At 46.9% G+C, this 71,535-nt stretch overlaps 1 protein-coding gene across 2 annotated transcripts; it reads right to left on the minus strand.

The window, feature by feature from the left end:
- Positions 1 to 5,180: 5,180 nt before the first annotated feature.
- TMEM192 (transmembrane protein 192) lies at positions 5,181 to 55,814 on the minus strand. 2 transcript variants are annotated; one of them, XM_053593198.1, is made up of 7 exons: positions 55,690 to 55,814; positions 44,956 to 45,102; positions 29,003 to 29,267; positions 19,573 to 19,659; positions 18,772 to 18,906; positions 9,600 to 9,702; positions 5,181 to 8,368 (listed from the first exon to the last, which is right to left on the minus strand). In XM_053593198.1, the coding sequence occupies exons 1-7, from the start codon at positions 55,714 to 55,716 to the stop codon at positions 8,230 to 8,232; spliced, it is 903 nt and encodes a 300-aa protein (XP_053449173.1). In that variant the 5' UTR covers positions 55,717 to 55,814; the 3' UTR covers positions 5,181 to 8,229. The 2 variants fall into 2 exon arrangements, with proteins under 2 accessions (XP_053449173.1, XP_053449174.1); XM_053593199.1 differs by lacking the exon at positions 19,573 to 19,659.
- Positions 55,815 to 71,535: the final 15,721 nt, after the last annotated feature.

A 71,535-nucleotide genomic window follows, 5' to 3' on the forward strand; every position in this document is an offset into this window, starting at 1 on the left:
AGTCCTGGGGTAGCTCAGCTGGACGGACCACTCTCTGTGCCCTGGGCACTCAGTCCTGGGAATGCTCAGCAGGACCACTCACTGTTCCCTGGGCATTCAGTCCTGGTTGGGACCTGATCCTACACACATCAAACCAAAAGGAGAAAAAGCCCTCTTATCTACTCATACCCCCAAATCCACAAGCTATTTTGGGCTGAATGAATAACGAAAACTTGCTGCTCCTCACATTCATGCAAAACAACAGAGAGGGGAGAAAATCCGAGCCTGGGTCTGGCCCATCACTGGAGCAGGGGAGCCACCAGGAAGGAGCACAGGGGCGCACTCTCCCCGGCTCCCTAAGGATATGTGTGCCTCAGCTCAGGGCTGGTCCCCCATTTGCTCAAGACGCCCAGCTGGGATGCCCTCCAGCCTTGGGTGGGGCTGGAGTGTTGTGCATTGGGCAGGGTCCTCTAGGAAACCAGACCCAACCCCCCCAACCCAGCGGCCTAGGCAGAGGTGGCTGCCGAGTGTGTCTGTCAAGGCAGGACTTAGCCTCAGGGTTCAGAGAATGGCCTCGTGACACTGCACACACCCGGCAGTGCCACTTCAGTGCAAAAGCCTAGATGACCCAGGATGGCCATGCCTGCTCATCGTGGGGCCAAGACCTCCACAGCCACATTGGAGGAATGGACCCCTGGCTCGCACCAGGAGAAAAAAAGAGAAGGGCCCCAAGGCAAACAGGAAGAGACCAAATCAGTGACACGCAGGCAGCTCCTTGGCAGGCAGACAGACAGGCAGGCAGATCGGGGAAGGAGTCTTCGGAGCTTGGCAAATGCAGCGGCTTCTCACAGGGCTGACTCTGCGCCCGCTCTGCAGATGCAGGTGGGAAGGGCAGGGCAGACCTGGATCACTCCCTCTCTGTCCTCTTCTCCCCTGTTTCCAGAGCTTCCAGCAGGGTTCTTCTGGGCAACTATGAGGCCTCACTCAGCCTCTCTGGGCACCTTGGAAGTGCTGGCCCAGCAAATGGGATACATCCAATCAGCCTTCAACCACTTGTCAACACTTGGTGTGGAGCTGAAGGATGCAGCGGGGACTGGGACTCTGCCCAGTCACTGGAGCAGACCACACAGAGTCCACTCTGACTGATGGCGGTCTGGGAATAGCCTCTGACAAGAGCTGCTCCGTCTGCTTTGGTGAGGCCTCAGCACTCAGCATCTCCCAGATGGGCAGCCAGATTCAGAGGGCCTAGAGACGGCAGGAGGGGTGGTCAGCAGCACCCAGGGCTGGTCTCCCAATTCCGCCCCTCAACACAATTCTCCATCTCCACATCATCCACGTCCACACCCATGCTGCTGGTGACGCTGGCAGCAGTGAGAGGAAGTTGGGCAGGAAGCTGGTGGTGGTAGGGGCAGCGGCTGTTGCAGGGTATCTCCGGTGCTCTGTCTCTGCGGCATCTTTTGAGAATAGGGCACATCAAAGGACAGCTCCTGGTGCAGGGAGTCACTGGGGCACTGATAGGGACAGTGGATAAGGGGCAGAGGTGGAGGAGGTGAAGCTGCCCAGGGGGTACTGGTCCCCTGTAGCTCCATGTGGTTGTGGAGACGCTGTAGGGGATACCTGGGCGCCTGGTCTGTAGTGATTGAACTGCCCAACAGGGGCCGTATGGGCGGGATGGGGATGGTAGACCAGCAGTGGGGGGTGCAGGATGAAGTGGTCACTGGAGACAAGGTAGAGTTGGGTCTGGCAGGGCACAGGGAGCTGCTGCCTGGTGCACACCCAGATGAGCAGAGGTGGGAGGCAACAGAAGGGCTCGGGCTGCCTGCTGAACTTCACCCAATGCGCTAGGAGCAGCTGGGCTCTGTAGCCGGGGATGCGCAGGCCTACTCGAGATCAACCACGAGCAGCTGGGTGCAACACTTGGGGGCTGCTGCCAGCAGTGGAAGTTCAGTGCTCCTCTGTGGGGGTTGTGGTAGTTAAGTCAGCAGCTGCTGGGAGGGGCCCTCGCAAGGAGAGAGGAGGCCCTGATACGACTGCGGGGGCCACTCATTCACAGAGCAAGGAGAAAAGCCAGGGTCACTACCCCCATGAAGAAGGAAAGATAGCTGAGGCCCTGTGCCCAAGTCCCAGCCTCTGTGCCACACCCAAACTGGTAGCCCAGCACCAGGAAGCTCCTTCCTACCTTCCCCAGGGCTGGCTAGGAGTGCAGAGAATCACTGCTGACCCACAGGGGCAGAGGGTAGCCACCTACTCCCTGCCAGAGCCCATGGTTGTATCAGGAGGGTAAAGGGGTAGAGGGGCTGGGCTGGGGCTCACAACTCTTTGGATGCCTGACCACACATAGAGTCCTTTGTTCCTGATCTAGGACCACCAAGCTGGAGAAGGGGAGGAGGGCTGCACAGACTAAGAGCAGAACAATGTGCTCCCCTCGGCTTGACGCCTGTGGCTCAACTGGCTAAGGTGCCAGCCACATACACCTGAGCTGGGGGGTTCAAATCCAGCCCAGGCCCGCCAAACAACAATGACAACTATAACCAAAAAAAATAGCCAAGCATTGTGGAGGGCGCCTGTAGTCCGAGCTACTTGGGAGGCGGAGGCAGGAATCACTTGAGCCCAGGAGTTGGAGGTTGCTATGAGCTGTGATACCACAGCACTCTACCCAGGGCGACAACTTGAGGCTCTGTCTAAAAAAAAAAAAATGTGGTACCCTCCTCACCCCCAGTCTGAGGGCAGCCGGCTCCTTCCATAGCTCTCTCTCTTTATTGCCCACCCAGCAGTGCCCATTTTGCCCACCTTGCAAGGCCCACACACAGTCTCTCTCTGCCCAGGCCCTCAGGCAGCAAAAGCAAAGGACACAGCCCTTTAAGGACTATCCGCAGGGCCCGCACCTCTCACCACTTATAAAGATTGATTCAAGATGGATAAAAGATTTAAACCTAAGCAGTGAAACATAAAAATCCTACAAATAAAGTGTGGGGAAAACTCTTGAAGATGTCAGCCTGGGGAAAGATTTTATGAAGACTTCCGATGCAATTACAGTAACAACAAAAATAAATAAACGGGACTTAATTAAACCAAAAAGCTACTGTATAGTTAAGGAGACAACAACCAAAGCGAACAGACAACCTTCAGAATGGGAAAAGACATTTGCATATTACAAATCTGATAAAGCTTGATAACTAGGATCTACAGAGAACTCAAATTAATCAACAAAAAAAGAGCTAATAAGGCCGAGCTTGCTGGCTCATGTCTGTAATCCTAGCACTCTGAGAGGCTGAGGCAAGAGAATCGCTTGAGCCCAAGAGTCTGAGGTTGCTGTGATCTGTGACACCAAGGCATTCTACCTAGGGTGACAAAGTAAGACGCTATCTCAAAAAAATAAAAGCACTAACAATCCCCTCTAAAAATCTACTGTCACTGGGCTAGAGACATGAACAGAACCTTCTCCGAGGAAGACAGAGGATGGATAACAAGTATTTGAAAAAATGCTCATCGTCCCCAATCATCAGAAAAATGCAAATTCTGGGGGGAACAGAGTCTCACTTTGTTCCCTCGGTAGAGTGCCGTAGGTTGCTCACAGCAACCTCAAACTCTTGGGCTCAAGCGATTCTCTTGCCTCAGCCTACCAGGTAGCTGGGACTACAGGTGCCTGCCACAACACTGGGCTATTTTTAGAGACGGGGTCTCACTCTTGCTCAGGCTGGTCTCAAACCCCTAAGTGCAGGCAATCCATCCACCTCAGCCTCCCAGAGTGCATGAGCGACTGTGCTCAGCCAAGAAACACAAATTAAACCACCCTGACATATCACCTAACCCCAGTAAGATTAGCCTACATCACAGTCTCAAAGCTGCAGATGCTGGTATAGATTTAGAAAGAGGGGAATGCTTTTACACAGTTGGTGGGATTGCAAACTAATACAGCCTCTTTGTTTTTATTTTTATTTATTTATATATTTATTTTTTCAGACAGAGTCTCACTTTGTCAACCTCAGGAGAGTGCCGTGGAGTCACAGCTCATAGCAACCTCCAACTCTTGGACTTGAAGGAAGGAAATTTCACCCCAAAATATGATTCCTTGGTATAAAGAATATTTTTTTTTTTTTTTGTAGAGACAGAGTCTCACTGTACCGCCCTCGGTAGAGTGCCGTGGCGTCACACGGCTCACAGCAACCTCTAACTCTTGGGCTTACGCGATTCTCTTGCCTCAGCCTCCCGAGCAGCTGGGACTACAGGCGCCCGCCACAATGCCCGGCTATTTTTTTTTTTTTGGTTGCAGTTTGGCCGGGGCTGGGTTTGAACCCGCCACCCTCGGCATATGGGGCCGGAGCCTTACTCACTGAGCCACAGGCGCCGCCCGGTATAAAGAATATTTTAAGTGCAAAGGCCATTTTTGATCAGAAAGCATTGGCCTCTCTTCTATAAAACCCGAGTAACCTGATTTAGAATCAGAAAGGGGCTGCTGGACTCCTTATCACACAGACCTGGCCCTAAGGTCATTTGAAGCACTGAGACCTGTCCCTCAGGTTAATCTGCGACTCAGTCTGTTTCTACCCATCTACACACATTCCGCCTACAATCCCCCTAGCAACCACTTAACTACACAAATACTTTCCAGTTTCTCTTTCCCCTCCCTTTTAAAAGGCATTTTTTTTTTTGAGACAGAGTCTCACTATGTCACCCTCTGTAGAGTGCTGTGAAGTCACAGCTCACAGCAACCTCAAACTCTTGGGCTTAAGCGATTCTCTTGCCTCAGCCTCCCAAGTAGCTGGGACTACTGGTGTCCGCCACAACACCTGGCTATTTTTGTTGTTGTTGTAGTTGTCATTGTTCGGCAGATCTGGGCTGGGCTGGAACCCTGCCAGCCCTGGTGCATGTGACCAGTGCCCTAGCTACTGAGCTACAGGAGCCAAGCCCTAAAAAGCATCTTTAAAAGCCACTGACCATCACTGAGATTTTGGGAAGTCATTCCCCCCATGCACATGGTATTTGGAAATAAACCTTTCTCTTATTAATCTACCATAACTATGAGTTGATCTTTTCAGCAAACCAACCTAAGGGGAAAGAGCAAGTTTCCCTGTGACCCCTTTAGGTTCAAGTGATCCTCTTGCCTAAGTTTTTCTATTTTAGTAGAGATAGGGCCTTGTGTTTGCTCAGGCTGGTCTCAAACTCATGAGCTCAAGTGATCCACCCACCTCAGCTTCCGAGTGCTAGATTATAGGCATGAGCCACCGCTCCCAGCCCTAATTCTTAGTTTCATTTTCATTTCTTTTCTTTTCTTTTTTTTTTTTTTTTGTAGAGACAGTCTCACTTTATGGCCCTCGGTAGAGAGCGATGGCATCACACAGCTCACAGCAACCTCCACCTCCTGGGCTTAAGCGATTCTCTTGCCTCAGCCTCCCGAGTAGCTGGGACGACAGGCGCCCGCCACAACGCCCAGCTATTTTTTGGTTGCAGTTCAGCCGAGGCCGAGGTTTGAACCCACCACCCTCGATATATGGGGCCGGCGCCTTACCGACTGAGCCATAGGTACCGCTCTTCATTTTCATTTCTTGTTTGAAATGTTCATTACTACATTTAGAAAAGTGTTGGTGATTACACAGATACTGTATCAGAACCTGAGTATCCTATCTAACTATACTTTTTTTTTTTTTTTTTTGAGACAGAGTCTCACTTTTTCACCCTCAGTACAGTGCCATGTCATCATGGAGCACTGGCCTCCCAAGTGCTGGTATTATAGGCATGAGCCACAGCACCTGGTCCAACTATACCTTTTTTTATAAACCAAAGTTTATCCTATATGTCTCAGAAACTGACTATAGATCCAAACTGAATTTATTTTTTGTTTAAGTAAGCATTGGCTGGGCACAGCGGCTCACTCCTATAGCACTCTGGGAGGCCATGGTGGGAGGATCCCTTAAGCTCAGGAGGTCAAGACCAGCCTGACCAAGATCAAGACCCTGTCTCTACAATAAACAAGAAAAATTAGCCAAGCCTGGTGGTGGGCACCTGTAGTCCCAGCTACTCGGGAGGTTGAGGCAAAGGGATCACTCAAGCCCAGGAGTCTAAGGTTGCTATGATCAAGGCTGATGCCATGGCACTCTCCCCAGGGCAACTACTGCTGTTTTCCCTTTGAAAAGTACCACAGCCAAAAGCAAAATTTATAGGCTCTTAAGGCTGGGCGCCTGTGGCTCAGTGGCTAGGGCGTCAGCCACATACACCAGAGCTGGCGGGTTCAAACCCATCCTGGGCCTGCCAAAACAATGACAACTACAACAAAAAAACCAGCCAGGCATTGTGGCAGGCACCTGTAGTCCCAGTTACCCGGGAGACTGAGGCAAGAGAATCACTTAAGCCCAAGAGTTTGAGGTTGCTGTGAGTTGTGACACCATGGCATTCTACCAAGGGCAGCATAGTGAGACTCTGTCTCAAAAAACAAACAAAATAGGCTCTTAAGCTCTTCAATTTTTCTTTAGTTGAAAACTTTTAGAATGTCCCAGCAACAGCTATATCTAAAAACAGGCATTTGCTCTCCAAAATTAAAAGTGGAGATGACTGAATGAATATATCTCTTGCCTATATAAGTTATACATTCCTAGGCTTTATCTGCATTTTATAATATTGCCCTTAAAAAATAATAAACTTAGGGTAGCACCTATGGCTCAGTGGGTAGGGCACCGGCCCCACATACCGAGGGTGGTAGGTTTGAACCCGACCCCGGCCAGCCGAAATAGCAGTGACAACTGCAACAAGAAATAGCCGGGCATTGTGGCAGGTGCCTGTAGTCCCAGCTACTCAGGAGGCTAAAGCAAGAGAATCGCCTAAGCCCAAGAGTTGGAGGTTGCTGTGAGTTGTGACACCATGGCACTCTACCAAGGGTGACAAAGTGAGACTCTGTCTCAAAAAGAATAAACTTTTAATTTTATAGTAAGTCATGATGCTATTGTCATTTGTAACACACACATATATATCTCTGTCTATATACATATATGCATATACACTTATAATAAAATGTCACTATACCTGCCCTAGTTCAGGGCCACATCTTTTTGCCACCCAAATTTCCCCTGTATTGAACTAAAATATGATCCTCCCAAAACTAAAACTGAAGTTGTCACTTCCTTGCTTGAAAGCCTTCAGTAGAATTTGTACATAGCTTTTCAAATCAAATGTTGAATATCTAGCTAATGACCAAAAAAGACCACCAGCCCACACAATCACAAATACCCCTCCCCTCACAGTAAGCCTTCGTCTGAAGTCTTCCTAAGGCGGCACATACCAGTGCTGATGATAAGTATGACAACGGACAGGGGCCTCATAGGAGAAAGAATAGATAATGCCAGGCTCATAAAAATACTTTATCTTAAAAATTAGGTAAGTTTAATACCCGTATATAAACTGATACTTATTCCCATCACAATTTTTAAGTATAGTCCAAGACTAAAGAGGATTCTATTCTTCTTTTTAGACTAATTTAAAATCACAAAAGATTCCTTTTGTATAAGAGAACCTACTGATTCAATGAAGGTATTATCAATACTGAATCATATGTCCACTTCTTGAAGAAGGGCAAAAATAAAGCGGCAGTCTAAATTCTCTAAATTTTTCAGCTATTGCTAACAGATGGTGCTGCCAAGATGAGGCAACACAGGCTTGTCTAACACTGGTCCAAGGAATTTGCATATCTTATTTCTGAGGAAGAGAAAGCTGTAGGAGTCTGCATGGTAAATCACCTAGTGAGACCTTGGTTCCACACTGAGAAAATTCTCTGAAAGCCACAAGGCCCACGCTGTCACTGCGTGAGTGCATCCAATACTGGATAAGACCATGCAGGAAAATCCGTGGAAGCAAGCTCTTCTCTTGTCAGTTCAGAAGTGGGAAGAACTTACTTGATTGAAGTAGATTGTCTTGTCTTAATTCTATAAAAAGCCAAATTATTTCAGGGTTTTAAATGTCATGTGGAAAGGTGCAGACCACAGAGAGGCTGAAACTCTACCTGTGATCCTCGTACACACAGTGCAGTTAATGACTCCCAAAGGTACAGAGCAGACATTCTTCAGTTACCGAGGCCTCTACAAAGCAACTTTCAAATGACCCAGGAGCCCCATGTATTTCACAGCCACAGAGGGGAGAACCAAATTTGGGTTTCCAACCAAAATTGTAAATGTTTCTTGGTAAAAGCCACTGTGGCGCCTCGTCAGTAGATCCTAAGTTACTCTGGATTCCTCTGCAGTTGCCGTAGTGGCCATGAGCCTGTCACGTCTTACTTGCCTGACAGTCCAGGTCTGAGGAAGAGAGAGCCAACAATCGCTTACTCAACAGGGCGTTGTGTCGTTTCAGATACGCTATTATGTCTCCTTGCTTTTCAACAATTTCTTCCAGGCTTGAAATAGTGCTGCAAATAACCAAAAATATAAAGGGGTTACACGTATTCACCAGTATCCCTTACTCTCCTTGCAAACAAGCGTCTTCCAGTTTTCAGGAACGCATGCTGTAATGGTTACCATTTCCTGCATGTCACACCAGGGCAATACTGCCAAACGACATGTTTTCATGAATCATGTAAAGTAACTTTCACTCTTGAAATAAATTAATTTTGTACAATTCTTCTTTTGGGGGGGCGAGGGGTAGAGACAGAGTCTCACTTTATTGCCCTTGGTAGAGTGCCATGGCATTTTAGCTCACAGCAGTCTCAAACTTTTGGGCTCAAGCGATCCTCTTGGCCTCACCCTCCCGAATAGTTGGAACTACAGGTGTCCACCACAACTCCCAGCTGTTTTTAGAGAAGAGGTCTCACTCTGGTTCAGCCTGGTCTCAAACCTATTAGCTCAGGCGATCCACCCACCTTGGCCTCCCAGAGCACTGGGATTATAGGCGTGAGACACCAGGCCCAGCCCCTTACTTTTTCAATTTATATAGTTTTTTTTAATAACCATTTTGACCCCAGTCTCTCAAACAGATATGGATGATATTGTAAGCCATGGAAGTTGCTTAGGAAGAGGCCACGACAGAAACAAGGTGAGGGAAGGGGGAGGGCAGACCCAGCTGGCTACTTGGGAGGCTGAGGCAAGAGGATCCCTTGAGTCCAGGAGTTCAAGACCAACCTAGCCAAGACAGATAGACCTACCCTGTGTCTCAAAAAAACAGAGAAACAGAGAAGCCAGCAGGTTTGTAGAAACCTACAAACAAAGCACTTCAGAGGGAACATCCGGTGACATAACATCAAAAGCTCTGAGAGGCTGACTGGTTGTCTAAATGGTTAACCTCACTTTTGCATGAAGCATATGAACCTTTTAGTAAATTTACATATGATCGTTTAATTTTTGTTTTCACACATACTCTCACTTTGTCACCTTCTGTAGAGTGCTGTAGCATCACAGCAACCTCAAACTCTTGGGCCTGAGTGATTCTCTTGCCTCAGCCTCTCAAGTAGCTGGGACTACAGGCACCCGCCACAATGCCTGGTTCCTGTCTGATGATTTAAGACTTAGTTTCACCACAGCTGAAAGGAAAGAAACAAATCTAACATAATTATAAATGCACAAATAATCATAAATTCCAAACATTAAAATGGTTTCTAGCCTTCCAGGGGGAAAAAATTATTTTACTCCCCACCTGACCCTTACCTGAATCCAGTCTCGGAGGTAATATTGCTAGGGTAAGCATAGATTTTTTCTTCTTCAAGTACATCAGGTTGTGGTTTGGCTGTATTAAATTTTCGGACTTTCACTAAAATAATAAAGTCATTATTAGTAAGATCTAATTCTGAAAAAAGTCTATTTATTCAATTAAATTATTAGCTGTTCTTATTAACATACTCAAGTTATTTCGACAACTACTACAACCTGTAGAAAGCCCCACAAAGATAGGAATTAACATTACTTTGGTAGTAATAAGTGTTTACATGGATGCCCAAATTCAGTTCTTGCAGCCACCTCAGAGGGCAGGTGCTCTGGTTACTCCACAAATGAGGAGGACATCAGGGCGGTGCCTGCGGCTCAGTAGGTAGGGCGCCAGCCCCATATACTGAGGCTGGCAGGTTCAAACCTGGCCCCGGCCAAAACAACAAAAACAACAACAACAAAAAAAACCTTGGTCGGTGCCTGTGGCTCAGTGGGTAGGGGGCCTGCCCCATATACCGAGGGTGGCAGGTTCAAACCCAGCCCTGGCCAAACTGCAAACAAAGAATAGCCTGGTGTTGTGGCAGAGACACACTGAAAAAAAAAAAAAAAAAGCAGGATGCAGGACATCAGAGCCCCACTGTTGACACCACACTGGTCCAGGGGAAAATACAGAAAATATGTCTTCATTCCAAGACAGTGTGAGAAGCGCCTTGGGTAGAAGTTCGCACAAAGAGCTGAGCTGGCCTTACCAGGCAGTCCCCAACCCTGTAAGGGGTTCCCAGAGGAGGAAGAGGATAAAGCTTCATCACACAGATGAGGAGAATGGAGAAGGGCATTTCAGCTGTGGGAAGCGCCTGGGCAAACACTATGGTCTGCAGAAGGTGTGTGTGTACACGGGTGGGGGTTATCCACAGCAGGTGAGGCTGGACAGGTGGGCAGGGAACACATTTCGAGTGGCTGGTGTGTCATGCAGGACATTTCCCTTTTATCCTGAGAGCAGTGGCAGCCAGTGAAAGGATCTCACCATCATTCCTGAAGAGCAGGCTGGGGAGAGGCCATTCTGACACTGATAACAGGGATTAATACGAACAAACTCACCATGGCCAGAGAAAGGAACAAGTCGGAAGACGTCGGAGGGAGACCTACCGTGTGCCTACTGCACCTACCCAAATACGAGAAGAGGGGTGCCTCACCAAGGTGATGGCAGTCACCATAGAAAAAGATTTGAGTGACAGACAAACTGAATAGGACCGATAAGTGACTGACCATCAACCTTATCCAATCCTTGGGGAACGAGGTACAAGGAAGGACCCAGGGTGTCACCAGGCCGCTTAGGTTCTGACTGAACAGTGCTAATGGCTACGCTGTTAACTAAGTGGGGTCATAAGGGTGGGTCCCTAATACAAGAGGATAGGTACCCTGTGAGAAGAGGCAGAGACACAGGGAAAGCCAGGCACAGAGAAAAGGCCATGTGTGAACAGTGAGGACATGGCCTTCTGCAAGCCAGGAAGAGAGGCCTTGGGCAAGACCAGACCTGCTGATTCCCTGACCGTGGACTTTCAGCCTCTAGAAAAGTGAGAAAATTAATTTCTGGTGTTTAAGCCACCTAGTCTGTAATCATTTTTTATGGCAGCCCCTGCAGACTAATACAAGTGGGAATAAGTCAGTGCAAAGAGGTAAAGACAGAGACAATGAAAGCTGCTGAGCCCAACTTCTCAGGTCTGACAACGCAGACGCAATACTCTGCATCTCTGGGTGACGGTCCTGGGGCTCTGCCCTTCCGAATGACTACTGGGATCTGGCTGCAACGAACACTCCCTACCACAAGTGGGGAGAAGTGGCACGGAGTGAGCCACACCTGCTCAATATAGGTAACGACTGTAACCCAGACGGCCACCTACGTACTCCAAATGATCAGAAGATTTAGCGTGTCAGCTGGGGAAGGGGAGGCAGGTTAGGCCCAGGCACCAAATGTTTAAAAATCTCCACGAGGGGCGGCGCCTGTGGCTCAGTCGGTAAGGCGCCGGCCCCATATACCGAGGGTGGTGGGTTCAAACCCGGCCCCGGCAAAACTGCAACCAAAAAATAGCCGGGCGTTGTGGCGGGCGCCTGTAGTCCCAGCTACTCGGGAGGCTGAGGCAAGAGAATCGCTTAAGCCCAGGAGTTGGAGGTTGCTGTGAGCTGTGTGAGGCCACGGCACTCTACCGAGGGCCATAAAGTGAGACTCTGTCTCTACAAAAAAAAAAAAAAAAAAAAAAAAATCATTACAGTTGTTTGGGCGGCGCCTGTGGCTCAACGGGTAGGGCGCCTGTCCCATATGCCGGAGGTGGCGGGTTCAAGCCCAGCCCCGGCCAAAAATTAAAAAAATAAAAAATAAAAAAAATAAATAAATAAAAATCTCCACGATATTTTTAAAATCTTTCCCTTTTTATAACAACTTTATTGAGATAAAGTAGCATGTATCATACAATTCACCCATCTAAAGTGTACATCCACAGGCCTTTCTATGACTGAAAATAAAATAAATTTAAAAATATAATGTTCAGGGGCCAGGTGCAGTGGCTCACACCTATAATCCTAGCACTCCGGGAGGCTGAGGCCAGTGGACTGCTTGAGCTCATGAGTTCCAGACCAGCCTGAGCAAAAGCAAGACCTTATCTCTACTAAAAATTAAAAAACTGAGGCAAGGGCTCGGCGCCTGTGGCTCAAGCTGCTAAGACGTCAGCCACATACACCTGAGCTGGCGGGTTTGAATCCAGCCTGGGCCGCCAAACAACAATGACAGCTGCAACCGAAAAATAGCCAGTGTTGTGGTGGCACCTGTGGTCCCAGCTACTTGGGAGGCGGAGGCAGGAGAATCACTTGAGCCCAGGAGTTGGAGGTTGCTGTGAGCTGTGATATCATAGCACTCTACGGAGGGTGACAAAGTGAGACTCTGTCTCAAAAAAAAAAAAGTTACAGTTCTGCATGTTGTATGTGTGTGGGTTTTTTTGTTTGTTTTTTTAGAGAAAGAGTCTCATTTTATCACCCTTGGTAGAGTGCCAAGGCAACACACCCCTCAAAGCATCAGCTAATTCTGGAAAACAAGTAAAAAACAAGTTTCTTCCTCTTCCGTTTGTTCTTTCTTGTTTTTTTTTTTGTTTGTTTTTTTCAGTTTTTGGCCGGGGCTGGGTTTGAACCCGCCACCTCTGGCATACGGGGCTGGTGCCCTACTCCTTTGAGCCACAGGCGCCACTCTTCCGTTCTTTCATATGGTTCTCCTGGACTTCCTTCCATGTACTTATTCTGGAAACTAGAAATGGTTGTTGACTGAAAATAAAATAAACAACAAAAAACACCCTTTCCACCTTCTCCTTTACCACCGAAACTGCTGCTTGCCAGGCGTCAAGCTACTGATACTGTGCACTAATTGCTAAACAGGGAAATAAATATGTGTCTACCAAAAATCAATGAGAAACACACATGCAGCAGGGCGGCGCCTGCGGCTCAGTGGGTAGGGTGCCGGCCCCATATACAGAGTTTGAACCCCACCCTGGCCAAACTGCAACAAAACATAGCCGGGTGTTCTGGCGGCGCCTGTAGTCCCAGCTACTTGGAAGGCTGAGGCCAGAGAATCAATCGTGTAAGCCCAGGAGTTGGAGATTGCTGTGATCTGTGATGCCATAGCACTCTACCCAAGGTGACATAGTGAGACTCTGTCTCAGAAAAAATAAATAAACAAAAGAAACACATAAGCAGAAAACAGCTGCATTTCCACCAGGGTCTCAGATGGTCAGGACAGGACAGCCCCTTGGACACGGGGTGGAGGTGGGGGACACAGCAGGCGAAGGCCAGGCAGCCTCCCGGACACCCTGGCCAATGCAAAGTGGTATCCAATCTCAAAGTAAAAAGAGAAATCGCATTTAGAGTCCAGTGAGTTTGGCTTTTTTGTTTGTTTTTGAGAAAGAGTCTTTCTCTGTCATGCTCAGTGAAGTGCTGTGGCATCACAGCTCATAGCAACCTCCAACTCTTGGGCTCAAGCGATCCTCTTGTCTCGGTTTTCTATTTTTAGTAGAAATGAAGTCTCTCTTTTGCTCAGGCTGGTCTTGAAACCGTGAGCTCAAGCAATCCACCCATCTCAGCCTCCCAGAGTGCTGGGATTATAGGTGTGAGCCGCCGCGCCTGGCCTAAATGTTTTTAAAAATTGGTGCAAAGGTCTTAGGTCTGTCACGGATTCACTCCTGTTCTACTCTTTCCCTTCTCACTACCAAACTTGACTATTCCTTAAAAAATGAGGAGAAAGAAAAACAATTGCTCTCCTTAATTCAGCTAGCTACCAGAGGCCAGGAAGGGTGGCAGGGAGCGGGGGAGACAGTGGGGATGGTTCATGAGTACAAAACTACAGTTAGAATGAACAATATTCAATAGCACAACAAAGAGACAACAACCAACAGAAAGTTAAAGTGCAAATTAAAATTAACTAGAAGAATCCCAGCCCTCAGGGAGGCTGAGGCGGGTGGATTGCTTGAGCTCAGGAGTTCCAGACACGCCAGAGTAAAACCGAGACCGCCTCTCTACCAAAAAATACAAAAAACTGAGGCAAGAGGATTGCTGAAGCCCAAGAGTTGAAGGCTGCTGTTGTGAGCTATGACACCACAACACTCTATGGAGGGTGACAAAGTGAGACTCTGTCTACAAAAATAAATAAATAGATAAAAGAGTGGAACTGGAATGTTCCCAACACCATGAAATGATAAATGTCTAAGGTAATAGCTAATTATCCTGCCTTAATTAATCCACACTATGCCTATACCAAAGCATCACACATACACCCTATAAAGATATGCAATTATTACGTACTCTTAATAATTAAAAACAGAAAATTTGCAAAAGGAATTTATGACTAAGGCCTCAAAGGCAAACACAGCAATAATAAAAATAAATAATTGGATTTTAATTAAATTACAAAGCTTCTGTACAACAAAGGAAATAACAGTAAACAGACAACCTACAGAATGGGGGAAAATACCCTCAAACTGAACATCTGATAAAGGGCTGATATCCAGAATCAACGAAGAACTCAAAACAAATCGGCAACAAATCTACCATTAAAAAAGTGGGCAGAAAACATGAAAAGATGTTTTTCAAAAGACAGACAATTGCCCAACAAAAATATGAAAAAATGCTCAGCATCACTAGTGATCAGGGAAACGCAAATTAAAGCCACAATGAGGGCTCAGTGCCCATAGCACAGTGGTTACAGCGCCAGCCACATGCACCGAGGCTGGAGGGTTCCAACCCAGCCCAGGCCAGCTAAACAACAATGACAAATGCACAAAAACAGAACAAAATAGCTGGGCGTTGTGGCAGGCGCCTGTAGTCCCAGCTACTAGGGAGGCTGAGGCAAGAGAATCTCTTAAACTCAAGAGTTGGAGGTTGAAGCTGTGACGCCACATAATTCTGCCCAGGGAGACATAGTAAGACTGTCTCAAAAAATAAAATAAAACCACAACGAGGTTCACATCTTATCCCTGTCAGAATGGCCATTACTAAAAAGTCAAACAACAGAAGCTGGCCTGGATGCAAAGAGAAAGGTCGACACAGTGTTGATGGGACTGCAAACTAGTTCAGCCTCTACGGAAAACAGTCTGGAGATCCCTCAAAGAAATAAACGGAGACCTGTAGACCTACCTACCATTCGATCCAGCAATCCCACTACTGGGTATTTACCCAGAGGAAAAGAAGTCATTTTATCAAAAAGACACAAATGTTTATTTGCGCCCAAATGTTTATTCACAATTGCAAAGATGTGGAATCAACCTAAGTGCCCATCTTTATCCACTCATGAATTATAAATTATGAGTAGATAGATAAAATGTAGTGCATGTATACCACAAAGTACTACTAGTCATCTATAAAAAGGAATGAAATGGAGCGGCGTCCGTAGCTCAGGGGGTAGGGCCCAGGCCACATACACCGAGGCCGGCGGGTTCGAACCCGGCCTGGGCCACATAAACAATGATGACTATAACAAAAAATAGCCAGGCGTTGTGGCGGGCACCTGTACTCCCAGCCACTCGGGAGGCTAAGGCAAGAGAATCGCTTGAGCCCAAGAATTTGAGATTGCTGTGAGCTGTGATGCCACAGCACTCTACTGAGGGCGATAGCTTGAGACTCTGTCTTAAAAAAAAATGGAATGGGCTCAGCTCTGTGGCTCAAGCGTGTAAGGCGCCAGCCATATACACCTGAGCTGATGGGTTCAAATCCAGCCTGGGCCCGCCAAACAAAATGACAGCTGCAACCAAAAAAATAGCTGGGCAGGCTTTGTGGCAGGCGCCTGTAGTCTCAGCTATTTGGGAGACGGAGGCAGGAGAATCGCTTGAGCCCATGAATTGGAGGTTGCTGTGAGCTGTGATGCCATGGCACTGTCACCCAGGGTGACAGCTTGAGGCTCTGTCTCAAAAAAAAAATGGAATGAAATGATGTTTTTTGCAGCAACTTGGATGGTACTGGAGACCATTTCCTAAGTGAAGTGTCTCAGGAATGGAAAAACTAAATGTCACATACTCTCATGAATAACTGGGAACTTAATGAGGGACATACATGGGCACAGAAGGTGTTAACGACCTTGGAACCTGAGGGAGAGGTTGGGGGAATGGGGTGAAGACTCACCTGCCCCATCCACCACACACACTTCCAGTGGTGGGCACACTGCAACCCAGACCAAGCATTACACAAGGCACCCATGTAACAGAAACATGGGTAGCCCCTTAATATTTGAAATTTCTGTTCTACAGTACACTGGGTGGTATGTATCTTTTTATTTTTAGAGTGATTTAGAGCGCCTACAAATGCAATCCTCTACCTAATTTGGCTAATTGTTAACTATAAATACAAACATACAAGTTGATTAAGCTGGTGCCATCATTCACGTTTACAAATTCATCATTCCATTCATACTATAAATACCCTTCTCTTGGGGTTAAAGAGAGCCACAAAAAAAACAGTAAAACAAAACAAGAGGTAAGGCCCCCACCTGACTTCCTCCTTGATAACCAGAGAAATTATTTCTTTCAACATGGACATATTTATTGTCACAAAATAATCAGCTTAATGCCACCAAGTTAGATGCTGTTATGGATAGATTTTACTGCCTGATAACACAGCAGCAGGAATGAAATCTAGATTTCTCCAGGGTTGGAATTTTTTCTCTTCCATTCTACTTTTCATATCTGAAGTATGAAATATCTGAATTTTTTCCCTTCCATTCTACTTTAACATATCTTAAGCCTACTTAATTTTACCACTGCAGATTTTCAGAAAGCAAGACAGATAGAACCCTCAGACAGTTTTAAACGTGGAAAAACAGTGTATTCTTAAATGGTTTACCCCAAAGCAAGTTTGAGTTAAATGCTGTTTTGCATCTATAATTTCTTTCTTTTTTGTTTTTGTTTTTTTGTGGTTTTTGGCCGGGGCTGGGTTTGAACCCGCCACCTCCGGCATATGGGACCAGCGCCCTACTCCTTGAGCCACAGGTGCCGCCCTCTTTCTTTTTGTTTTTTTTAAGAGACAGTCTCACTCTGTCACCCTCTGTAGAGTGCCATAGCGTCACAGCTCATAGCAACCTCCAGCTCTTGGGCTTAGGCAATTCTCTTGCCTCAGCCTCCCGAGTATCTGGGACTACAGGCACCTGCCACAACGCCTGGCTTTTTTTGTTTGTTTGCAGTTTGGCTGGGGCCAGGTTTGAACCTGCCACCCTCAGTATATGGGGCCAGCACCCTACCCACTGAGCCACAGACGCCACCCTTTTTTTTTTTTTTTTTTTTTTTTAACAGGCCTGGGCTGTTAAACCCACCTGGGTTTGAACCCACCAGCCCTTGTGCATGTGGCTGGTGCCCTACCTACAGAGCTACAGGCACAGCCTGCATCTATAATTTTGTTATTTACTTATTTTGTATTTCTTTATTTTAAATTTTTTTTAATTATTATTTTTTTTTGAGACAGAGTCTCAGTATGTCACCCTCTGTAGAATGCCATAGCGTCACAGCTCACAGCAACCTCCAACTCTTGGGCTTAAGCAATTCTCTTGCCTCAGCCTACCAAGTAACTGGGACTATAGGTGCCTGCCACCATGCCCGGCTATTTTTTGTTGCAGTTGTCATTGTTGTTTAGCTGGCCCAGGCCAGGTTACAACCCACCAGGCTTGTTGTATGTGGCTGGTGCCATAGCCACTGTGCTATGGGCACTGAGCCTATTTTAAATTTTATTTTATCTATTTATTTTTTTTTTTCTAGAAAACAGTCTCACTCTGTCGCCCTCAGTAGAGTGTCGTGGTGTCACAGCTCACAGCAACCTCCAGCTTTTAGGCTTAGGCAATTCTCTTGCCTCAGCCTCCCGAGTAGCTGTGACTACAGGCGCCCACCACAACACCTGGCTATTTTTTGTTGCAATTTGGCCGGGGCTGGGTTCGAACCCGCCACCCTTAGTATATGGGGCCCAGCGCCCTACTCACTCAGCCATGGGTGCCTCCCCTATTTTAAATTTAAATGACAGGCTTGGTGCCTATAGCTCTGCCAATAGGGCACTGGCCACATACACCAGGGCTGGCCAGTTTGAACCTATCCTGGGCCTGCCAAAACAACAATGACAACTACAACAAAAAAACAGCCAAGCGTGTGGCAGGTGCCTGTTGTCCCAGCTACGTGGGAGGCTGAGGCAAGAGAATCGCTTCAGCCCAAGAGTTTGAGGTTGCTGTGAGCTGTGACGTCACAGCACTCTACTGAGGAAGACTTAGTGAGACTCTGTCTCAAAAAAAATTTTTTTTTAATGGCAAACTTAGGGCCAGGTGCAATGCCTCATGCCTATGATGGGAGGCCAACGAGGGTGGATTGCCTGAGATCATGAGTTCAAGACCACCCTGAGCTAGGGTGAGACCCATCTCTACTAAAAATAGAAACACTAGCTGGATATTGTGGCAGGTGCCTGTAGTTCCAGCCGTTAAGGAGGCTGAGGCAGGATTGCTCAAGTCCAGGAGTCTAGGTTGCTGTGAGCTATGACAATGCCAGGGCACTCTACCCAGGGCGACGGAGTGAGACTCTGTCTCCTAAAAATAAAATAGACGTGGAGCAACATCACGTCACTCAGATAACCGGCTATGCTTCACCCTGGGACAGAACAGCCTGCTTGTGATTCTCACCTGTGTAAATGAGCAGACACACGAGGGAACAGATCAGTTCCAGGGCCAGGACAGCAAAAATGAGGTCCAGGTACAGTCTGCTGGGCTCGGGAAAGGAGTGCTGCACACACAGGATGAGCAGAAGCGCCGTGTTGCCTAAGGGAGGGAAACAGAAACATGGGGTGTGAGGACAAATACATACACGGTCTCTGTGTGATATACAGTGTGGCTGTAAAGTTCCTATGCAAAAATTGAACTTGGCGGCCACTCTGCGTATTTGCCCTTTGGCGTTTCACAGAGCTCCAGAAGCCTCTGCAACTTACAGAGCGATAAGAGCAACAGCAGGGTGTTTTGTCATGCAGGGACTGAAAGGGTGTGAGATCTTTCTTCCCCATCTTCAAGGTCACTACTGACACTCCCATAACGAAGTACAGGTTAACAAGAGGAAAGCATAACATCCTTCATTCAGTCCAAGTTTTACCTGACATGGGAGCCTTCAGAAATGAATAACCAAAGACCTAGGGAAAACTGTCTATTTTTATTCTTAGGTTCAGTGCAGAATGGACATCTGTGTGGAATGTGCCTGGACAAAGTACAGGGGGTTGGGGGCAGCAAGGCCTGTCTGTTTAGATTCTTCTTAGTCCTCTGTGTAGCATCCCCCCTCAACCCATCCCCAATGGGGCAGGGAGGGTGAAAGTGGCCTTTCTAGGTTTTATGGCTTGCTTTGGGAGAAAGTTCTAGTTTCTTTCCCTCTTCCGCCATCCCTTCCTCCCTTCCATTCATGTGCTTTTAAGAAGGGGTTTCAAAAAGTGTTATAATTACAGGTGTGAGCTACTGCACTTGGCCACAGAGGAGTTCTAGTTTCTGTGACCCACTTTTGGGAAGAGGAATTCTGGTGTCCATGACTCACTGGAGGAAAAAGATAAGAGGCAGGAAGTCAGGAGGTAAAGGTCAAGGGGAACTGGCCTCTGAGGCCCTTCCCATCTTTTTGAGGTAAAGGTATAGAACCTGCCATCGCGCCACAGTTGGGGTATCGTGTTTTGAATTCCAACAGTTACAATATTTGATTTTTAGGAGGTGTGGTGGCTCATGCCTGTGATCTCAACACTTTAGGAGTCTAAGGCAGGAAGATCATTAGAGGCCAGGAGTTTTAGACCAGCCTGGGCAACATAGCAAGATACCTTCTCTATAAAAAAAAACAAACAAAGAAATTAGCTAGGCATGGTGGTGTGTCTATAGTCTCCACTACTCAGGAGGCTGAGGCAAAAGAGCTGCTTGAGGCTCAGACTTTGAAGTTATAGTGAATTATTATTATTATTCTTTTTTTTGTAGAGACAGAGTCTCACTTTATGGCCCTCAGTAGAGTGCCATGGCATCACACAGCTCACAGCAACCTCCAACTCCTGGGCTTAAGCGATTCTCTTGCTTCAGCCTCCTGAGTAGCTGGGACTACAGGCACCGGCCACAACGCTCGGCTATTTTTTGGTTGCAGTTCAGCCAGGGCCGGGTTTGAACCCGTCACCCTTGGTATATGGGGCCAGTGCCTTACCAACTGAGCCACAGGCGCCACCCAGTTATAGTGAATTATGATCACACCACTGCACTCCAACCTGGACAACAGAGCAAGACTCGTCTCTTAAAAAAAAAAATGTTTTTGGTTTTTGTACAGAGCTCCTAAAACCCCTGGAATTTCTCACATACCATGGTTCATGCTAATGAGATGACTTAGGGCTGGACCCCAACAGCCTCAGGATGGGGCTGGTCACCCAAAACACCACTGATTAGGGGATTGGCAACTTCAGCCCCACCCACCAATCTCAAGCAAGAGAGGTAGGCTAGAATTTAAAGTTCCATAAAAGGCCGGGTGTGGTAGCTCACGCTTGTAACCCCAGTATTTGGGAGGCTGAGGCAGGTGGATTACCCAAGCTCATAGGTTCAAAACCAGTCACAGTGAGACCCCGTCTCTAAAAATAGTTGGGCATTGTAGTGGGCACCTGTAGTCCCAGCTACTTGGGAGGCTGAAGCAAGAGGGTAATTTGAACCCAAGAGTTTGAGGTTGCTGTGAGCTAAGACGCCACAGTGCTCTACCAAGGGTGAGCAAGTGAGGCTCTGTCTCAAACAAACCAAAAAAAAGAATTAAATAAATAAAGTTCCATAAAAACTCTGAATAAGATCTAACAAGCTTTCAGGTTGCCAGGGGGGTGGTATACCCCAACTCCTGTGAACAGAAGCTGCTACACCAGGGCCTCTTCCAGACCTCGTCCCACATTCCTGTCTGTCTGTGTCCTTCATAATACTCTTTTGTAATAAACGTAAACATGAGGAAAGTGTTTCCCTGAGTTCTGTGAGCCATTCTAGCAAATTATGAACTGCTGGTTTACATTAGTCGAGGCCTGGTCTTTCCACCAGCATCTGAATCGGGCAGTCTTGTAGGACTGCACCCTTTTACTTGTGAGATCCAACACTTACGTGCAGGTAGAAGCATCAGAATCGAATTAAGTTGTAGAACACCCACTTTTTGTGCACTGGAGAAGTTGCAGAGTGTTGACTTGGCGCCTTGTGGCTCAGCAGCTGGGGTGTCAGCCACATATACGGGAGCTGGCAGGTTCAAATCTGGCCCGTGCCTGCCAAACAACAATGACAACTACAACCAAAAAATAAAAATAGCCGAGCATTGTGGCAGACACCTATAGTTCCAGCTACTTAAGAGGCTGAGGCAGGAGAATCACGTAAGCCCACGAGGTTGCAGTGAGCTGTGATGCCATGGCACTCTACCCAGGGCAGCAAAGTTAAACTCTGTCTCATTAAAAAAAAAAAAAAAAAAGTTACAGAGTGTTGTGTGTGAGAGTGCCAAACCCAGGTTGGCCACAGCCTTGCACTGCCACCTCCAGGGTACAGGTGCACCCAGAACTGTTTCTGCTGAGCAGCAAAGGGAGTGAAAGGGTAAAAACGAGGGGCAAACTTGGAGGAAATGGAAAAATTTCTCACACACCTAAGAGTTAACAATGTCTCATAATATTAACATGTATATAAGAATCTGAACTTTCCCTCCCCCAACACCCCCAACCCCCTGCCAAACTGCAACAAAAAATAGCTGAGCATCGTGGTGGGCGCCTGTAGTCCCAGTTACTCAGGAGGCTGAGGCAAGAGAATCGCCTAAGCCCAGGAGTTGAAGGTTGCTGTGAGCTGTGACACCACGGCACTCTACCGTGGACGATAAAAGTGAGATTCTGTCTAAATAAAAAAACCAGAATGTGGCAATGGGCCGGACGCTTTGAGAGGCCAAGGTGGAAGTATTGCTTGACACCACGAGTTTGAGACTAGCCTTGGTAACATAACAAGATTCCATCTTTACAGAAAATTTAAACATTTGCCAAGTGTGGGGGCAGGCGCCTGCAGTCCTAGTTACTGGGGAGTCTGAGTCAGGAAGATCACTTGAGAGCTCAGGAAGTCAAGGGCCCAGTAAGCTGGGATCCCACCACTGTACTCCTGCCTGGGCGACAAAGCAACACCTTGTTTCTGTAAAAAAATAAGACTAAGAATAACCTATCTGTCAAAGTCTGATCTCAGGAGGGGATGGAATGCTACTTTATTCACCTTCTATTTCTTTTTTTTTTTTTTTTTTTTTTTGCAGTTTTTGGCCAGGGCTGGGTTTGAACCTGCCACCTCTGGCATATGGGGCCGGCACCCTACTCCTTTGAGCCACAGGTGCCACCCTCACATTCTATTTCTTTTTCCTTTTTTTCTTTTTCTTTTTGGTAGAGACAGAGTTCACTTTATCACCCACAGTAGAGTGCCGTGGCGTCACACAACTCACAGCAACCTCCAATTCCTGGACTTAGGCGATTCTTCTGCCTCAGCTTCCCAAGGAGCTGGGACTACAGGCACCCCCCCACAACGCCCAGCTATTTTTTTGTTGCAGTTTGGCCAGGGCCGGGTTTGAACCCGCCACCCTCGGTATATGGGGCCAGTGCCCTGCCCACTGAGCCATAGGCGCCGCCCATTTTTTCTTTTCTTTTTTTTTTTTTTTTGAGACAGAGCCTCAAACTGTTGCCCTGGGTAGAGTGCCATGGCATTACAGCTCACAGCAACATCCAACTCCTGGGCTCAAGCGATTCTCTTGCCTCAGCCTCCCAAATAGCTGGGACTACAGGCATCCGCCACAACACCTGGCTATATTTTGGTTGTAGTTGTCATTGTTGTTTGGCAGGCCTGGGCTGGGTTCCAATCCGCCAGCTCTGGTGTACGTGGCTGGCACCTTAGCTGCTTGAGCTACAGTCACCAAGCCTTCTATTTCTTTTTCTTCCCCCTTATCCTGTCAATAAGCTGATTACCTTTTTTTTTTCTTCCCCATTTCTTAATAAAAAGGAATGATTGTGAGCCCAACAGCCTTGTTGAAATGACCTATCCAAATTAACTACAGAAAGCAACGTCCCAATAAGCCCTGAGCCCTCCCCATACATTCACCAATGACGGGTCACAGCACATTAGCATGTTGACACGTTCTTTGTAAATTAGTTTTATAAATACAGCAAATGCAGTTTTAAAACATTTGGGGAAGGAAAAAACTTCTGCAAAGAAACGAAACAGATTTTAGAGGATTTTCAATCTACTGAGCAGCCCTGTGTGCCAGTGCTCAGTGGGGGGGGGGGGCGGGCAGGCACAGGAGGTCTGTGGACACACATGAAGTTTGTGGTAAAGGGTCTGTCCTGTGGACGTTACATAAGGCCCTCCTGAGGATGCACTGCCCAGCACACTGTCTTGGGTCAGACAAAGGTCATCTCACCTCTGGGCTCTGGTGGCAGCTTGCTCAGCAGTTTTGCTGACAATGGCACACAAAACCCATCCCCAAAAAAGTGCTGCATACCTTGCTGCTGAGTATCACTAGAGCCACCTGTGAAGTGCTCCCCTTGGGAAGCCGCGTGGCTGTGAAATGCTCCCCTTGGGAAGCCATGCACTGTGGCCTGCGCCTAGTGTACCTTTCAGAGCAATTTTGGAACTCTTTTTCTGGAATGGTCATCAGAGCTGTCATTGTACAAAGGTCTGACAATTAAGCTTGCAAACTTGCCAACGTGCACTTATATTGGCAGTGCTGTATGAACAGCTCCATAAGGTTTTATGATCTTGGTATATCAGTGTCTCACAGCTGTGCTCGTGACATGTGGCACTGTCTTGCTGAGTGGTGTTCATTATTGTTGCCTTGCCTTTTGTGTGCTGGAGGATGACCGCTCTGAAGGTCATTCCAGAAAAGGCATTCTAAAATTGCTGTAAAAGGTGGACTAGGTGCTGGCATCGGTGCACAGCTTCCCAAGGGAAGGACTTAGAAGATGAACATGGTGACATTCTGCAATGAGGTGTGTGGCATTTTTTCTAGGGTGAGTTCAAGAACTTCACTGCCAGCCCTTGCATACTCTCCAGCTAGAATTAGACCAATCTTTCTAAATTTCACAGAGATCAGCAAACCCCTCTGCTTCAGTGGCCGCCTGCTGTGCCACCGTCTGGCGTCCCTCCTGCCGGCCCTGGCCAGCTCTCGGCAGCACTCTGTGGGCAGGCTCCATGCTCCTGCCACTTCTCACCCACTGCCTTGCTCGCTCACTCACTCAGAAACTGCCTGCATGACAATATGTGACCAGTTTTGGCATTTTAAAAGTGGTTTTATTACTTTAGACATAGCCTACATGTTTGCTCTTTACTCCATTTGCCATTTTAAAAAGATTCTAAGAGTTGGGCGGTGCCTGTGGCTCAGTGAGTAGGGCGCCAGCCCCATATGCCGAGGGTGGCGGGTTCAAGCCCAGCCCCGGCCAAACTGCAACCAAAAAATAGCCGGGCATTGTGGCGGGCACCTGTAGTCCCAGCTGCTCGGGAGGCTGAGGCAAGAGAATCGCGTAAGCCCAGGAGTTAAGAGGTTGTTGTGAGCCGTGTGACGCCACGGCACTCTACCTGAGGGCGGTACAGTGAGACTCGGTCTCTACAAAAAAAAAAAAAAAAAAAAGATTCTAAGAGTTGATGGAATCCTCACTGTACATTAAAAATACAAAACTTGGAAGAGACATGTTCCTAGGGGCTGTGTGAGCCTGGAGAGCCGGTAGGGCCCCAGAGCAGGGTCTGCGCCTCTTCTGAACAAAACCGGGTATCTCACCCACAGCCCAGGCTCTTCTGCTATAGAACAGGAAACATACTTGCCACAAAGGGTTGTTGCAGAAAAAAACGAACTAGCAATGCCTAAATAGATATGCAGTAAGTGGTAAGTATTATAACAATAACCCTGATTTTATGGAACCTGTTGCAATTCTAGGCACATGCTGTGTAGCTCCTCCTCCAAGCAACATACTGACCTGCAGTCAGATGCTCTATTCCAGCCAGACACCAGACCCCGCTTTACTACGTCCAGAAGCACCAGGCCCAGGCACCCGCAGGTACCACAGGAGGCGTTACTACAAGTCGACTAAGACAGACACAGGCCTTCCAAGGAATTACAGGTCAGTGAGAGAGAGCTAAGGGCACGTAGAACACAGTCACTATGTCCTCAGGTCCTACAATCTCCACTACAACCTGCTTTTATAAGTTAAGTATTCTTGGCCAGGCACAGTGACTCACGCTTCTAATCCCAGCACTCCGGGAGGCCGAGGCAGGTGGATTGCTTGAGCTCAGGAGTTTAAGACCAGCCTGAGCAACAGTGAGACCTCATCTCTACGAAAAATAGAAAAACTAGCCGGGTATTGTGTCAGGTGCCTATAGTCTCAGTTACTCGGGAGGCTGAGGCAAAAGGATCGCTTGAGCCTAAGAGTTTGAAGTTGCTATGAGCCAAGCTGACACCATGAGACTCTGTCTCAAAAAGAAAAAAAAGAAAGAAAGAAAGAAATTACTGGTTTTGGTGTAAAGCCAACTTTTCATTTCAATGGGAAAAGAAGACCAAATATGTAAAGATATTTCATAGAGTTCAAAATGTGCATTTTCTCCTTGCAGCTCCTAAAAAAACAGTAAGAAGGACAAAGAAATTATAAAGAAAGAAATCAAAATTATTTAGAACTAAGGAAGAAGAACGGATGAATTAAATATATAAATAAAAAACTTTTCCCCCCTCCTCTAAGAAGTAATGAAAAGTATCAGGCTAAAGAAGTTAGTATCATCATTATTACCATATGTGAGAAAAGAATGGCTAAATTCTTCAGATTAGCTGGAAGTTCTATTTCCAAAAAAATTTACCCTTTTTTTTTCAAATATGAGGTCTGACAATAAAGTTTGCAAACACATCCTAGAAAATGCTACATATCTCACTGCTGAACAACACTATGGTCATCTTCAAAGTACTCCCCTCAGCCATCTCGTGACTGTAGTGATACTTAACAATGAGATGTACAACTTTTTCTAGGGTGTGTTCAAGAACTTAATTGTCAGACTTTGTAAGAAAAAATTTCTTAAAGAAAATAGAAACATGGGCGGCACCTGTGGCTCAAGGAGTAGGGCGCCGGTCCCATATGCTGGAGGTGACGGGTTCAAACCCACCCCCAGCCAAAAACCACAAAAAAAAGAAAAGAAAAGAAAATAGAAACAAGGTGGGCTGGGTGTGGTGGCTCACACCTGTAATCCCAGCACTCTGGGTGGCTGAGGCAGATGGACTGCCTGAGCTCATGGGTTCGAGACCAGCCTGAGTCACAGAGAGATCTCATCTCTAGAAATAGCCAGGTGTTGTGGCAGGCGCCTGGAGTACCAGCTACTTGGGAGGCTGAGCACAAGAATCACTTGAACCCAAGAATTTGAGGTTGCTGTGAGCTGTGACAGACACCGCGGCACTCTACCGAGGGTGACAAAGTGAGACTCTATCTCAAAAAAAAAAAAAGAAAAGAAAGAAAGAAAGAAAATAGAAACAAGGTAAATCTCTGCCCCATTACCTTAGATTTTCTGGTCCCTACATGAACAACATAAAAGTGTTATCAACTGTGATGAAAACTAAGAGTCCCCTTGCTCTTAGTTTTCAGATCAAGATAGATTTGGAAAGTTAAAGATCAGCCTATCTCTTTGTGAGCCTCAAAAATACAATTTCCAGACTACCACTTAAGAAGCTGAATATTATTTTGGTCACAAACCATATAAGATGGTTTAAATAAATAAGTTTCTGTTCTACCTTTGTGTTGTACTTACATCTTCCGGCCAAATGAGAGTGCTACATCTTAACGCTGAGCAATTTAAACCAAGCTCATCCTCTAAGGCAGCGGTTCTAACCTGTGTGTTGTAACCCACAGGAACTGTATTAAAGGGCCGCGGCTTTAGGAAGGTTGAGAACCACTGCCTCTCCTTAGACTCTAAGGAGCAACACGTGTTCCCCTTCAATCTCAGTCAAGAGATAAAACACTTCTCTCTGCTATAGCGTGGCTCTTCAGCTTCCACCGAGAACTTCAGTGCATGGATAAACTTGCAGCATGTACTTTAAAAAAAAAAATGCACTTAGGGCGGCGCTTGTGGCTCAGTAGATAGGGCACCAGCCCATATACCGAGGGTGGTGGGTTCAAACCCGGCCCCAGCCAAACTGCAACAAAAAAATAGCCACAGGGCATTGTGGCAGGCACCTGTAGTCCCAGCTGCTCAGGAGGCTGAGGCAGGAGAATCACCTAAGCCCAGGAGTTGGAGGTTGCTGTGAGCTGTGTGACACCACGGCCCTCTACCGAGGGCAACAAAGTGAGACTTTGTCTCTATACAAAAAATAAAAAATAAAATGCACTTAATAGAACATACAAGGAAAAGAAAAATGAAATTTTTTAAATTTTTAAAGTAAAAATAAAAATTTAGAGACAGAGTCTCACTGTGTTGGCCAGGCTAGAGTGCAGTGTTTATTCACAGGCAAGATCATAGGACACTGCAGGCTAGAAGGCCTAGCCTCAAGCATCAGCCAATCTTCTCACCTAAGCAGCTGAGACTAAGGTGCATGCTACCTCAAAAATTAAATTCTGTAGAGCTGTTTTTCTGGAGAAAAAAAAAAAAATTCAAATCTGGACATTAGGTTTTTTTTTTTTTTTTGAGACAGTGTTACTATGTTGCCCCCCAGTAGAGTGCCTTGGAGTCACAGCTCACGGCAACCTCAAACTCTTGGGCTTAAGTGATTCTCTTGCCTCGGCCTCCCAAGTAGCTGTAACTACAGGCACCCACCACAACGCCCAGCTATTGTTTTGTTGTAGTTGTCATTGTTGTTTGGCAGGCACGGGCAGCGTTCAAACCCACCAGCCCCAGTGTATGTGCCTGGCACCCTAGCCACTGAGTATAGACACAGAGCCTGGACATTAATTTTTTAAAGTAGAAATTTTGATGCTAAGTTATAAATAAGTTAATGCCAAATTTACCTTCTTTATATAAGTTCAATTTAATTCCATGAAGCCTTTAAAATGTTGGTAACAAGAAACAATAATAAAGAAAAGCAGGCACTTGTTTATACATTCTTGAACTTCTGGCCTCCATTTGGCCTCCCAAAGTGCTAGGATCACCAGCATGAGCCACTGTACCTGGCCTTGTTCACGTACCCTAAGTCTGTCCTGGACCTTCTGAGATCTTGCCTTCATAAATTAAGGCCTGTATGTTTTCCAAGTTTTTGGTTTTGGATAATTCATTTCATTATGAAACTATCCCTATTTCTTAAGAACTTACTCTCATTATCTCCCACTGCAAGAAAAACAGTGAACTCCGTTTAAAAAATTCCCTCTTCCTATCCTCAGAAATACCAAATAGGATGGATAAAAAGAGGAGAAAACACATTTCACACAGGCACACAAGCATATCATGTTCATAATAAATAGTGTTCAAATGAAAATTAATCTGTATTATTTTGTATGAAAAGCTCACATTTATAAAAATGAGAGAATATATTTGATTATAAAAATATATTTGATTATTATAAAATCAAACTTCAGGCAGCGCCTGTAGCTCAGTGGGTAGGACACCGGCCACATACACTGAGGCTGGTGGATTTGAGCCCAGCTTGGGCCTGCTAAACAACAATGACAACTGCAATAAAAAAAATAGCCAGGCATTGTGGCGGGCGCCTGTAGTCCCAGCTACTTGGGAGGCTGAGGCAGGAGAATCTCTTAAGCCCAAGAGTTGGAAGTTGCTGTGAGCTGTGACGCCACAGAACTCTACTGAGGTTGACATAGTGAGACCATGTCTCAAAAAAAATAAATAAAAGATCAAACTTCACATGTTCTTTCTACCATCATTTCTGCCACTTAAGCAAACCACTAAGAAACCAAGAGAAAATTGGACTTACCAGCAGAATGTATCAACAGTACAAGTCTCTTAAGATGCCGCGTCGACTGGTAGATCAAGTTATAGCCTCGTTTTCTCACTTTGCTGTGGTGATACTGGATGTAGCATTCAAGAAGTAAATGGAGAACCCACAAACTGACCTTTCCCAGGATGACGACTGTCTGAACTTTCAGCGGGTCGGTGTAGTTTCCTGGACACTTGTCCTCATTTGGATCAGGGTAAGAACACAGCACACCTGTTAAAAATGCTAAAATAACAAATACAACCTGGTAAAAAGAAACAATATTTGGAATCAGAAAACAAGAGTCACCAAATCAGCACACACTCTTATACCTATGACTTTCACATTCTATTTTTACACGAGTTTAAAATCATTTTTACAAACTTGAAACAGATCATAAAAATTGGTAGTAAATTTGGAAAATCACAAATAATAAAATAAAAAGCATCCCAAATCCCACCTAATGGAGAAGACCACTGTTAAATGCAGTTTCTGGCCCACTTCTCTTTTATTAATTTAGCACCTCAAAGGCAACTAGTAAAAATCATAGTTTGAAAAGTTTATTTATAATTTCAGCTTTAGGAAAAGAGGAATAATTATTCAATTAGATTGGCAAAAATTTATTTTTTTTATTATTTTTTTTTTTTGTAGAGACAGAGTCTCACTTTACTGCCCTCGGTAGAGTGCCATGGCGTCACACGGCTCACAGCAACCTCCAGCTCTTGGGCTTACGCGATTCTCTTGCCTCAGCCTCCAGAGCAGCTGGGACTACAGGCGCCCGCCACAACGCCCAGCTATTTTTTTTGTTTTTGTTGCAGTTTGGCCAGGGCTGGGTTTGAACCTGCCACCTTCGGCATATGGGGCCGGCGCCCTACTCACTGAGCCACAGGCGCTGCCCCAGCAAAAATGTATTTTTCTTTTTTTTTTTTTTTTTGTAGAGACAGAGTCTCACTTTATGGCCCTCTGTAGAGTGCCGTGGCCTCACACAGCTCACAGCAACCTCCAACTCCTGGGCTTAAGCGATTCTCTTGCCTCAGCCTCCCGAGCAGCTGGGACTACAGGCGCCCGCCACAACGCCCGGCTATTTTTTGGTTGCAGTTTGGCCGGGGCCGGGTTTGAACCCACCACCCTCGGTATATGGGGCCGGCGCCCTACCGACTGAGCCACAGGCGCCGCCCTATTTTTCTTTTTTTTTTTTTTTTATTTCAAATTAATATGAGGGTACAAATTTTTAGGTTACATTGTTCTCACTTCCAGGGTAAATTTCCATTTGTTAAAGAGCCCCTGAGCCAGAGGCGTGTTATACACCTTCACAATGTGCACGTCAGAAGATGGGCAAAAATTTAAACAACTGGCACCAAAACACAGACAAACGAAACAGTCATTCTCATATATTGCTAACCAGTCTGGGAACTGCTTTTAGAAAATAATTTGGCAAATATCTTGAAGCAGAAATCCTATTTTGAGGACTCTACGATTGCAAAAAACTGAAAATTACCCAAACATATGTGTCCCTCCATAATAAAATGCTTAAAAAAGATATATTCTCCCATATCTTAGAATATTATGCAGTTAAAAAACAATTAACTAAATCCACGTGTATTGACTTGGACAGACGTCTATGGCATATGAAGATTAAAAGAAGGCAGGTGTGGTGGCTCATGCCTGTAACCTTAGCACTCTGAGAGGCCAAGACAAGAGGATCACTTGAGCTCAAGAGTTCCAGACCAGGCTCGGCGCCCATAGCTCAGGGAGCCAGCCACATGTACCTGGGCTGGTGGGTTCAAACCTAGCCCGGTACTGCTAAACAGCGACGATTGCAACAAAAAAAAAAAATAGCTGGGCATTGTCGCAGGTACCTGTAGTCCCAACTACTTGGGAGGCTGAGGCAAGAGAATCAATGAAGTCTAAGAGTTTGAGGTTGCTGTGAGCTATGATGTCATGACACATAGTGAGACTCTCTTATAGCCTCTTTTTTTGAGACCCTGTCTCAAAAAAAAAAGGCACTTATTTATACATTTATATTTGATTATGAAATATAAATGTATAAACAAGTAGTTTATACATTTTTTTTCTGACACCCTGTTTCAAAAAAAAAAAAAAAAAAGTTCCAGACCAGTCTGAGTGAGAGCAAGACCCTGTCTCTATTAAAAAATAGCTGAGGGCGGTCCCTGTGGCTCAAAGGAGTCTGGCACCGGCCGGTAAACCGGAGGTGGTGGATTCAAACCCAGCCCCAGAAAAAAAAAAAGAAAAACTAGCTGAGAGTTGTGGAGGGTGCCTATAGTCCCAACTACTGAGGAGACTGAGGCAAGAAGATCACCTCAGCCCAAGAATTTAAGGTTGCTGTGAGCTAAGACACCATCGCACTCCAGCCTGGGCAAGAGTGAGACTCTGTCTCAAAAAAAAAGTATGGGCGGCGCCTGTGGCTCAAAGGGTTAGGGCGCTGGCCCCATATGCCAGAGGTGGTAGGTTCAAACCCAGCCCTGGCCAAAAACTGCAAAAAAAAAAAAAAAGAAAAGAAAAAGTAAAAATAATTTTAAAAGCAGTGGTTTCCAGACCAGCAGCATTAGCACCATCTGAGAATTAGTCAGAAACACAAATTATTGGCTTGGTGCCTGAAGCTCAAGCGGCTAAGGGTCTAGCCACATACACCAGAGCTGGCAGGTTCAAATCCAGCCCGGACCCACAATGACAACTACAACCAAAAAAAAATAAAAAATAGCCAGGCATTGTGGTGGGCGCTTATAGTCCCAGCTACTCGGAGGCTGAGCAAGAGAATCGATTAAACCCAGGAGCTAGAGGTTGCTATGAGCTGTGACGCCACAGCACTCTACCAGGGTGACATAGTGCGACTCTGTTCCCCCACCCCCACACCCAGAAAAAAAGAAAGGAATGCAAATTATTGGCTCTATCTCAGACCTACCAAACCAAAAATCTCTTGGGGGTGTAGCCCAGCAATTATTTTTAAATTTTTTTTTTTGAGACAGAGTCTCACTATGAGAGTGCCATAGTGCCACAGCTCATAGCAACCTCAAACTCTTGAGCTTATGTGATTCTCTTGCCCTAGGCCTCCCAAGTAGTTGGAACTACAGGCACCTCCAACAACACCTGGCTATTTTTTTGTTGTAGTTGTCATTGTTGTTTGGCAGGCCTAGGCCGGGTTCAAACCCACCAGCCCCAGTGTATGTGGCTGGCGCCCTAACCACTGAGCTATGGGCGCTGGGCAACTCAAGATTCTTATCTCCATAAAGCAAAAAGTCGAAAAGCCAACATATTCTCCAAACTGTGATACAGTGTATACTGAATTCAACTGATCCATTTTATTTTTTTATTTGTCTTTTTTTGAGACAGAGTCTTATTCTGTTGCCTTGGGTAGAGTGCTGTGGCATCATCACAGCACACAGCAACCTCAGTCTCTTGGGCTCAAATGATCCCCCTCCCTCAGCCTCCAGAGTAGCTGGGACAACAGGTACCCGCCACAATACCTGACTAATTTTTCTTTTTTCTTTCTTTCTTTTTCTTTTTTTTTTTTTGAGACAGAGTCTCACTTTGTCACCCCTAGTAGAGTGCTGTAGTGTCACAGCTCACAGCAACCTCAGACTCCTGGGCTCAAGCAGTTCTCTTGCTTCAGCCTCCCGAGTAGCTGGGACTACACGCACCGCCACAAGACCCAGCTATTTTTTTGAGATAGAGTCTCACTATGTTGCCCTCAGTAGAGTGCCATGGCATCACAGTTCACAGCAACCTCGAACTCTCAGGCTTAAGCGATTCTCTTGCCTCAGCCTCCCAAATAGTTGGGACTACAGACACCCACCACAATGCCTGGCTATTTTTTGGGTGTAGTGGTCGTTGTTTGGCGGCCGGGCTGGATTCGAATCCACAGCTCTGGTTTATGTGGCTGGCACCCTAGCTGCCGAGCTACAGGTGCCTAGCCTCGCCCGGCTATTTTTTGAGGTGGGTCTTGCTGTGGCTCAGGCTCATCTGGAACCCGTGACCTCAGGCAATCCACCTGCTTCAGCCTCCCAAATGCTAGGATTACAAGCGTGAGCTACCATGTCCAGCTAATTTTTCTATTTTCAGTAGACACAGGGTCGCACTCTTGCTCAGGCTGGTCTCAAACTCCTGAGTTCAAGTGATCCACCTGCCTCAGCCTCCCAGAGTGCTGGGATTACAGGTGTGAGCCACCACATCCAACCTGATCCATCTATCTTATATTAATATAAAGTAGCATATAAATACAGTATATTAATTTTTCTTATTCTTTAACACTTAAGAGTTTTCTTGGACCTCAAATTAAGACAGTAAATTCCACAGTATCAAAGGCAAGCCATATAATACATTTTTTTGGTTTTAGAGACAGACTCTTGCTATGTTGCCCAGGCTGGATTTGAACTCCTGTGCTTAAGCAATCCTCCTGCCTCAGCCTCCCAAGAAGCTGGGACTATAAGCATACGACACTATGCCCACCTTGCAATTTAACATAAAAAGATTTGAAATATATGTCTGCATGTATGTGTGTTTGGTATATACAGAATATATTATACAAAAAGTAAAAAGAGGCTCAAGGCCTGTAGAACAGTGGTTATGGCACCAGCCACATACACTGAGGCTGGCAGTTTCGAACCCAGCCTGAGCCTGCTAAAAAAAAACCAATGACAACTGTAAACAAAAAATAGCTAGGCATTGTGGTGGGCACTTGTAGTCCCAGCTACCTGGGAGGCTGAGGCAAGAGAATCACTTAAGCCCAAGAGTTTGAGGTTGCTGTGAGCTGTGATGCCACCGTACTCTACCGCGGGCGACACAGTGAGACTCTTGTCTCAAAAAAAAAAAGGAAAAAGGAAGAAGAAAACAAGCCACCATCTGGAAACATGAAGCTAGCCCTGCACTTGGTGGACCAGCTGAGATCCGAGTGTCGGGAAGCAGAGGCAGAAGTGTGCCACGCAACAGGATCCCTCAAGGGAAACGGATGGCCCCTCCCCTGTGATTCAGCTCTGAAGTGACTCCTTCCACAGTGACCTCACTGCAGGGGGATGTCCTGGGGTGTGATGCCTGCAGGTGGGCAGGTCCACAGGAAGGAGGCTGGAAGAGCCGCTATGAGGCTCAGTCAACCCCATCCACTGTCCTCATAAACACCCAAGGAGTGACGAGAACTTGCCCTTACTTTGATTTTTCACATTTGCTGCAAAGAACAACTATAACCCCTAGCACTTCCAATCGCAATAATCAGAATGGAGGAAATGAGTTCACAGACTTGGAGCTGGGCCACCTCCACCAAGGTCTACTATAACCCTTTCCCACGGTGCTGCTGCAAACCTCAGGCATTTGCAGCTGCGATACTGACACTGCCGGCGCTGTTCCGCTGCACCCTGATCTCTCAGCTTAGCGTGATTTCCTGGCAGTAGGTGAGTGGATAAGTTCCCATGTCAACATATGTAGACTTACCTAAATTTTTTTTAAGTAACTGAAAAAGTAATACATGCATTTGGTTAAAAGAAAAAACTGAATAGTACAAAAAGTAAATAGTGAGATATATTTGTGTTGTTATGCCCAGAGTTCTGGGTACCCAATTACTACTCGAGAGAGCCAGGATCCAGTGTAACAACACAAGGGCCTTTATTCAAGCTCGAGCCTGGGCTGTCGGCACCCCAGACATAGCTGGGAGCGAAAGCCCTGTGCTCACGGCACACAGGGTTGTTTTTTTGGGTTTTTTTTGCAGTTTTTGGCCGGAGCTGGGTTTGAACCCACCACCTCTGGCATATGGGGCCTACGCCTTACCCCTTTGAGCCACAGGAGCTGCCAAGCACACAGGGTTTATTATAGGGTAGGGGAGGAAGAGGAGGCAGGATGCAGCTGCCGGATTGGTTGCCTCTAGTATCTATAAAAGTGCTTAAAGCTGATTGGGCCCTACCACCTGGCCATCAGTTGGGAGCAGTTTACCTGCCATCTGGCTGACAGTTGGAGCGGTTTATTCCTGGGAGTGGGGTGCAATGGGGTCTTATCAGAAATGAAGTGGGGGGGTGGGGGAGGGGGACCTTCCAAGTACCTGGTCTCCAAAGGGAGGCAAGGTGCCTAAAATGGCGTTGATTTGGTCCTTCATTCCCCCCTCTGCTTGTAACTATGAGGACCCAACCATGGGACCTCAGTGGTGAGATCCAGGTCACCTGGAGGCATCAGAGGCTGGTACTGGGACCTAAGGACCATGAGTTGCACTGCTCCCACTCCTTCTTTTACAACGTTTATGAGTCTGTTAATTATATACGGTCCAATCATCAAGGTCGGTAAGAGCAGTATTAAAGGTCCAACTAGGGTGGAGATAAGGGTAGTGAGGAGCCAGGGGGACCAATAAAACACAGTCTCGTACCAACTCTGAGCTTGCTCCCTCTCTAGTTTGCATTTTTTAAGTCCTTCTCAAATTAGAGCCATGGACTCCTTGACTATTCCAGAGTGGTCGGCATGAAAACAGCATTCCTCGCCTAATGCGGCACACAAGCCCGTTTGCTGTAGTAACAGCAAGTCTAGTCCCCTACAGTTTTGGAGCACGACCTCTGAAAGGGAGGTGATGGATTCCTGAAGTTAAGTGATGGATTTTTCTATTCTTTCTATGTCTAAGTCAATGGTGGCACACAACGCCCCATAGTGCTTGTTGTTCAGGACAAGAGCTGATACCCCCGTTCCTGCCCCTGCAGCCCTAACCCCAGCAGGGCAGAGAGGGTGATGGCAGTGATGGGCTCTCTTCTGAAGTAGGGGCTCACACTCTCAGATCTTTGGAAAATGGCTTCCTGCTCATGGTAAAGCACCTTTGGTATCAATTGTACAAGGACACGGAAACCTTTGGTTAGGTTCAAAACCCTGGAATGTATACAGGGGGCCAAGCCCGTGCAGCAGGTCCACCAGGCATTATCAGGGGGCAGTAGATACCCTGTCCCATTCCACTGGTAGGTGGAGTTGCATAAACGCCTATGGGAGGTGGGTACCTGCCCAGTGAAGATCCCCTGCCCTGAAACAAATTGGAGAGTGAGGAGGAGACGACCCTGCTGATGCCAGTGACAAGCAGCAGCTTCCCCAGTGAGGGTGAAGTTGCCTTGGAGGGCTATGCCCTCATAATAGGGGAGTTTTACATCAAGGCAGAGCCAGCACGACTTGGTTAAGTCTGGGCTCAATTGGTTGAGCACCTGATAGGTGTTTACAAGGAGATTCCAAATAGGGTCTGGGGACTCGGTGAGGTTGGATGATGAAGGGCTGGTAGGGGAGTCTTGGTGAGGGGGGCTCTGGTATTGGCGCTGCCCTACAATTGGGTTCAGGCCAACATTGATGGGGGGGGCCTGAAAGGGAGGCAGTATAGGCAACCTTTAGGGTGAATGTTCCCCCTTTATCCGTGTAGGGCAACCAGACCCTATCGTATAGGCGAACACCCCAGGTCTTACCCCACTCCCACCCTGTTGTCCTCTGTCCTGCATTGGTGAACTTAATGCATACAGGGTCACATGGTTGGTTTAGATGGCCCTGCACGCCTGTCCACCGGCAGGAAGGGGAGCCAGTCGCCCTTTGTACTGTGATGAGGTCTCCTTTGCGAGGGGGATCCCACCAGATTTGGCCCGTGGAGACACAGCTCCAAGCTTGGCAGAAGAAATGCCCAGCCCCGCCACATTTGTCTATTCTATGGCCAGGGCATACATAATAGTGGCTGGTGTCCCACCTAATTGTTCGTATCAAGTCATCTAGGTCCACTGTCAAATCTGGGAACCAGGTTGTAGGATAATATTTAGAAATAAACATATCCTACATAAATACACAAAGTGAGCTCAGCATGAGTTAAAAACAGCTTACTGTTCTTGCAGAGGCTTACGGGACCTGGGCCCCCCGGAGGCACGCACAGAGTTACCTTGCCTGGGGTTAAAATTCCACAAGCTGATTCTCTGAAGTTGTGCGCCTCGTCAAGCCTGAGGTCAAAGGGCATGCCGCCCCTCCTCAGAGATACGGGCCAGAGGGTTGACGTATGTTAAAAACATTGTCAGAGGTCTATTAGGTGCTCTGCCCTGAGGAGAGACACAGTCGTTACTTCATGCTGGGTAAACTAAGTGAATGCTTGAAGGTACTCTTCCATTAACTCTGTTCCTCTGTGGCTGTTTTCTTCTTTGTGATCTTTATTTAGATACCTGCCCAAGAGATTAGTCAATGTCTAGAAAAGAATGTTAACTGCAGAAGTGACTGTGTTGATGTGGTAACAGGATATTTCCTTACAAGTTAATTTCAGATAGGTAAAATGAGGTAATGGTGAAACTAACAGATGATAGATTAAGTGTGTACGTGACATCCCATGCTATGTAGTCTGTTTCTTGCCCCCTTTCCTTAACATTACAGGAGCAAGCTTATCCCTGAAGGCTACAAGGCTGTCTCTCTGTAGCCCCGGCACTTACACCAACACCAGGTGCCCTGGGGCTGCATGCCCCAGGTTTGACTCAGGATCCCTCCTTTGGCTCCTCCTATGATCTGCCAAGTCATGTTTAGGGGCTGGTGTGGGCTGTCAGGAACATGGCGTGAGCAGGTGCAAGGGGTACATACAGTTACTAGAAGGACCGTCAATAAGACGGTTGGGCAAGGCACTTGAATTTGAGCTTGAGCGGGTTGGCGGGATCCTTTTCGAGCTTCCATTGTGGAGTGCATTCTTTGATGGTGAAAAGGTCAGCCAGCCAGGCGTGGGTGTGATGGACCCACGCAGCAATCCTATCAACCTTGGGTGCGGTGGGGGTGGTCAGGATTACGGTATAAGGCCCCTTCCAATGAGGCTCGAGAGTCTCCTGATTGTGTCTTTTTACATAGACCCAATCCCCCAGATGAACTTGTGGGGCTCTGGGATCGGGCCTGCTGCATAGGTGGCGCACAGGCGCTTCCAATTTTCTTTCTGAACCTGCTGGTAATACTGAAGGGAAAGAAGAAAAGTCTCCTCATCTGCATCTGTTAGCAAATCTATGTGGGTGTTAGGAATGATGGGGGGGCGGTCTCCCACAGAGGATCTCATAGGGGGAGAGACTTAGGGTATAGGGGGAGTTTCTTAACCTATATAGGGCAAAGGGGCAGAGAGTCACCCAGTCCCTTGCCCAGACTCCAGGTTAATTTAGTTAGGGTCTCTTTTAAGGTTTCTGTTCATCCTTTCTACCTGCCCTGAGGTCTGGGGCCTTAATGCACAATGTAATTTCCAGGTTGTTCCCAGTACTGTGGCTACCCCTTGAGTTACCTGACATATAAAAGCAGGCCCATTGTCCGAGCCGATCACAGCCAGCAGTCCATACCTGGGAAGGGTGTCCTCTAATAGCTTTTTAGCTACAGTCTGGGCGTGGGCGGTCTCATGTTTAGTGGGAAGGCTTCTACCCATCTGGAGAAGGTGTCTACAAAAACTAAAAGGTATTTATATCCAAACTGACCAGGCTTAATTTCTGTGAAGTCCACTTCCCAATACGCACCAGGCCTGGAGCCCTGCGTGCAGGTACCTTGGGTGTAGGCCCGGCTCGAGCATCAGTGAGTTGACAAACTTTACAGGTGCCAACTACCTGGTCTACTATAGTGTCCAGCCATCTCAATCTTATCTGTGCATGTCGGATCAGATCCCTTAATTTCCTATTGCCCATGTGGGTCGTCTGATGCATGTGTTACAAACTTTCCAGTCCTAATTGTGCCGGGAGGATGGTCTTTCCATCGGCGGTACTCCACCAGCTGTTGTACTGGGGAGGATTATGAGCCTGGGGAATGGTGCGGATCCATGCCAGGTCCTCCAGGGTATACCTGGGCTCCTCTGGTAGGACTGGAGGCCCAGTGTCAGGTAGGTTGGTGGCCAGGGCCTGTGCGCTGAGGGCCGCACTTTTGGTGGCTTCGTCCACCCAATGGTTGCCTCTCGCCACTGGGGTGATAGGTTTCTGGTGTTCCAGGCAGTGGGTGATGGCTAGCTTCCTTGGCAGCCAAATGGCGGCTAGGAGGTCCAGTATTTCCTGTTTATTTTTAATTGCTTTTCCTTCTGCTGTCAGCAATCCCCTCTCCCGGTAATGGCGGCCCCGTGGATGTGGGTTGTGGCAAATGCATACCGACTGTCAGTGTAGATATTGAGTTTCTTCCCTTGCCCTAGAACTAGGGCTTTGGCGAGGACAATAAGCTCAGCCCGCTGGGCAGAGGTCCTGCCCGGGAGTGGCTCGGCCCATAGTGTCTCCACCTCGGAGACACTGCTGCCCCCGCGTACTGTCGTCCATTCTTCATGAAGCTGCTGCCATCTGTAAACCGGGTATCCTCCGTGTCAGGCAGCAGTTGGTCAGCCAGGTCTTGGCGGATGCTGTGGACTGGGACTAGAATGTCCTGGCAGTTATGGAACAATGCTCCTGTGTCCAGGATGGGCAGGAGGGTAGCGGGGTTCAAGGTAGTACTGGCAAGAATCAAATCCATGGTGGGTTTAGTAACAGACTCTGGTAGTGAGTTAACTGAGCGTTACTCATCCACCGGTCTGGTGGTTGCTTTAAGACCCCTTCAATGGCATGGGACGTAGTTATCAGTAGTTCTTGCCCCAGAGTGAGTTTATCGGCATCCTTCATGAGAAGTGCAGTGGCTGCCACAATGCACAGGCAAGGGGGCCACCCCAACGCCACCAGATCCAGTTTCTCGGACAAGTAAGCTACTGGGCGGGTCCAGGGTCCTAAGGTCTGAGTCAGCACCCCCTTGGCGACTCCCCTGTGCTCATCCACAGAGAGGTGGAAGGTTTTGTGATGTCGGGAAGTCCCAAAGCAGGGGAGGAAAGCAGGGCAGTTTGAGCTTCTGGAAAGCCTGTTCCCTATCTGCAGTCCACTCAAAGGGGTGCCCCTCTTTTGTGGCTTCAGAGAGGCGTTTAGCGATCTTGGCGAAGCCTGGCACCCACAACCAGCAGAATCCCACTGACCCAAGAACTCCCACGCTTGCCTAGGGTTGGTTGAGGTCGGGATCCTGAGCACAGTTTGCTTCCTGGCCTCAGTGAGCCACCTTCGGCATCCTTGAGAATATGCCCCAGGTAACTTACGGCCTGCTGGCAGATTTAAGCTTTCTTTGCCAATGCCCGGTATCCCAGGTCCCCCAAGGTGGCGAGCAGGTCCCGTGTTCCTTGCAGACAGTCTTGTTCGCTAGTGGTTGCCACCAGGATATCATCTACGTACTGGAGGAGGGTTAAGTTGGGGTGCCGCCTGCAGACTCACCCAGATCTTCACACAGGGCCTCATCGAAGATGGTTGGAGAGTTCTTAAAACCTTGTGGCAGGTGGGTCCAGGTCAATTGTCCACTGATGCCATCCTCAGGGTCACTCCACTCGAAGGCAAACATAGCCTGGCTCTGGTGTGCTAGTGGCAGGCTGAAGAAAGCATCTTTTGAGTCAGTACCGTATACCAGGTCTGGATGGGGCCAGCAAGCTTAAGGGGTTCGGCATGGTCAGGTGTATGTCCATTACCCACTTATTGACCTCCTAGAGGTCTTGGACCGGTCAGTAATCATTTGTGAGGGGCTTCCCGACCAGTAACAGAGGGGTGTTCCATGATGACTGGCAGGGGACCAGGATCCGGTGTTCAGCAAGGGCCTAATGTGTGGAAGGATCCTGGTTTTGGCCCAGAGTGCCATGGGGTACTGCCTTACCTACACTGGTTCGGCTCCAGGTTTGAGTTCAACCACAACTGGGGGCCTGTGCTTCGCCAGTCCCTTTCCTCCACCGTCCCACAGATGGGTGGGACTTCAGCCACTCTGATATGTCTGCATGGCCCAGCAGTGGCTGTTGATGGAGTCGGTATTCATCTTCTAGACATAGGGTTAGGATGTGAACAGGGTGCCCCTATTTGTCCGTAACCTGCGGCGTTCCTTGTCTGAAAGAAACCTGTGCTCTGATTTTGCTGAGGAGGTCTCTACCAAGCAAGGGGTACAGGCAGTCTGGATAACCATGAATGCGTGGGACACTTCGCCTGCTCCTATGTCTGCTGTCCTCTGAGTGGTCCATGAGTATTGCTTCATCCCGGTAGCACACTGCACCCAGGACTTTCTGGGGGCCAGTTTTCCTCCATTTTCAATTAGGACCGAATGTTGCGCGCCCGTGTCAACCAGGAAGTCTATTGGAGTCCCTTCCACTCTGAGGGTTACCCTGGGCTTGGGGAGGGGATCCGAACCCCGACCTCCCTAGTCGCTGAGTTCCCCCAGCTCCAGGATGTGGGCCCGGCTACAAGGGGGGTTCTCACTGTCTCGTTTCTTAGGACATTCTCTGGCCCAGTGGCCAGTCTCCCTGCAATATGCACACTGATTCTTTTGCAGCCGTGGTCGTTCCCCCTGGGGTAGTTCCCTACCAGTAAGTCTTGTAAGGATTTCTCTGCTAACCTATCTATTCTCTGAAGTTTTCTCTTAATGTCAAGAGCTGACTGATTAACAAAGGCCATATAACAGCTGCCTTACTCCCCTCTGCTTCCAGATCCATGGGTGTATAGGTGTGGAACGCTTTCATGATTCGCTTTAAGAAGGCGGCGGGGGACTCGGTTTTTTGTTTTTTGTTTTTTTTTGTAGAGACAAGAGTCTCACTTTATGGCCCTCCGTAGAGTGCCGTGGCATCACACAGCTCACAGCAACCTCCAACTCCTGGGCTTAAGCGATTCTCTTGCCTCAGCCTCCCGAGTAGCTGGGACTACAGGCGCCCGCCACAATGCCCGGCTATTTTTTGGTTGCAGTTTGGCCGGGGCCGGGTTTGAACCCGTCACCCTCGGTATATGGGGCTGGCGCCTTACTGACTGAGCCACAGGCACCGCCCATGGGACTCGGTTTTTTTACTGCTGTACATTCCCTACCTTGACCAAATTAGTCAGTTTTCTTGCCGCTTTATGGAGATCCCCCATTAGAGTCTGGCAGTAAATCCAGAGGCTCTCCTTACTGTCTGCAGTATTGAAATCCCAGTTTAGCCAGGTCAATGGGAACGCGGCATCAATTAATGCCAGGTTTGTGGTGGGGTTCCTATCTTTACCCAGAATGGACTTTCATGCCTCTGCGCCAGGATCCGGTCCCTCTCCTCGGTAGTGAAGAGGACCTGCAGTAGCTGCTGGCAATCATCCCAAGTGGGCTGATGGGTAAAAAGGATAGACTCTAATAGATCAATAAGAGCAGTAGGTTTCTCTGAAAACTTGGGGTTTTGCATTTTCCAATCGTAAAGGTCACTAGTGGCAAAGGGCCAGTAGTGCAAGGTTTCTTCTTTGGGGGGCGGGGGGGCTACTGCCTAGAGCAGCAGGGCAGTTTAAACAGCCACTGCCCGCCCAGGCTGTCCGGGTGCGTCCTGCAGGTATGGGGTGGACTGCCGGCAGGTGGCACTGCTGCTGCCTCAGCCTCTCCCAGGCCAGGTTGGGCACTGGGACGTGCCCATCCTGGGGGGTGGTAAGGTGGGGGAGAAAGATCTTCCGGTTCCACACCGCCCTGTAATACAGGATACAGGGGAGCAGAGGGTTGGGGCTCTTTATGCTTGGGTTTCTCCTGTAGGGTAAGAACTGTGCCAGTCTCGGGTCCCCCAGTGGGGGCGGTGAGATGGTTTTAGCCACGGAGGGGGGTCTTCAACCAGGTCTTGCCAGGTGGTTATGTACAGGACCTGATTGGGATGGCCGGTGTGGGGCCAGATGATATCCTTAACCTGGAAGATAATGGGGAGGTGGGAAGTTCCTTCGGGTGGCCAGCCAACGTTGAGGATTGGCCACTTGCTCCTGCAAAAGATCTTAAGCTTGTTTCTCTTCACTGTCAGATCCAGGTTCTGGGCTCGGGCCCGGAAATCTTGGAAATGATCAAGAAAAAGTGAAAGGGGAGTCATCTGAGTCTGTCCCATCATCAAAGTCGCCCAACCAATACACAAAACAACACATATAATACACTGACAAAGATAGATGCGGCTTCTGACTGACTTGAGGCAGAACTGAAAGTGAGTTGACGGCTTGACGCTCGTCCGTGGGCGTGACTCGCACCTACTCAAAAGTCCTAAGGAGATCGATTCCACGTGATCCCCACTGTAGGGGGCTGGGGATTCCACATCCCAGACCCTACTCAAAGGTCCTGAGGAGATCGATTCCACATGATCCCCACTGTAGGGGGCTGGGGAGTCCACGTCCCAGACCCCACCAAGGGAGGTGGGAACGTCTTCTGCAACCTCCAGCCGGTGGCCTGACGTCCACCTAGGCCTTATTGCGACCACTACATAAAATCCCGCATGGCCTGCTAACACCCAAACCACAGAGACAGACACACTAAACACACTTACTGGCCCTCCGGGTGGAGTCTCTCAGGGCCTTGGGTATCCTGGACAAGCCCCTAAATGTTATGCCCAGAGTTCAGGATACCCATTGACTACTCGAGAGAGCCAGGATCCGATGCAACAACATGAGGGCCTTTATTCAAGCTCGAGCCTGGGCTGTCGGCATCCGAGACACAGCTGGGACTGAGAGGCCTGTGCTCACGGAGCACAGGGTTTTTATAGGGTAAGGGAGGAGGAGGAGGCAGGATGCAGCTGCCAGATTGGTTGCCTATACTATCTATGGAGGTGCTTAAAGCTGATTGGGCCATCAGTTGGGAGCAGTTTACCTGCCATCCGGCTGACAATTGGAGCGGTTTCTCCTGGGAGTGGGGTGCGATGGGGTCTTACCAGAAATGGAGCAGGGGGACCTTCCAAATACCTGGTCTCCAAATGGAGGCAAGGTGCCTAAAATGGCGTTGCTTTAAGGAGGCTGGAAGAGCCGCTATGAGACTCAGTCAACCCCATCCACTGTCCTCATAAACACCCAAGGAATGACGAGAACTTGCCCTTCCTTTGATTTTTCACATTTGCTGCAAAGAACTATAACCCCTAGCACTTCCAATCACAATAATCAGAATGGAGGAAATGAGTTCACAGACTTGGAGCTGGGCCACCTCCACCAAGGCCTACTATAACCCTTTCCCACGGTGCTGCTGCAAACCTCAGGCATTTGCAGCTGCGATACTGACACTGCCGGTGCTGTTCCGCTGCACCCTGATCTCTCAGCTTAGCGTGATTTCCTGGCAGTAGGTGAATGGATAGGTTCCCATGTCAACATATGTAGACTTACCTAAATCTTTTTTTTTTAGTAACTGAAAAAAGCAATACATGCATTTGGTTAAAAGAAAAAACTGAATAGTACAAAAAGTAAATAGTGAAATATATTAGCGTCACATCTACCAAGGCCTTCTGACCCCACCATAGAGGCCAACAGTTAACAGGGTCTGTGAATACTTCTGGAAAGTTGTTCTATGCAGGAGTATAAAACTCCCTTTTAAAAACCGCAAATAAGGGCGGCACCTGTGGCTCAGTTGGTAAGGCGCCGGCCCCATATACCGAGGGTGGCGGGTTCAAACCCAGCGCCGGCTGAACTGCAACCAAAAAATAGCTGGGCGTTGTGGTGGGCGCCTGTAGTCCCAGCTACTCAGGAGGCTGAGGCAAGAGAATCGCTTAAGCCCAGGAGTTGGAGGTTGCTGTGAGCTGTATGATGCCATGGCACTCTACTGAGGGCCATAAAGTGAAACTCTGTCTCTACAAAAAAAAAAAAAAAAAAAAAAAAAACGCAAATAAGAACATTCTGAATACAATGTTATAAACCCAGTTCTTTTCCAGGGGACAAGGTAATCATGAAGGCTCTTCTATACCCACGCACTGTACACACCCACCCAGTTTCATTGCTAACAGACAGACAGCAGTCCTCTCTGTGGGTAGGACTTGCTAAGGGTCCTCTGAATAGCAGGTAGTTCACAGTCCCTTGATCTGACAAGGAACACTGTTATTATCAAAATGTCCTACACACCTGCAAATCACGTCCACAGTAAATTCTCTGAAAGAAAGATGGGAGTAAAAATTATGTACACTATAAGTGTTAACAGTAACAGCCCAAGTTTTACAAACATCACCTCTGGATAGAGCCCTCCTCCCAGACACTCACATGTATGAAGAGCAGAAGATTGACGATGAGGACTGTAGGGAGAGGACGGAACCTGGGTCTGAAGTGAGCATGCAGTGAGTAATGTGGGAGAAGCTGGGCATCCAGAAGAGGGTCATCTTCAACACTCTGGGTGACCTCCAAGGAGCCCTGGTGGGGCAGAAAAACGGAAGCAAGACAAAAATCAACATGTTCTGGATTGTACTTCCAAAACACATCTACAAAGCTTTAAAAACCATTACATCAGTTAGATGCAAGAGAACGCACTCCCTACTTAAAGCCAAAATTAAAAAAAAAAACTCTGTAAATAACTAGTATATACAACTTTGTGAAAATAAGTTTTAAAATGGGTAGAAGAAATTTTGATTCAATTATTTCTATAATACATCTCACAAAGTAATACATAATGAGCTTTAAGCAAACCATTTTCTTCAAGCCCTCAAAACTCAGATTATTCTTTTTGAGACAGAGTTTTACTCTGTTGCACTCTACCTCCTCACCAGCTGACCGGCAGTGGTGTCAGCCTAGCTCACGGCAACCTCAAATGCCTCAAATCAAGTGATCCTCCTGCCTCAGCCTCCCAAGTAGCTGGGACTACGGGCACCTGCCACTACTCCCAGCTAATTTTTCTATTTTTAGTAGAGACAGGGTCTCACTCTTGCTCAGCCTGGTCTGGAACTCCTGAGCTCAGGTGATCCTCCCGCCTCAGCCTCCCAGAGTGCTGGGATTACAGGTGTGTGCCACTGCCAAAACTTAGATATTGATTTTTTTTTTTTTTTTTTTTTTTTTTTGTAGAGACAGAGTCTCTCTTTATGGCTCTTGGTAGAGTGCTGTGGACTCACTCAGCTCACAGCAACCTCCAACTCCTGGGCTTAAGAGATTCTCTTGCCTCAGCCTCCCGAGTAGCTGGGACTACGGGCACCCGCTACAACGCCCGGCTATTTTTTGGTTGCAGTTTGGCAGGGGCCGGGTTTGAACCCGCCACCTTCGGTATATGGGGCCGGCGCCTTACCGACTGAGCCACAAGTGCCGCCCATATTGATTTTTTTTTATCCTAACCCCTAGACCACCAGGTGCCCAAGGTAAAATGTTCTTTAACATTATTTATATTGTCAAGCTAATTACAGTTCAATTCTTTTTAAATAAAGTTTATTGTATATATGCATGTGGATGGTTAAAAATATTCCTATGACAAAAGGAATTAATATATTCATCATCTCACATAGTTACCCATTTTTTGTGTGTTTGTGGCAAGAGCAGCTAAGTCATTTAGCATGAATCCCATACACGGAACAAATCATTACCCATCCTCTTAGTGCACATAAGATCTCGAGACTTCTTCATCCCACATGACTGCCACTTTGCAGCCTCTAACCTCTCTATCTCCCCATTTTCTTTCTTTGTTTCTTTCTTTTTTGACAGAGTCTCAAGCTGTCACCCTGGGTAGTGTGCCGTGGTGTCACAGCTCATAGCAACCTCCAACTCTCTTGGGCTTAAGCATTTTCTTGCCTAAGCCTCCTGAGTAGCTGGGACTACAGGTGCCCGTCACAAGGCCTGGCTATTTTTTGGTTATAGTTGTCAATGTTATTTGGTGGCCCAGGCTGGATTCAAACCTGCCAGCTCCAGTGTATGTGGCTGGTGCCCTAGCCACTTGAGCTACAGGCCCCGAACCTATCTCCACATTTTCTTTCTGCCCCAGCCCCCTCCCCCAGGGTTGCAATTCTTAACCTGTCTCTGGCATTCCACAATATTTTGAAGAAAATGATGGAGGCTTTATTAAGAGTACTTTTAAAATACACTTAAAGTTAAGACAGAAATATTTTAGTGTACTAATGGAGACAGGTCACCCTGACAGACTCTCCAGGAGACTTCAGTTTGCAGACACCTGATGCTCCATGTGTGTGGACTGCAACTTCACGCTGCAGTCAGTCTTGCTTAAAGGTATTCTCTTGACACCAGCAGTTCCCTCTGGTCTCTGCTGCATACAAACGAACCACAGCAATCTCAGTCTCAGAGCCTTCCAGAACACGATCACACACAAGGCACTGTGCCCAAGGTAAAGGGGACACAGGAGATTGCACGTTCACTGGGGAGGTCGGGAATAAAGATCCAAAGGACTAAACAGCACTATAAAAACACACTGCAGAACACAGGACGTGGACTGTGCGGACAGCATGATGGGAGAGCAAATGAAAAGCACAAACAATACAATTGTTTAGGTCAGCTAACTGCACCATGAGATGGAAATGAAGCTTTCATGGATAAAGGGAAGCCTGAGGCCAGGAGTGGTGGCTCACGCCTGTAATCCCAGCACTCTAGGAGGCTGAGGCAGGTAAATGCTTGAGCTCAGGAGTTTGAGACCAGCCTAAGTCAGAGTGAGACTCCATCTCTACTAAAAATAGAAAAAACTAGCAGGGTGTGGTTGCATGACAACGCCATGGCACTCTAGCCTGGACAAGCGTGAGACTCTGCCTCAAAATACAAAAATAAAATAATGAGGAAAAAAAGAGAGAGAGAGAACCTGAGAACAGGACTTTGATACAGAGAATAAGTGCTCTTTTTTGAAGACAGTCTCACTCTGTCACCCTGGGTAAAGTGACATGGTGTCACAGCTCACAGCAACCTCAAACTCTTGGGCTCAAGTGATCCTCCTGCCTTAGCTTCCTGAGTAGCTGGGACTATAGGTGCCCACCATGATGCCTGGCTAGTTTTTCTATTTTTAGAGCTCAGGAGATCCATCCATCTTAGCCTCCCAGAGTGCTAGGATTACAGGCCTGAGCCACTATGCCCTGACTTCTTTTGATTTTAAGTTTTGTTTTCTTCTATTCAAATGACTAGAAAACCAATCTGGGCCTGGCAGTGAGAAAGCCAAATCTTAACTAACCACTGGACCACCAGGAGAAGGGCTCTTTACTTTGAAGGAGGTAGAGAATGGGGGAAATGCTGTTAAGGGATGGTTAGAGGGCATGGCCCCATGTAGGGAGGACTCCTCAATTTCCCAGCTCAGGCATTCAGTGCTGCGGACACTCCCTGTCTGTTCTGCTCTGACTACCTGTGGTGCAATTCCAATCATTCCTGCCTCCCCAAGACCTCTCTGCCCTCCCAAGACTCTGTCCTCCCTAAGACCTCTCTGCCCTCCCCAAGACCTCTCTGCCCTCCCCAAGACCTCTCTGCCCTCCCCAAGACCTCTCTGTCCTCCCCAAGACCTCTCTGTCCTCCCCAAGACCTCTCTGCCCTCCCCAAGACCTCTCTGCCCTCCCAAGACCTCTCTGCCCACCCCAAGACCTCTCTGTCCTCCCCAAGACCTCTCTGCCCTCCCCAAGACCTCTCTGCCCACCCCAAGACCTCTCTGCCCACCCCAAGACCTCTCTGCCCTCCCAAGACCTCTCTGACGCTGGCTCCTGCTTGTTGGCAGATGTCCAGCCTTCACAGATGCTTCTCCCTTAGCTGCTGTCTGTGCATCCCTCTGTGCCCAGATGGGGATTCCTAGGCAACCTTCCTGGACACCCCCAATCTGGATCATGCCAGCCGGCTGTGTCTTCCAAAGCATTCTGTGCTCACCTCTTCTCCCACACCGCCCTGTGATGGTCTCCTTACTTACCACTTTCCTGCTAGACCTCACTGGGGCCACCAACTCTTATTTGTCTTCGTAATCCCTGCACCCAACACAGTCTCATGGCTATCACTCAGCGAACAGCTGAGGGATGAATGTTCCATCCATCATCACTGCAAACCTATCCCTGCATCATCAAAGACGTAGGCTAATCAAGAAAGACCAGGACAGTGAGGGGGAACCAACTCTGACCAGAGGCAGTGACAGGCAGTGAGAGTTAAGGGTATGCCGAAGCAAGCTGCCTGCGTTCAGACACAAGTTCTGGTGCTTACCAATCGAGTGCAAGTTACTTCCCCTCTTTGTGCCTCAGTTTCCTCATCTAAAAAGGGAACTAGGTTGGGAGCAGTGGCTCACACCTGTAATTCCCAGCACTTTGAGAGGCTGAAGCAGGAGGATCCCTTGAGCTCAGGAATCCAAGACCAGCCCAAGCAAGAACAAGACCCTGTCTCTACTAAAAATAAAAAAATTAGCTGGACATTGCAGTGGACATCTATAGTCCCAGCTACTCAAGAGGCTGAGGCAGGAGGATCACGTGAGCTCTGGTGTTTGAGGCTGCTGGGATTGAGGCTGACCTCACTGCTGGGATTGAGGCTGACCTAGGGCAATAGAGTGAGACTCTGTCTTAAAATAAAATCAAATTTAAATTTAAAAAAATAAAATAGAGACCAATAATAGCACCTGGTTCATCACTTTGTTGGGGATATTAAATGAGTAACCACACATATACCACTCAGAGCACTGACTGACAGAGTAAGCAATGAGTAAGGGTTAGCTGCTATTTTCTCTTTTTAACTCTTGTTTCTTACTGCCTCCTTATTGTGGGCTAAAGGTTAGTCCCACCCAAAGTCTACCACTCCTCTTTGGGAAGTAATTAAGCCCTGAAGGCTTCCCCTCACAAATGGAAATTAGTGCCCTCATATGAGAAGGTGCCATCTTGGACGCAGAAAGCAACCCTCACCAGGGCCCTGCTGCCTTGAACTTGGACTTGCCAGCTTCCAAAACTTATCAGCAATAAATTTCCATTTGTAAATGACCCAGCCTAACTCTTCTGTTGACACAGCTCAAACGAATAAAGACTCTAACCACACAATCTCTACCATTCTAACCCCTCAACCTGTCTTTCCTCTCCATCCTCACGTAGTGCAGACCTTCAGCATCTACCATGGGTTTTGTTTTTTTTTTTTTGTAGAGACAGAGTCTCACTTTATAGCCCTCGGTAGAGTGCCGTGGCATCACACAGCTCACAGCAACCTCCAACTCCTGGGCTTAAGGGATTCTCTTGCCTCAGCCTCCCGAGTAGCTGGGACTACAGGCGCCCGCCACAACGCCCAGCTATTTTTTTTTTTTTGGTTGCAGTTTGGCCGGGGCCGGGTTTGAACCCTTGGTATATGGGGCCGGCGCCCCACTGACTGAGCCACAGTCGCCGCCCCTACCATGGGTTTTTACTAGACCTTTTAGTCTCCAGGCCTTGGCAACTCCCTCCTCCCCACCACTGCTGCCAGAGTTAGTCTAAGATAAACATTAGTATTTCTTTCCTCAAAAACCTTGGATTCCTCCCCATTTTCCTCAGGACAAAGTTAGAATTCTTAGTCTCACCATCTACCTGCTCAACTGCTTCAGTCTCTTCCCGGGCCGCATTTTAGGACATGCTCCCATCGTGTCCCCCTCTTTGCTGACTGCCCATTATCCCCACCACTTACGAAGCCCTCCCAGTCCCCACACCGCCAGTGTTCATTCTTCCCCGCCTGTGTAAATGCTTGTCTCCGCAAGGCCACACAGTAGCCTCTGTGAGCCAGCCACCCCAGGGGCTGTGACAGGTCAACACACAGAGATGGTGTTGCAAGGAACCAGGCCTGCTGTGCGGACATGTACGTGTGGTGCATGTCCAGTCTGTGAAAATCAGGCCACCTTACGGAGCCGGCCAGTGTGGGCAGTGTCCGCTGTGGAGGGTCCACTGCCTGCTATCTGACCCCTTTTCCCTGCTCTGCCACTGTCTCCCTGCAATGGTCATCTGACATCACAGGTTTTGTCTCTAGGAGTTTGAGTTGGGTCTACTTCGTATCTTCCATTGTCTCCAATCTTTGAACACACAGAAAACAGTTATGGTGATTTTCAATGTCCTTGTTCGCTGTTTCTAGCATAAGTCATTTCTGGATCGCTTTCAAATGACTCATTATAGGCACATGTTCCTGCCTCTCTGAATGCCTCGTAATTTTGTTTTTGTTTTCATTTTCATTTTTGTCATTTGTTTTTTTAATTTTTGTTTTAGTGGATTTCTTTTTCTTTTTCTTTTTTTTTTTTTGAGACAGGGTCTCATTTTGTCGCCCTGGGTAGAGTGCTGTGGCATCATCACTCATAGCAACCTCTAACTCTTGGGCTTAAGCGATTCTCTTGCCTCAGCCTCTCAAGTAGCTGGGACTACAAGCGCCCGCCACAACGCCCACCCAGCTATTTTTGTTATTGTTGTTGCAGTTGTCATTGCTGTTCAGCTGGCCCGGGCCGGGTTTGAACCTGCCAGCCTCGGTGTATGTGCTTGGTGCCCTAACCACTGTGCTGCAGGCGCCAAGCCACAGATTTCTTTTTTACTTTTTTTTCTTTTGTTAATCTACATACCAGGTAGCTTTTGACTAAATGACAGACATTAGAAAATGGGCGGCGCCTGTGGCTCAGTGAGCAGGGTGCCGGCCCCATATACCGAGGGTGGCAGGTTCAAACCCCGCCCCGGCCAAACTGCAACAAAAAAATAGCCGGGCGTTGTGGCAGGCGCTGTAGTCCCAGCTACTCGGGAGGCTGAGGCAGGAGAATCGCCTAGGCCCAGGAGTTGGAGGTTGCTATGAGCTGTGTGAGGCCATGGCACTCTACTGAGGGCGATAAAGTGAAACTCTGTCTCTACAAAAAAAAAAAAAAAAGAAAATGTATCTCTTTTGGTGTTGGATGTTCCTGTATTCCGATATTCTTTAGTTTTGTTGTGGAATGCAGTTACATTACTCAGAAATAGTGATCTTTTAGGTCTTAGCTTTACGAGATTAGGTGGGGGCACAGCTGTGTTTAGTCTAGGGCTGTCTATTCCCCCTCTATTGTAGGGACACCTTTCTGAGTGCTCTACATGGATACCCCATGAAGTATGAGGTTTCCAGTCTGGTTAGCGGGTTGAATATGTACTATTCCTGGTCCTGCATAGAGGGACTATTCTATCTAATGCTTTTAGGTGTTTTTTTTTTTTTCAAGGCCACAGCAGTTTCCTTAGACTCCGATCAGGACTCTGCTGAATACTATGGGGACCCTCTACAGATCTTTTCAGGGTTCTCCCTCCTTGTAACTCTCATTTCTCTGTGTACTCTGTCCTGTCAACTCAACTTGCTTTGGTGTCCCAGACACTCAGCGCCAGAGCCCACTGTACTCTGCCTGGGTTCCCTTCCCCACCACAGCCTGTAAACTCTATCAAGGCAGCAAGTTGGGGTAATGACAGGGCTCACAACATTTGTTTCTCATCTCTGAGATCACTGTCCTTCACTGCCTGATGTATAGGATCTTGAAAAATGTTGTATTACACTTTTTTTTTTTTTTTTTTTTGAGATAGAGCCTGAAGCTGTCACCCTGGGTAGAGTACCATGGCATCATAGCTCAGTGCAACCTCCAACTCCTGGGCTTAAGCGATTCTCTTGCCTTAGCCTCACAAGCAGCTGGGACTATAGGTACCCGCCATCACACCCACCCATTTCTTGGTTGTAATTGTCATTGTCTGGCAGGCCCGGGCTGGACTTGAACCCGCCAGCTCTGGCGCATGTGGCTGGTGCCTTAGCTGCTTGAGCTACAGGCACCGAGCCTGTATCACACGTTATATCTAGTTTTTTGGTTTTGTCTTGGCTGGAAACAGAAATCCCTATTGAAATCTCATACGTCTCTATCATAACTTGCACTACTAAGCACATAGTGTTGCAGTTGTCAGAATGAGGTGTGCTGAACAAGCCAGAGACTCTACTATATTGTTTTCTTTGTAATTTTAACACCTGATACTTAGCAGGTGCTCAATGTGTGCTGAATGAATTAAAGACTACCCAACTACTTGAACACTTAGTATCTGGCAAATTTAAACAAGGCTAGCACTAAAATCTTGCCTATAAGACAATAATCTATTTCTTTTTCCCTCCCACTATCACTTTCATGTGCCTCTTTTTCTTTTCTTTTTTTTCGTATTTTGTCACCCTCTGTAGAGTGCTCTATCATCACAGCTCATAGCAACCACAAATTCTCAGGCTCAAGCCATCCTCTTACCTCAGTCTCTCGAGTAGCTGGGACTATAGGCATCCCCCAGGAAGCTCAGCTATTTTTTTTTTTTTTCTATTTTTAGTAGAGATGAGGTCTCACTCTTACTCAGTATCGTCTCGAACTTCAGAGCTCAGGCCATCCACGACCTTGGACTCCCAGAGGGCTGGGATTACAGGTGTAAGCCACTGTGCCCGGCCCAGTCTTTGACTTTTAATTCACTTAATGTGTCTGGGCATACGACATGGTCCATAATTTTTAGCTTTTTAGTGAATGCTAGAAATCATATCAGTACCTAATACCACAAGCAGGCAACTTACACAGACCTAAAGTAATTTAGATACGGAATTGTTGGTAAAAGAGTAATCTCCAGAATTTGATGAAAACAGATTTCTAGAGTTGTACTGATCCTAAAGCTAAAAACTACACACCCAAGAACCCTAGCATGATCCAATAAGCACTTATTACACGTTTTTCTTTTTTCTTTTTTGTAGAGACAGAGTCTCACTGTACTGCCCTCAGGTAGAGTGCCGTGGCGTCACATGGCTCACAGCAACCTCTAACTCTTGGGCTTACGCGATTCTCTTGCCTCAGCCTCCCGAGCAGCTGGGACTACAGGCGCCCGCCACAACGCCCAGCTATTTTTTTGTTGCAGTTTGGTCGGGACTGGGTTTGAACCCGCCACCCTTGGCATATGGGGCCGGCGCCTTACCGACTGAGCCACAGGCGCTGCCCTACACATGTTTTTCTAAATCCCTCAATTTCTATCATTTGTTTTCCCACAAGCTCACCTTTAAAATTCACAAATGATGGATTTTACTTTCAATGTACATTAGTCTCAATTCTACTTCTCGATCTTAGTTTACTTTTCCATTTTATCAAATAAAAAAATAGAAAATTTTAATCGTTTTCAAAATTGTTTGCTCTTCATTTCACCAAGATAATTTAACCATGGCCACTATTTGCACAAGAAGCTGAGCTCTCCTAGTGCTGGAACTGTGTTTCATATTTAACCACGGCCACTATTTGCACAAGAAGCTAAGCTCTCCTAGTGCTGGAATTGTGTTTCATATTTAACCAGGGCCACTATTTACACAAGAAGCTGAGCCCTCCTAGTGTTGGAACTGTGTTTCATATTTAACCACGGCCACTACTTACACAAGAAGCTGAGCTCTCCTAGTGCTGGAACTGTGTTTCATATTTAACCACGGCCACTATTTACACAAGAAGCTGAGCTCTGCTAGTGCTGGAACTGTGTTTCATATTTAACCACGGCCACTATTTACACAAGAAGCTGAGCTCTCCTAGTGCTGGAACTGTGCTTCATATTTAACTACGGCCACTATTTACACAAGAAGCTGAGCTCTCCTAGTGCTGGAACTGTTTCATATTTAACCACGGCCACTATTTTCACAAGAAGCTGAGCTCCGCTAGTACTGGAACTGTGCTTCATATTTAACCACGGCCACTATTTACACAAGAAGATGAGCTCTCCTAGTGTTGGAACTGTGTTTCATATTTAACCATGGCCACTATTTGCACAAGAAGCTGAACTCCCCTAGTGCTGGAACTGTGTTTCATGTATCTTTGGCTTTTCCTGATGCTCTTAATCCAATGATAGGATCATAGCAACATTCCTATTAATTTACTAACCTAGTGTTTTATTGTAATTGTCAATTCTGCATTTCTCAAGGGCAAAAATATTATTACATGCCAATGCAAAAGCCAGTTAATTCTGGACACAAATACCACGTACATGTTTGTCCGAAAAGTCTTAATATACTTAAGATTTCTGCAATTATGTTATCATTCTGTACAATACACAATGTAAACTGAGCCACCGATACTTTTAAAGTAACCTGATTTTGATCTTTGATCTACCCTTTTTTTTTTTTTTTTTTTGAGACAGAGTCTCACTTTGTAGCCCTTGGTAGAGTGCCCTGGGGTCACAGCTCACAGTACCTAAAACTCTCCGGCTTTCAGCCTTCCGAGTATGCGGACTACAGGCGCCCGGTTATTTTATTTATTATTATTTTTATTTATTTATTCATTTTTTTGCTGTTTTCGGCCGGGGCTGGGTTTGAACCCGCCACCTCTGGCATATGGGGCCAGCGCCTTACTCCTTTGAGCCACAGGCGCTGCCGGCGTTCGGTTATTTTTAGAGACGGGGGTCTCGCTCTGGCTCAGACTGGCTCGAATCCGTGAAACTCAGGCGACCCACCCGCCTCGGCCTCCCAGAGTACGGGGATTACCGGCGTCAGCCCCCGCGCCGGGCCCAGATCTACCTAAGAGTTAATAACCTTTTCATTCCTAACAAGCCTGGATTCAAAGCAGCACCTGACACTGTTTTTCTCTAATGTGGGTTTCTGGAAGATGACAGCGAGCCATGGATCTGCTCGCAGGACGCCAGCGTCCGGGCCAAACGTCGCAGTCCCTCCAGGTCCTCAACCCAAGTAGAGACTCCAGCCAAAGCCAGGGAAACGCCAGGAGAGGATATGGCTCGCTGGTGGCGTCTCACCCCGGCTCGGCCCCTGAACTGGCCAGCAGGCCCAGCGCGCGTCACGTGCAGGGCCCAGTTCCGGGACTCCGGACGCGCGCCGCACGGGGCTAAGCGCCAACCAGGGACCCCGGCCGCGCGCCCGCCGCCAGAGCCCCGCCTCCACCCAGGAAACACCGCCCGGAGCCGCCACGCCGCTGAAGCCCCTGCGGCCCGCACCTCCCCGCAGCCCGGGGCTCGGCCGGCCCTGCACAGGCGGCGCCGCCCAAGGTGGCTGTCCTCCCGCGGTCTCCGCCCTGTGCGCCTCCGCACGGGAAGAGGGGACTCCGGGGCTGTCCGCCCGCCACTTCCATGAACTCACGTCCTCCATCCTGCCGCCAGCTGCCATTTCTGGACGCCGGAGCCCGAGGCCCCAGCCGGCTGGGCCTCCACTTGTGCGTAGGAGCCACGGGCCCGGGAAAATCGCCACCTTCTAAGACCAGCTGGGCCCCGCCCCAGACACGCCCCCCTCACTGCGCGCCCTGCCCGCGGCTGGCCCGGGCCCGCCTCCTCTCTCCTGATTGGTTGAGGAGCAGGGAGGGCGTGCCCGTCTCTGAAGACGGCGTCTGTGGGCGGAGTCGCAGCTTGGATCTCCTAGGTTCCCGAGCATCCCCGGCCAGAGCCGCCTGGCCGGAGACTTGGGCGTTAAAGGATGCGCTGCTAGTCCAAGAATTTAGTTCTTTTCGGCGGCCGCTTGTTTTTAAAACGTTGACTTTTTGTGGTCTTGTGTAGTTTTGGTTTGCAGACACAGCCGTATGCCAGGACCTGTAGTAAAATCCTACACCACCAGCAGGGGGACAGGAGCAAAATAACAAATCCACCATCTGTGACCTACTCAACACATTTCACCCATGGGAAACAAAACGGGAAAGTCTATGGCTTTTGTGTTTTTTTAATAAAATAAAGAAAACGTTTATGAATTTTTGTGAAAATACCTGATTATTGTAAAAATGCAAGCAAACAAGGAAAGTGAAGTTTTCTACTGTCAGACTGGAAAGAAAACCTTGATACCAATTGGAGTAATATACATTTTCATACTTTTTAATGATTATTTGTACATTCACTATAGCATGATCCCGTTTAATGATGTTGGTTGATTAAAACAAAAGTACTTAAGGTCGGTTAAAAAAAAATGTGGTGCTAAGACTCCATGTGATCTTAACTCTCATAATCCTGAAATTCTCTGAATTATTTCTCAAGTCTTTTCTAAACTTGCACTTCACCTTGCCAATTTATTTTTGTTATATAATCACAAAGAAACCACTTTTTATTGATAACTCACTCTCTACGTACATACAGTATTGCACAAATTATAAGTGGATCAACAATTATATTAATGATACAAACTCAAGAGCATTTACAGAAAACTTCCACTGTAGGTTTGAGTGCATTTTGTGTCAGGTACTTTAGCAAATAAAAACAAACATGAAATATCTCATCTACTCAAATTTATTACCATAGGCTTTCAAGAAAAATATACATGTCATCTTACAGAATATTTAATATGTCAAACCCAGGAAAATCAGTTAAGTGATAAAAGGAATACTTTAAAAGAAATGTTGACGACAAAAGGGTTAGGTTAAAATATTGTTTAAAAACTTCAGCAACGGGGCGGCACCTGTGGCTCAGTGAGTAGGGCTCCAGCCCCATATACTGAGGGTGGCGGGTTCAAATCCGGCCCTGGCCAAACTGCAACAAAAAAATAGCCTGGCGTTGTGGCAGGCGCTTGTAGTCTCAGCTACTCGAGAGGCTGAGGCAAGAGAATCACCTAAGCCCAGGAGTTGGAGGTTGCTGTGAGCTGTGACCCCCACAGCACTCTACCGATGGCGACAAAGTAAGACTCTGTCTCTAAAAAAAAAAAAAAACTTCAGCAATTGAGCTAAGGAACCAGAAAGTGTGCATGTAGTATTGGGGGTTTTAAGAAAAGACCCCCATGTTTTCCTTCACAATTATGACCACATTCCCAGTAATTCTGGGTTGCTACAATGTCTTCTCTGGGAGTATAAACCATTGTTCAAAGTTTAAGAAACAAGATGGTAATTCACATAAGTGTTAAAATAAGATTCTTCTCATTCAAAATAAAACTAATATGATCATCATCAAATTAAAAAGAAATTGTATCAGTATGTTGACCAGAAAAAAAGCCAGATCTCCATTTACCTTAACGTTGCCTCAGAGGGGACAGAACTGTCATCTACTAGGAAGGGAAAAGTGGTGGAGTTCCCACTCACGCCCCAGGGTAAACAAAAGCCCATTTGCCTTCCTGGTATTTGGCCTCCTCACATTCAGAACTGAGTGGGGTGGGCTAGATGGCTTTGAAGAGACTTTTCAACTAAAAGAATCACAGCTTGAGTGGACATTCAGGGTGGCAAATAAAATGGATTTAGAAACAGGTGGATGAAGTATTTGCTATCATCACTATAGTTCAAGAAAATCATTTGCTTGGTAGCAAAGGGCACACAAATTCACACTGACAAGGCAAAAAATTTTTTGCAAGTTTTTGACCCAGGGCTGGGTTTGAACCCACCACCTCTGGTATATAGAGCTGGCCCCCTACTTCTTGAGCCACAGGTGCCACCCCTGACAAAGAAATTTTTTTATAAAAATATAAACAGGCTATGCCAAAATTGGGTGAAAAAATAATGCACCACCTCGTAACTACCAGCAGCCAGGACTTCCTGTTTCTCAATTTTAGGAGACTTCAATCTAATTGGGGAAAATGCAGGGGGAGGTGCACATTTGAGCCATTCAATAGAGATCAATCCATTTCCTAAATGGACTGACAGGTGCCCAGGAAGGCAAATCCAATAGTTCTAAAGAAAGGATATGAGAGAGTTAAGTGCAGGGTAGTATTTCTTTCTTTACCACAAAAGACAAATAATCCAAAGACAGTGATGGCATTTCATCTTTTGTCCCCTACAAACAATCCAAATATCACTTCTTCCTGAGTCTAATACACTAGCTTCATTTTCAAAATGCATCACTTTATTTTCCTTACAAGGCAGCACACATTAATCAGGCAACAGTCACTTGATTTCTTTTTTTTTTTTTTTTGTACAGACAGAGTCTCACTGTACCGCCCTCGGGTAGAGTGCCATGACGACACACGGCTCACAGCAACCTCTAACTCTTGGGCTTACGAGATTCTCTTGCCTCAGCCTCCCAAGCAGCTGGGACTACAGGCACCCACACAACACCGGGCTATTTTTTGTTGTTGTTGTTGCAGTTTGGCGGGGGCTGGGTTTGAACCCACCACCCTCAACATATGGGGCCGGTGCCCTACTCACTGAGCCACAGTCACATATTTCTTAAGTAAGCCCCAAGGCATCCATGAGTGTTGCTGGAGCTCGTAGCCAGAGGAGTCCCGAGGTTTCAGATATTAAAGCTTTCCCCATAGTCACAAGTTCCTTTGATGTTTAGGTTATTAACCCAGCCTCACTGGATAATTTGTCTTCAACATAGTCCATTTCTGTTTCTAAAAGTGTTAGTTGTGCTTCCTTTTCAATGAATACTCTAACTCTGTCTTGAGTAACTTCTTCATCAGAATCTCCTTTTGTTTTTGTACATTAGAGTATAAGAAAGGCCATTACAGCTTCTGGTTCAGACGTCTACTTTCACACCTACCTGTTCAGGTTTATCTTTTAAAAATTGTTTTATTGGGGCGGCACCTGTGGCTCAGTGAGCAGGGCACCGGCCCCATATACTGAGGGTGGCGGGTTCAAACCCAGCCCCCACCAAACTGCAACAAACAAAATAGCCAGGCATTGTGGCGGGCACCTGTAGTCCCAGCTACTCGGGAGGCTGAGGCAGGAGAATCGCCTAAGCCCAGGAGTTGGAGGTTGCTATGAGCTGTTTGACGCCCGGCACTCTACCAAGGGCAATAAAGTGAAACCCTGTCTCTAAAAAAAAAAAAAAATTGTTTTATCTTGTGTACTGCTGAAAGTGTCAGGGTGAGCACAGCTGAGTGGGCCGCAGCTTCTGCCTGCTCACAGCCCAGACAGTGGCGGGCATTAAGGAAACAATCTTCACCACCGAGTGCCCCAGTGTCTGGAGCTGGAGCTCAGCACCTCAGCCTCTCTCCATGGACACAGCAGGTGCATTGACCCACCTTGCCATTTCATTAAATATTTTGAAAATTTTCAAGCCAACAGAAATGTTGAAAGATGAGAACAGTGGACATACCTGTACCCTCACATTGATGTGCCAGTTGTTAATCTTAAGTCCCTGTGCTCTGTGTATATGTGTGCGTGTGTTCACATGTGTAGTTTAAATGAACTATTGGAAAGTAAGTTGAGGATAATATTAAACTTCATTCCTAGATACTTGCCTGCTTAAAATAAGGATATTTTCTTAGACAACCACGATATCATCATCATGCATTACTAAATTAAGTCATTCCATATTTACCTATGGCAAAAGTTTTCCAAATGTTTCCAAAATGTCTTTTTTAGCTGCTTTTTTTTTTTTTTTTCACCAACTCGGATCCAGTCAAGGTCCACACATTTCATTTAGGTATTATGTCAAGACATGTACTTTACAGGCATAATACACTGCACCAGACCAGGGCTCTAGGATAGTCCTGCAGGTCTGAATTCTGCGTCTTAACAGTCACCAATGTTTTTTTCCAGAAGGAAATTTAAGGATACAATAAACAATTGAAAATATTCCACAGTTTCCATTTATATGTTTCATAAATGTTTGTGTTTTTCAAGTACCATGTGCCACAAATAGAATCCAGTTGTATCTAAACTTTCTAAATTTGGTTGACAAAGAACTGTGTTAGATGTCCTCCTCAGGATCTCTGAAATTTTGGACTTGTTATCCAGCACCTGCTCCCTCCTTTTTGTTTTATGTTCTGCTAAAGTTCTTAAGATCTCAAATTTTATATTTATTTATTTATTTATTTTTTCAAAGACAGAGTCTCACTTTGTCACACTCGGTAGTGTGTGGGCTTCCAGCTCTTGGGCTTAGGCGATTCTCTCGCCTCAGCCTCCTGAGTAGCTGGGATTACAGGCGCCTGCCACAACACCTGGCTATTTTTTGTTACAGTTTGGCCGGGGCCAGGTTCGAACCATAACACCCAGCTATTTTTTTGTTTTGTTTTTTGTTTGTTTGCTTGTTTAGCAGCCTAGGGCTGGGTTTGAACCCACCAGCCCCGGTGCATGTGGCTAGCCCCCTAACCACTGAGCTACAGGGACCAAGCCAGGATGCTGAATTTTATCAAATACCTTTTTTACATCTAGTGAGAGGCTCATATGGTCTTTGTTTTTGCTTCTGTTGATATGGTGAATTACATTTATGGCCTTGTGTATTTTAAACCAGCCTTGCATCCCTGGGTTTTATTTATTTATTTATTTAGACAGAGTCTCATATGTCATCCTCGGTAGAGTGCTGTGACATCACAGCTCACAGCAACCTCAAACTCTTGGGCTTAAGGGATTCTCTTGCCTCAGCCTCCCAAGTAGCTGGGACTACAGGGACCTACCATAATGCCCGGCTATATTTTGTTGCAGTTGTTTAGTTGGCCCTGGGCTGAGTTTGAACCCACCACCCTCAGTGTATGTGGCTGACACCATAACCACTGTCCTATGGGTGCCAAGCAACATGAATGATTTTTTTACTGTGCAGCTGTAATCTACTGGCTAGAATTTTATTGAGAATGTTTGCATCTATATTATTAGTGAAATTGGTCCGAAGTTCTCCTTTTTATTTATTTTTATTTATTTATTTATTTATTGCAGTTTTTGGCCAGAGCTGGGTTTGAACCCGCCACATCCAGCATATGGGGCTGGCGCCCTATTCCTTTGAGCCACAGGCACCACCCAGAAGTTCTCCTTTTTAGTTGGGTCTTTTCCTTGTTTTCGTATCAGGTTGATGGTTGCTTCATAGAAGGTATTAGGGAAGATTCCTTCCTTCTCAGTTTTTTGGAATAATTTCTGCAGCATGGGTATAAGCTCTTCTTTGAAGGTTTGATAGAATTCTGGTGTGAGGCCATCTGGGGCAGGGCATTTTTTTTTGTTGGGAGTTTTTTTAATCGTCTTTGATCTCAGTTCTTGAAATCAGTCTGTTCAAGAGATCTATTTCTTCTTGGTTAAGTCTAGGAAGAGGGTGTGATTCTAGGTATTGATCCATTTCTTCTACATTCTCAAATTTCTGGGCATAGAGTTTCTTATAGTACTCAAAGATGATCTCTTGTATCTCTGTGACATCTGTTGTTACGTCCCTTTTATCACATCTGATTGAGGTTATTAGAGATTTTACTTTTCTATTTTCTTTTTTTTATAAGACAGAGCCTCAAGCTGTCACCCTGGGTAGAGTGCTGTGGGATCACAGCTCACAGCAACCTCAAATTCCTGGGCTCAAGTGATTCTCCTGTCTCCCAAGTACCTGGGACTACAGGCCACTATAGTGGTGCGCCCACCACTATACCCAGCTATTTTCTGGTTGCAGCTGTCATTGTTATTTGGCAGGCCCGGGCTGGATTCGAACCTGCCAGCTCAGATGTATGTGACTGGCACCTTAGCCACTTGAGCCACAGAAGCCAAGACAGATTTTAATTTTTTGTTTCTAGTTAATCTGGCCAAAAACTTATTGACTTTATTTTTTTTTAAACCAACTTTTTGTTTCATTAATTTTCTGTTTGGCTGGGGCCAGGTTTGAACCTGCCACCCTCAGTCTATGGGGCTGGCGCCCTACCCACTGAGCCACAGGCACCACCTGTTTCATTAATTTTCTTGATGATTCTTTTGTTTTCAATTTCATTCATCTCTGATTTAATTTTGATTATTTCTTTTCCTCTAATTTGGGATTAGAATGTTCTTCTTTTTCCAATTCCATAAGATGGTTTGTAAGTTTGTTGATGTACTCTCTTTCTGTTTTTCTTTCTTCTTCTTCTTCTTCTTCTTTTTTTTGCAGTTTTTTGGCTGGGACTGTGTTTGAACCCACTACCTCTGGCATATGGGGCCAGCGCCCTACCCGTTTGAGCCACAAGCACCACTTCTGTTTTTCAAATGTAGGCATCTAATGCAATAAATTTCCCTCTTAAGACTGCTTTTACTGGGCAGCACCCATAGCTCCATGGGTAGGGCGCTGGCCACATATACTGGGGTTGGCAGGTTCAAACCTGGCCCAGGCCTGCAAAAACAACAATGACAACTGCAGAAAAAAAATAGCTGGGCATTGTGGCAGGTGCCTATAGTCCCAGCTACTTGAGAGGCTGAGGCGAGAGAATCACTCAAGCCCAAGAGTTGGAGGTTGCTGTGAGCTAGATGTCACAGCCCTCTATCCAGGGTGACAGCTTGAGACTATGTCTCCAAAAAAAAAAAAAAAAAGACTGCGTTTCCTGTATCCCAGAGGTTTTGGTAACTTGTGTCTTCATTGTTGTTATGTTTAAGGAACTTAACAATTTCCTCTTTTATCTCTTCCTGAACCCAACTATCATTCAACATAAGGTTGCTTAATTTCCAAGTCTTTGCAGGGGGATGGACATTTTCTATTTATTTTATTTATTTTTGTTTTTTTTGCAGTTTCTGGCCAGGGCTGGGTTTGAACCCACCACCTCTGGTACATGGGGCTAGTGCCCTACTCCTTTAAGCCACAGGCACCACCCGGGATAGACATTTTTGTTGAAATTGAGTTCCACCTTTATTGCCTTGTAGTCTGAGAAGATACAAGGTGTAATTTCTATTCTTTTAATTTAGCCGAGGCTTAATTTGTATCCTAACATGTGGTCGATTTTGGAGTATGTACCATGGGCTGAGGAGAAAAATGTATATTCCTTAGCTTTGGGATGGTGTGTTCTGTATATGTCTATTAATCCCATTTGTTCTAGGATCATGTATAAGTCCTTTGCATCTTTGTTTATTTTCTGTTTAGAGGATCTCTCCAGTTCTGTCAGAGGGATATTGAAGTCCCTGATTATTAAGGTATTGTGGGATATCATATTGCTCTGACCCATCAAGGTCTGTTTCATAAATCTGGGAGCATTTATGTTGGGTGCATAAATATTTAAAATTGAAGTGTCTTCCTGTTGTATTATTTCTTTGCCCAGTAAAAAGTGTCTATCTTTGTCTTTCTTAACTTTAGTTGCTTTAAATCTGCTTGTATCTGAAAATAAGATTGCAACCCCTCCTTTCTTCTGATTTCCATTTGCTTTGTCCTTCTTGATTTGTCCTTCAAGGTTGGTTGTGTCTCCTGGAGACAGCATATGGATGGCTTATGCTTTTTTTTTTGAGACAGAGTCTCACTTTGTAGCCCTCCGTAGAGTGCTGTGGCATCACAGATCACAGCAACCTCCAGCTCTTGGGCTTAGGTAATTCTCTTGCCTCAGCCTCCCAAGTAGCTGGGAATACAGGCACCTGGCTATTTTTTTGTTGCAGTTTGACCAGGGCTGGGTTTGAACCTGCCACCCTCAGTATATGGAGCCAGCATTCTACCCACTGAGCCACAGGTGCCACCCGGCTTGTGCTTTTTTATCCAATCAGCCAGCCTATGCCTCTTCAGTGGTGAATTCAGTCCACTGACATTTTTTGACAGAATGGATAAGTGTGTTGATATTCTTTTTTTTTTTTTTTAGACAGAGCCTCAAGCTGTCACCCTGGGTAGAGTGCTGTGGCATCACAGCTCACAGCAACCTCCAACTCCTGGGACTACAGGTGCCCGCCACAATGCCCACCTATTTTTTGGTTGCAGCCATCATTTTTGTTTGGTGGGCCCAGGCTAGATTCGAACCCACCAGCTCAGGTGTATGTGGCTGGCACCTTAGCTGCTTGAGCCACAGATGCCGAGCCATATTCATCTTATTTTATGAAAATACATTGTGTAGTTTTATCCTTTATGCCATTGTGGAAGCTAAGTTTTGACCTTCAGCTTCTGGGTGTTTACTTTGCTGGTGTCCATTGTGATGGTCAGTATTGAGGATAGCTCTGAGTATTTCCTGTACAGATGGTCTTGTTGTGGCAAATTTCTTCAGAGTTTGTATATCCACAAAAGGTTTGATTTCTCCATCGATTTTGAAGCTTAATTTAGCAGGATACAGAATTCTAGGGTGAAAATTGTTTTAAGAATGTTGAAGGTGGGCGGTGCCTGTGGCTCAGTCGGTAAGGCGCTGACCCCATATACCGAGGGTGGCGGGATCAAACCCGACCCCGGCTGAATTGCAACCAAAAAAACAAATAGCCAGGCGTTGTGGCAGGCGCCTGTAGTCCCAGCTACTCGGGAGGCTGAGGCAGGAGACTCGCTTAAGCCCAGAAGTTGGATGTTGCTGTGAGCTGTGTGATGCCATGATACTCTACCGAGGGCCATAAAGTGAGACTCTGTCCCTACAAAAAATATTAAAAAAAAAAAAAAAAAGAATGTTGAAGGTGAGGCCAGGTGCAGTGGCTCACGCCTGTAATCCTGGCACTATGGGAGGCCGAGGCTGGTGGATAGCTTGAACTCATGAGTTCAAAACCAGTCTAAGCAAAATCAAGACCCTGTCTCTACTAAAAATAGAAAAACTGAGGCAAGAGGATCACTTGAGCTCAAGGGTTGTAAGTTGCTGTGAGCTATGATGCCATGGCACTGTACCCAGGGCAACAGCTTGAGACTCTATCTCAAAAAAAAAAAAAAAAAGGAATGTTGGAGGTGGATGACCATACCCTTCTGGCTTGAAAGGTTTCAGTTGAAAAGTCTACTTTCATCCTAATGGTTCTGTCTCTATAGGTCAGTTGGTGCTTACTCATGGCTGCTTGTAGAATTTTCTCTTTCATCTTGACTGTTTTTTGTTTTTCAAACAGTTTTACTTTGTCACCTTCAGTACAGTGCTGTGGCGTTACAGCTCACAGCAACCTCAAACTCTTGGGCTTAAGTGATTCTCTTGCCTCAGCCTCCCAAGTAGCTGGAACTATAGGTGCCCACCACAATGCCCGGCTATTTTTGTTGTTGTTGTCATTGTTGTTTGGCAGGCCTGGGCCAGGTTTGAACCTGCCAGCCCTGGTGTATGTGGCCAGTGCCCTAGCTGCTGCGCTATAGGCACCAAGCCTCATCTTGACTTCAGACAGGTTCACTACAATGTGTCTTGAAAAGGCATTGTTTGAGATGAGATGACCTCGGTTTTGATATTCATCTGAAAGGAGTATGTCGGCATCTTTAGTAAAACTTGGAAAGTTTTCATTTATGACAGTCTCCAGGAGGGCTTCCATTCCTTTGGGATAATCTTCTTCCCCTTTAGGGATTCCTATTATTCATATGTTTGAACGCTTCATGGAATTTCTCAGTTCTCTAAGCGCCTGTTCTTTCTCTCCTCTTCTGCCTCTTTAATTACCTGCATTAACTAGAAAACTTTATCCTCTAGCTCTGAGGTTCTTTCTTCTCCATGGTCTAACCTATTTTTATACTTTCTACTGTATCTTTACATCCCCTGATTGTCTTCTTCATTTCCTTAAGCTCCGCCATATCTTTTCTATATTCTACGTATCTCTCATTCGACTTTGGGTTCTGTCTTTCCATTTTCTCATCCATCCCTTTTATTGTCTTTATCAACCATATTTTATCTATTTATGTATTTATTTACTTATTTTTTTGAGACAGAGTCTATGTTGCCCTTGGTAGAGGGCTGTGGCGTCACAGGTCACAGCAACTTCAAACTCTTGGGCTTACGCAATTCTCTTGCCTCAGCCTCCCAAGTAGCTGGGACTACAGGCACTCACCACAATGCTGGCTATTTTGGGTTGCATTTGTCACTGTTGTTTAGCTGGCCTGGGTTGGGTTCGAACCCACCAGTCTTAGTGTATGTGGCTGACGCCGTAACCACTGTGCTACAGGCATGGACCTTACCACCTATTACCCATATTTTAAATTCTCTTTCTGTCAAGTCCATTAATTCTTATAGATGGAGTCTTTTTTTTTTTTTTTTTGAGACAAAGTCTCACTCAGTCACCCTAGGGGGTGAGTGCCGTGGTGTCATAAGCTCATAGCAATCTCAAACTCTTGGGCTCAAGTGATTCTCTTGCTTCAGCCTGCTGAGTGGCTGGGACTACAGGTGCCTGCCACAACACCCAACTTTTTTTTGTTTGTTTGTTTTGAGACAGAGCCTCAAGCTGTCACCCTGGGTAGAGTGTCATGGCATCACAGCTCACAGCAACCTCCAACTCCTGGGCTCAAGCGATTCTCCTGCCTCTGCTGCCCAAGTAGCTGGGACTACAGGCGTCCACCACAACGCCCGGCTATTTCTTGGTTGCAGCCGTCATTGTTGTTTGGCTGGCCCGGGCTGGATTCAAACCCACCAGTTCAGGTGTATGTGGCTGATGCCTTAGCCGCTTGAGCCATAGGCACCGAGCCAACACCCAGCTATTTTTTAGAAACAGGGTCTCACTCAAACTCCTGTGATCCACCTGTCCCAGCCTCCCAGAGTGCTGGGGCTACAGGCATGAGTCACCACACCTGGCCCTAAATGTGGAGTCTTCTGCAGTTGCTTCTTCATAATCCTATGGGGGAGTTCCTCTGTTTTGGTTTTTCAGGTTGCCTGAATTTTTCTGTTGGTTCTTCTTCATGTTCACCTCTTTGTCCTCCCTTTTCCTTCTCACTGTCTCCTTTGTTTCAAACAGAAGTCCTTGCTCTTGAGTACAGTATTTTGCAATATGTCACTGGGACATCAGGTGGTGCTATAGATTTTTTAGGAGACAGCACAGATGACAACCTCTGTGGTCCTTATTCCAAACTTAGTTTCCTTTGGTGATCACCTGATTGTTTCCTCAGCATTCAGAGCCTGTCCAGTTGGAATCTTAACGCTCACAAGAATCCTTCAGGGGCAGGTCTCACAGTGCACCCTCAACTCCATTTCCTATGGGGTGTGGCATGCCCTCAGCCTGTCCCAAGAGTGGAGTTCTGATCCTGCTAAGACCTTCTCCCGATCTTCCCACAATGGCAGCCCCCTGACTGTGGAGACCTCAGTATAGCTGCCTCGCAGCCACCAAACCTGTCAAATCCCCTCCAACTGACATTCAAATGAGATTGCTGTACACTGAGTCTACCCACTCTTCCAAGCTTTCTACTCAACACTCAGCTTCCCCAGCAACTAAAAACTCAGGAAAGGCTTCCTTCTGTCCTAGACCTCTGTGCAGGGCCAGCCAATCTCAGCCAGTCATAATTATTTGCCTAATTCATCAGATTTCCACAGGTCCAGATCATACACTGTATCCAGCTTCCCAACTCCTGGCTGTGCTCCCTCAGCTATGATTCTAGGTAAGGTCTCTATACTAGGTATGGCTGGAGGTCTCTCCTTTTCTCCAGTCATAGTAGGAGAGCTCAGCTGAATGATCATTCTGGTCCACCATCCTTTTTTTTTTTTTTTTTTTTAATTAAGACAGAGTCTCACTTTGTCACCCTCCATAGAGTGCCATCACATCATAGCTCACAGCAACCTCCAGCTCTTGGGCTTAGGTGATTCTCTTGCCTCAGCCTCCAGAGCAGCTGGGACCACAGGCACCCGCCACAACGCCTATTTTTTTGTTGTTGTTGCTGTTGCAGTTTGGCCGGGACCAGGTTTGAACCTGGCCTCAGTATATGGGGCCAGTGCCCTACTCACTGAGCCACAGGCGCCATCCTCTGGTCCACCATCTTGCTCCACTCACCTCAAAGCTGCTTTCTGAACATACCACAGGGCTGTCCCTGACACACAGTCCATTTCTGAATTACATATGAGCAAAAGTATCCAGCCATCTAATATGAAAAGTCATATTAAAAATGATAGGATAGGGGCGGCGCCTGTGGCTCAGTGAGTAGGGCGCCGGCCCCATATGCCGAGGGTGGTGGGTTCAAACCCAGCCCCAGCCAAACTGCAACAAAAAATAGCCGGGCGTTGTGGCGGGCGCCTGTAGTCCCAGCTGCTTGGGAGGCTGAGGCAAGAGAATCGCGTAGGCCCAGGAGTTGGAGGTTGCTGTGAGCCATGTGACACCACGGCACTCTACCCGAGGGCAGTATAGTGAGACTCTGTCTCTAAAAAAAAAAAAAAAAATGACAGGATACTTTCCAGACAGCCCTCATATATTGAATCAAACTTGGCAAATTATAACTGAAGAAATAAAAATAAATAAACATAACGAATGTAGGGAGGAGTCTGCAGAGACTCCAAAGAGGAGTTAGAGAGTAAGTTTCTTCAGTCCAGAAGAGGCTGTGACTCAGGGAGTGCCTGAACCTGCTCATGAGAAACTGTGCCTGTCCTGCGCTCACATGTTTATTGTGGCACATTCACAATCGCAAAGACATGGAACCAACCTATGTGTCCGTCAGCTGAAGAGTGGGTAAAGAAAATGTGGATGTGGTACACACACACCAGGGAATATCACTCAGCCATGAAAAGGAATTAAATAATGCCCTTTACAGCAACTTGAATGGAACTGAGGCCATTACCCTAAATAACTCAGGAACAACAAAACAAGCACTGTGTGTCCTCACAAATGGAAGGTATCAATGGGTGTGCATGGTCATGCAGAGTGATGTAAGGGACTCTTGAGACTCAGAAAGGGGCCTGGGGTGAGGGATGAGAAATCACCTATTGAGTACACATACGCCATTCAGGTGACAAGAACACCACAAGCCCAGACTTCTCCACTATGCAGTTCATCCATGTGACAAAGATACATTTGTACCCCCTAAATCTTTTTTTCTAAATCTTTTAAAATAAAATTTAAAAAGAAAACAACTCATGCCTGTCCTCATGTTCACAAGAAGCTACAACCTGCCAGCTCCCCATTTTTGTCACAGTCACCTTTTTGTAGGCAGTTGAAAGTAACAACCCTACATTTTTTAAAGTAGTTTTCTCACACTTTACACATTTTTAACTGACCTTTATCTTTTAATGAGAAATAAGCAAACTTTAAACCAGAGATTTAGTGCTTAGAAGATCAAAAAGAAGATCAAATCCTTTCTCATCTATTTAGATCTTAGTTCACATCATTTTTATTATCTGATCTCCCAATAATAACAATTTCCCATAACCACTAAGAGTTACATAGTCTGCCTCATCTCCCCCAACTAAACCACAGACCTTACAAAGTGTAACCATCACAAAGCCCACCCAGGTCAGACACCAAATACACGGTGGTTGAATCGGACTATCAGACTCAAAGGGAAATTGGGGGAAAGATGGGAAAAAGGTAGCCAATGGGGTTCGGGGGCCAGCCACATACACCTTACGGGTTCGAACCCAGCCCAGGCCAGCTAAACAACCATAGCTGCAACAAAAATAGCCTGGGGTTGTGGTGGGCACCTGTAGTCCCAGCTGCATGGGAGGCTAAGGCAAGAGAATCACTTAAGCCGAAGACTTTGAGGTTACTGTGAGCTGTGACACCACAGCACTCTACCGAGGACGACAGAGTGAGAGTCTGTCTCAAAAAAAAAAGTAGCTAATGTAAGGGAGGAAGTGGGATCAATGAGAGGAAGGATAGACGAGAAAAAGAAGAGGGGTGGGGATGGGGGACAGTGAGGAGAGGCCTGGGGGGCACTGAGAAGCTCACCTACCAGTCACTCATGGTCATGAGTTACATCAAGGATCTACCCGGAACACCCAAGGGCTGGTAGGGGTGCAGGAAAAGTGCCTCGTGCCGAGCAGGGGAGGCATCTGGGCTTCCTCAGACATTGTATGTTGACCGTGACTGGCAGTCCGATGCCAGGTGGAGGGAAATCAATGGCCACGGGGGTGTGGGATCCTCCTGGTATGTGGCCAGGCAACTACCAGCAGTGGATTTCTACTTAGGCAGGTTTGCTGTTCTTGCAGCTTCACCCCTGCAACACCCTGAGTTTGTGCAGCCTTCACTCTGCAGAGTGTAAGCACTGGAGTCTGGCAGTCTCAGAATTTTGTAAATACCCAGATAAGCCAAGACAGCTGCTTCCCACATCTCTAGGTGACAGTACACCTCAAAACTGAGATATTAACCAAATGTTAGGGTCTGAAGAAAACCCTTTCGGAATGTCTATAGGACAAACTTTCTGTGATCCTGAATTGTAGGATATACATATCTCTGCCTGTCTGTATGCTGGGAAGTTGCCTGTCTTAGGGAGTCCCTTCATTCTGAGCACACAGGCCCCTGTAGGCCGCGCCCCTCCCCCCACCAGACAATGTGGGGTGGAGAGAGCTGGGGAGTAGGAAAACTCAGCTCCAGTTCCAGCCCTGTAACTCACCCCCGAGTCTCACTTTCCTTGTCTATAGTGGACTCCTGGGGTGGTAGAAATTAAATACCTTACCCTCCATGTGATTGGGACACGAGAGGAACTCAGGAAACCTCAGCTTCCTTCCTGTCTCCACCCCTCCTGCTTGGACGCTGTAAACCGCTGCCAAGGAGGGGCAGGTGAGCTCTGCGGGCATCTAGCGCAGCGCTGCATGTAATTAAGTACGTAAGTGCTTTTTAATTAAGTTCAGCGGCAGCATGGCAGGCGAAGAGCACTTTGCTCAATCACTCTGATTAGATGTTTTTCCTTGGCAGAAGTTCAGATGGCACCAATGCTGAGTCAGTGCTGCTTTGGCAAAGCTCACAACCGTGCTTCAGTCCCTTTCGCCCCGACACGGGCGAGACTCCCAGACAGGCCTCACAATTCTGCTTCTGTGCCTCTGGATGATCAGACGTCCGGAATCTGAGGGCCTGTCCTTTGGTCAGGTGCACAGTCCCAGAACAGGAGGCAGAGCGGTCCAGGAGGAGCAGGGGCTGGTCCAGACAGAGGAAGGGGCTTGTGGTTCATTGCAGCCACCTCACAATGGAGACACAGGGTGAGACTTCCAGAAGGAACCCAGTTGGTAGCGGGGGTCTTTGTGTCCTTCCCCCTTCCCAGATTTCTACCAGAAATCAATTTACACCAGGTGTTGGTGGATTCTGTATAATTTTCTTAGAATTTGGGGATCAGTGGGTGGCGCCTGTGGCTCAGTGAGTAGGACGCTGGCCCCGTATGGTGGCAGGTTCAAACCGGCCCGGGCCAAACTACAACAACAACAACAAAGAATTTGGGGAGAGGAGTAGGGCCCTCCCACAGGCTCACCCTTTTTCCTCTCCTCCGCTTTCCCCTCCTTCCTCTCAAAAGCAAAGGAAATGTTTTCCTCGCATCATTCACATACATTTAGCTTGTATTTCTTCTTGCTTTAGCAGGACCTAGATGAGCTACTCTTTCCCCCAAGCGGCTTATAAAAATACTTCCTCCA

Source organism: Nycticebus coucang, chromosome 6, assembly GCF_027406575.1.
Source record: "Nycticebus coucang isolate mNycCou1 chromosome 6, mNycCou1.pri, whole genome shotgun sequence".
In the NCBI taxonomy this organism is placed as follows: domain Eukaryota; kingdom Metazoa; phylum Chordata; class Mammalia; order Primates; family Lorisidae; genus Nycticebus; species Nycticebus coucang.

Excerpts from the sequence above, each read along its gene's own strand:
- TMEM192 (XM_053593198.1), bottom strand. The coding sequence starts at position 55,716 with ATGGCAGCTGGCGGCAGGATGGAGGAC. Across the intron at positions 29,268-44,955 it reads ATCTTCTGCTCTTCATACAT|GTTGTATTTGTTATTTTAGC; the intron begins GTGAGTGTCTGG and ends TCTTTTTACCAG. Across the intron at positions 9,703-18,771 it reads GTGTCTGCTCATTTACACAG|TGAAAGTCCGAAAATTTAAT; the intron begins GTGAGAATCACA and ends TTATTATTTTAG.